Genomic DNA, 72,089 nt, shown 5'->3' on the forward strand with positions numbered 1-72,089 from the left:
ATCCCAAACAAATGGAATGGGGGCTATCCTAAACCTGTTGACTTACCTGTGGGATTTGTTCCTCCAGCTGGTCTGCCTCATCTGGCCTCAGTGGGAGAAGATGTGCCTAGCAGCACAGAGACTTGATGTATCAGGATGGAGAATACCCAGGTTGTCCCCACCAGCTCAGAGGAGTATGGGAAGGGGAAGGATTGTGGGAAGGGGTGACTGGGAGGAGGGGCAGTGAGCATGATATAAAGTTAGTGAAGAGAAAGGCAGAGAGAGAGAGAGAGAGAGAGAGAGAGAGAGAGAGAGAGAGAGAGAGAGAGAGAGAGAGAGAGAGAAAGAGAGAGAGAGACTGCAGAGTTCTCAGCCTTAAAGTAGTCATTTATATCACACACTCTTCTCCGCAAGACTCAGTGTTCATCATGAAAGTGGTGGAAATGTAAATAGCTAGAAATTATGGATAACATCAAGGAAATTTTTACATATAACAGGACAGATGTACATATGAACTCACAGCAATAGTGACAGCATGTACAAGTTCAAGCCAAACAAAATCCCAGCATCTCACTAAATAACATTTCAGAGTTTCCAGGAGAGGGAGAGTCAGTTCTCTTTACTGGTGTGACCACACTCCATGTAAGGTCCCACTCCCAAAGTTAGGAAACATAAATTAGGCTCATTGGGGAGAAAGAGGAGTAACTGGGACAGGAAGGGGGAGGAGTTAGTTAGGAAGGTGGGCATGGAGGATTTAGGAGGCGTTAGAGGAGAAAAATTGTATAGATCTCTCCAAGAATTAATAAAAAATAGTATTAGAAAAGAGAATATGCTTTGAGCCACCCCATTAGGTATATAGTTAGTTTCTTGTGAACACACATAGTCTTTTAGAATGTGAAGCCAAAGACTCAGCTACTACTACGTACATAAGAGGAAGATTGACTGTTAGTTGCATTTCTTAGGTTAGTGTGAAATGATGCTTTATCTGTTAACAGTTCAACTGAAACCTATGATAAGCTGTAGAAAGTTATTATTGTTTAACTGGTCACAGCAAAAAAAAAATACAGAACACATTGTTGATAAATGCTTTTGGGTAGATTTATTCTCCTAAAGTTAGAAAGTGGTACAACATCAAATATATAATTTATTACTAAAAACAATTTCAAAGCAGAACAACATGTAAAGTAAGATAAAAACTTGTAAGACTTTCCAGATTTCAAAGATGCAGATAAAGAGTTGAAACTATAGCTTACTACTACTACTACTACTACTACTACTACTCACACACACACACACACACACACACACACACACACACACACACACACAGAATGATGATGTTGGGTATATCCTGTTCTAGTATATTATTTACAAATAATTTACTGTTCCTGAACCCAAAGAAAACCTCAACAAGCTATAGTTTTGTAAATAGATGCAGATACTGATTGTTCTTAAGTTTTCTCCTGCTATGTTAGGTATAGAGATATAATACTTGTAAATTACTTCAACTTTATGTTTCAGAGAAGGAAAAATGCCTTTAATGTACAGTCATTTGCCCCTTTATATTAGAAATAGGAAGTGAGGCATGAGAATCAACGTGTGATAGCCTATATCTACCTCCTTGTTCTCAGTCCTTTCAGAGTTCTTCAAACATAGAAACTATTGTTTCCCAATCTGTTTGTGTTTTTGACTTTTGTTAACATATATCTTTAAGCAGTCTCCATTAATCCATCTTTACTTTGCCTTACCCAAACCACCTAACCATCAGCTTCTTTGTTTTCCTTTTATATTCTGCAACAGATTATCTCATTGTATTTAGATTCTCCCTTTAATTTAATTTCATTTCACTGGATCTCGAACAAGGAGCATACATTCTTCAATAGGCAGGGTCATACTTTGTAACGGGCCAAGCTCGTGAAGACATCAGTTGTTTTTGGTTTTGTTTTGTTTTTGCTTTTACAGGGACTTGAAAAAGCAGAGACAATTCCACTTTGAATATTGCAGGCATGGGGTTAGCGTATTTTGCTTTTCTGTTATCTGTCTTCTGAACTCTATTTGGCTTAAGCTAAAACTCCAAGGAGTTGTATATCACATCAACTCACTGAGCCATTAGTCAAATTAGAAGTATCCAACAGGATCATAATATATAAAGACTTTACATTGTTCTTTGAATAGTTCTTTTATTCTCCCATCAAACCTTGTCCCCTTTCAATGCTGTAAAATAAACACATTGATTGATCTTAGCTACTAAAAATTATTCTAATTTGAAATCTACAAAATAGAAGTGAACCTTTTTGTTTGTTGGTATCCTGCATCACCGAATCTGGAAAACTAAAATCTAAAACATATTTACAGAGATATGTGGATATGTTTTATTCATTTATTATGTTTTTGCAACAAATATACAAGGCAGGCAGGCAGATAATAATTGCAAGGAGTGGTAGAACGTAATGTAAAATCGAAGCCATGTGGAAAGTCAGAAATGATCCTGACATAGGTATCTGATTCTTTTGGAGGAACCAGGCAAAGTATATCATTGAGTCCCCAGCATTATTAAGTACTGCATGATAGCTGGTAACCATACTTAAGCTTCTTTTGGAGTGCTTTTATGACATGTCTGGATTTTGTTTTTTGGCTGAGTAGTGCTTGACTCTGTGGCATCTAGGGTCTGGTTACAGATATTTGGTGATTAGTAAAATAAATCAATCCTCTGCTTAAATTAAATGTGGTAGGTTTTAGAGTATCTCTGAAGACCTACTTAGCAGCTTAAATCTATTACCTATGGTACAGTGGCTAAAGCTGTTTCAAAAACCATCAGCTGGATGACTGATAGTTTAGAGAACTCACACCATTTAAAAATCCTTTCCTGTATTTAGTCTACAGTATCCTGGTTTTAAGTACATTTGATCAGCTCATTTCCATAAGCACAGAATAGGAAAGATACCCAAATGTACATATTTGGACTAATAAAGTGGTTAAGAAAGAGACTTTCTTGCAGCAATGAGAGTAACACTGAATTAAAAGGAACAGGCTGAGTTCTATACAGTCTTGACTTTTCTATTTTCTGGCTATTAGAACATCTCTGGGCCTTTGCTTGCTTTTAACTGAAAAATGTGGCCATTGATTGCTAATGTCTGCTGGTTCGTGAACTTTGAGAAAGTTTATGAGAGGTAGGAAACATTTTACCAGTAAAAAAAAAAAAAACCATTTAGAATCCCACACATATTCACAATGCACACACATTTGTACAATTCAAGAGTTTACCAGAAAGAACCATTGTTCAAAAATAAATCAAATATCATGGCTACTGCCTTAGTCATCAATGCTTTCATTTTTATCACCTTGACTCCCCTGCATCAATCTAGACTTGAAAATACTAGCAACAAACTGAACAAGCACGTTATCACTGAAACACCAAGGAGTATAAGGAAGAAGAGAAATCATCTTTCAAAACAATTTCTTCTGAACTCACTCTCATTAAAACTGCTAATAAGGGTTGTACTGCCTGGGAGTCACTTTCATCACCTGTAAAATGAGGAAGTCATGCAGATGTGCCATTTGTAATCATTTAGGGTATTGCTATCTGAAAACCTCCACTGCTGGGCGCTTCCTGTCAAATCTCACTTCCTGTTAGCAGACAGCCCAAGGTGGCAGTTCTCATTAATTCAGTAATTGTTATACATTTCCTTTTTTTTTTGTTCTGAATCTTTTTGGGAAGTTGATTTTGTATTTATAAAACCTTTCATAATAAAAAAAAGTCTATGTATAATTGTGAGGAAAAATTTCTCAATGGTGTCTTGGATTCAGGGGCTTTCTAAAGTCCATTCCCATTCAGAGCAAGGAAGATACCTACAAATTCATTCATCTCCAGTACTCTATGAGTTTCTAACATGGTTATCACATTCATCTGGCCCAGAATAAAATTTTGTAGCAAATACTTCTGTACAATTCTTCCCATTCTTCAACATTCCTTTCTTGCTGATTGTCTTGAAATTTTCAGTTTAGATTTACCTGATAATAACATAACACTGAGGCAGGATTATGAAGTTATGCATTGTTTCCATTCAGAATTTCTCATACAAAAAGGGCACAGACAGAGAAAACTCAAAGGGAAAAACATTGATTTTCTTTTCATACTGCTAGGAGGTATGTGAGTTGACTCAGCCTGGGTTGTGGGGAGGGGTGGTGTCTGACATTTGCACTGAGAATTATATTATGTGAAGTAATTGACATTCTGTCTATAGATAATGATGCCTCTTTACATGGTGTTTTCCACATGTACAGGCATAAATATGAGCTGTATAAAATGACTTTTGTGAGCTTAGCTGAATTGTCTATCAACAAATCTCAAATTCAGTAATCGTCCAACTAACCTGTATTGGATACAATTTTGGCTTGAGAAGATCCAAACATTCCCTATAATATTCCCTTGAAAATAACTGTTGATTGGGAAATTTAATGCTCATTTGCTTGAAAATAGTGATTATTTTGCTATAATCACATCTAGACTTTTTTATAATTAATTAGGCTCTTAGGTGCCAAGCATTCCATAACACAGGATGGTATCATTATTTCTTGCTTTAGACATTGTTTATCTTTCTCTTTATTTTATGGATTAACAATAAAAATTCAGTTAACAAATTAAGCATGATTTTACGGGTTTTGTCAATGGGAAAAATCTAGATAATGTAGCATTTTTGTGCAGTGAGTTTGCAGCTCTTTGAGTAAATTTATATTGTTTGACTCAGACAAAGCTATGTCAAGGGCCCTAATGCCTTAGACACATGGAAAATGGCAATGTCTTCTCCAGGTTAGTCTTAAGGAAATAGCAAAGCCCTATTCAATTGAAAACATTGATAATGTGTGCAGAAATGTGCACTGCATCTTTCTGCTCTTGGATGTTTATTGCCTGAAGACTGCTGCCCTACAGACACACTTTCTATCCAGCTTAGCTATGCTCTCCTTGTTCAGAGGTATAGCATAAGTCTTGTCTCTTTATTTAACTGTCTAAAATAACCCCACCTTCCTGCTTAACTCTATATAATAACCACACTGAGCTTCCAGGGTGCTGTGGCTTTTCCAGTTGAGAAACCGGACCACCCTGTCCCAGGTTTTCTGTGCATCTTTTCTTCATTCCTCCACTGACCCAGCCAGGTCTGTTTCTGGAGTCCTGCTGGACGTGGCAATTTTGTATTTGGCCGCTGGCCCATTTGTCTGGGAAAGAAACAACTCTCTCTATATTCCACTCCACTTTCTGGATTTATAAAAATGCTGTGAGTTGAGATTTGTTTTCCTACCATCTTTAATAATCATTTCAGAGGTATATTGCCAAGAAAAACTAAAACTCACATAAATATATCAAAACTGAAATATATTTCAAGGAAGGAGTTAAAGAGGTGGTTTGCTCTGTAATTGCTTGAAACTGTGATATAAGCATTACTCTGTGGTGCCTTTAAGACAAAGTAGGAGTTCATAAATGTGGAAACCTACTCATAACCCACCAACACCATCTTAGGCTTATAAAACCCAGGCTCAGGAGATTTCACTCTGAGGTCTGTAAATCTCCTGAATCAGAATTTCTAAGTTTTCATTATCTGCTTTTTCAAACTCCAAATTAGTACTCATTGTTCTTCAAGTAGTAGTTTGGGGAAAATAACTTAACATTTATGAGCACTTTTGAAAGCTGTCACATAGGAACAAAACACTACCTAAAACATATGCTATTTTGATGTATAAAAGTATCATTATAAGACTTTTTGGTGCATGGAACTTAGGCCATTAAATAAAAATCTTCTTGTCCAGACCCCCGCCCCCAACAATGATTTTTATATAAGCAAGAACAAGAAATGAGTATAACTATTTTGTTAATTGGTAGTAACTTCTTCTCACAAAAAATAATTTGGATGTCATTAATGTGTGCAGTGAGTTAATAACAACATTCTGATACTCTGATGTTTAATTGATGATGAGGATACCCTCATCATTAGTTGTTTGAGCTAATATAAGAAAGCTTAAAGTCATTTGCAGATTTCAAAGTGCTAAACAAATGGTAGTCATAATTAAATTACAACTTTAACAAATTAAAATACTGAAAGTTTGTGGTGTGGGAGGATTCTTGATATTTAAATTATAGCCATGGTTGTATGCATATGTTTGGAAAAGTACGTTAATCACACTCTTTACTATGTCAAATGATATCTTATGAACAGCATGACAAAGAAGGTAAATTGAAACTTGGTAATTTTAGAAACATGAGGCAACCATTAGGAGATGAGACATTCATTTAAAAGAATATTGTGTCCTTCAACTGATAGTAAATGCTCACATTTTTTTTATTCAATATATTTTTTTATTTACATTTCAAATGATTTCCCTTTTTCTGGACCCACACTCCCCGAAAGTCACATAAGTCCCCTTTCCTCCCCGTTCTCCCACCCACCCCTTCCCACTTCCCTGTTCTGGTTTTGCCCTATACTGCTACACTGAGTCTTTCCAGAACCCGGGGCCACTCCTCTGTTCTTCTTGTACTTCATTTGATGTGTAGATTATGTTTTGGGTATTCCAGTTTTCTAGGTTAATATCCACTTATTAGTGAGTGAATACCATGATTCATCTTTTGAGACTGGGTTACCTCACATTTTCTTTTAGTCCTACCTTAATATAATTTCTATTTCAAATTATACTTTAGACAATGTATGAAAAAGTGAGCTGTATGTATTTTCTCCATTCATATTGGCTGGATTTTCCTTAAATCAGAGCTATGTGAGTCAGTGTGCCTTTTATATATAACAATAGAGACATATAGATCATAATTTGAATACATCTGATATTTGGCTTTCCTCTTTTACTAAGTAAGATAAAAGACTGGCCACAGACAATGCAACCACAGCTAAGTCACCAATTGGGTAGATGACATGAGGTATCAGCCAGATAGCCTTTACTTTGGTGAGAACATTGTAATATTAAAGAAACGAGTTCTGGTCTCACTTTTATCAATCCTGTATCTAGAGACTTAAACTGTATTCCTTCTACTTTCTTCATCTTTAAAATGAAACGTTAGACAAAATCATCACTTGGCTTTTATATGCTATTATTTGATCAATTTGGAATGAAATTCAATAGATTCCCATAGGAGAGTTCTTTTGCTTCTGATCAGACTAAAATTCATTAATGTAAATAGAATGATAAATATAATCTAATACAGGAAACTTCACCAGTTGGTAATTTATTTCAAAATACATATAGATTAGCTTGTATGTGTTTTATCTGAGGCAACAGATTGAATTCTCAGAAGCTATGCTCTGCAATAGATAATAGATATGCCTCCATTCACAACATATTTGAGGAAAATATACCAAGAAGCTCCACTTCAAAGCAGCAAGAATTAGGAATTATGACAAAACTTTGCCTTTGCCCTAAACTTGTAATCCTCCTGCCCTAGCCTGCCAAGAGCTGAGATTGTAGGCGTGTACCACCATACCTTGGCATTCTGAGAAACCTCACCTCAATCCTTCTACTGGAAGACTTGAACAGCTTTCTTACTGAAATCCTATCCCTTACAGTAGTTCTTCTGGATGCTTGTATTCCTCTGATATCTTACAGAACAAGATATGACATTCTTAGATACTTATCATATTTATGTTGTCTTATATTTGAGAAAATTGCAGAACATCTTACCTGTTTGATGAGACTACAGAAAGCTGCTGGAGCTAGCAGCCTTTACTTTCCCCATCACCTTTCCTCCATCCTTTGTTCTATATTTTGTTTCCTCACCTCTTTTTGATCCACTGTGTTTACACATAGCAGAGATTCAGTAGATCTAGAATAGAATGAAGTAAGTAAGCCTATGGGAGGGCTAAGATCATTACCGTGGAATACCCACTTTTAATAAACAAGAAAAGCATTCCTTGTAGCATCCCAGATTCCAAAGTAAAAAGCCAAAGCAGGAATAATGTATTTCAGTCTTTTGCACCCATATCTTTGTTATTGCATATTTTGATTACTCCTAGTGTGTATATATATTAAAATCTTATCTACACACACACACACACACACACACACACACACACACACATATATATGCACATACACACACATATGGATACTTGAGATCATTGGCATTGTAACAAGTCTTGGGCAGATAAGTTTTCCCATTGGTCTGTCTCTAGGTTTATCTTATATCCCACTCCTGCTACAAACTTCTTTCTAGTTTGGATTAATATTTCCACCAACGTTTCTTAGTAAGACTATTTTTTGAGCATTAGAATTTTAAAATCAAGATTTCAGAAATGTTTATTTCTAGAAGACCAACTAATCTCTCAAGTTCAGAAAAAAAGTCTTTTGAAGCAGAAGGCCTTCCAATACTCCCTAAACTATACCACACAGGTTATGTCCAAGCCTCAGACTGAACTTGCACTAGCATCTACCTCTCCCATGGCTTAAGTGAAAATTTCCTTTGCTCTGATATGGAATGACTAGTCAAGGTTTGCAGATTTCCTCTTCTTCATCTTCCCATTTTGGTGTGGAAAATATTTGATGCTTCATATTGTGGCACTGGGCTTAGATACCTGGGTTAGGTGATTCCTTAGAACATCATCCTCAGAGCCTAAGGATATGGACATATTTTACAGAAAACTGGCCCCCTTTGATTGGAAGTACTCTAACCACTAGGAGTAAATGGAGGCTTATCTACACTCTCTGATCACAGGGGCACTGAGGAAAACAAGGAGTGGTGAAAAGGAAGTTTAAAGGTGATTATAGTTCAAAATCTCTCTTAAGAAGTGGAGTATTTATTTTAGTGTCTGTATGTCACAGGTGTATATATGTAGGAATGTTCTAGGCAGGGATCATTCTCTCCCTGACCTTTACTATTAGAATCTACTGTATATTTAGAGAAATGTCCATTCAGATACTGAAGCACAAGTGCAGAGCTGGGAAAAGGGATCATACTGAAGGCTGCAGTGGTCTGGTATCTATAAAAGGGACCAGAAGGCACCTAGCTTCTGCAAATGACACAGTAAACAGTCTCAGTGTTATCTCAGACTCAAAGCTCAGTGCAACCACAAAACTGGAAGACAATGCTGTGTGACCCTATAAATAGAAAGAAACATTTCTTCTGTTAAATATGAAGCTTTGCAGGCACTATGTTCAGCCTGTTGAATAGGCTTGCATCATTAACGAGAGAGAGGAGGGAGAGAGAGAGAGAGAGAGAGAGAGAGAGAGAGAGAGAGAGAGAGAGAGAGAGAGAGAGAGAGTTGCTCACCCACTGGAAAACGGAAATCTTCAATGTGTTCAGAACAGCTTGCATATTTCACTCTGACAACTCACTACCATATTTTCCAACATGGTAGTGGTTTGGTAATCCTGAAGTCTTTTAAACCTGCCTTTTTCCCTTAATCATTTTTCTGTTGTTGCTTCTCTCTCTCTCTCTCTCTCTCTCTCTCTCTCTCTCTCTCTCTCTCTCTGTCTTTCTCTTTGTCTCTTTCTCTCCTCCCTCCCTCCCTCTTTCTGTCTCCCTCTTTCCCCCCTCTTTACCTTCATTGCTTTTTTGGGGGGAGTGAATGAGGATTGGCTTGGTTGTTTTCAGAAAACGGAGCTGGATCGATGCACAGATCAGTATCATCCTCATTGGAGTGGCTGTCACATGAAAAGAGAAAGAAACGGAAACGGTAGGCTCCAAGTTGTTAATGAATAATTAGCTCTCACATGCCTTTCACCCTTGATATCTAGAATTGGACAGTTGGCAGCAGGTTCTAGCTAATCTGTCAGATTAAAATAGTTATGAATACAATGAACTTGGACAATCAAAAATAATTATATGAATTCTTCAGGTGGGAGGAAGATTATAACCTCGAACTTGGTTAAATGTAAGTTTGAAATGGAATATTTCTTTGTATAATAATGTATTTAGCACAACTGATACCACACCAAAGAGGACTATGAATATTTGTAATTCAGACTAGCTTGCATTAAGAAAGGTTACTTGCAGAAACATCCTGAGAGATTTTCATCTTCAAATGTTATAATATTTTGGCGATGATATTTCTTAAACTGTTGAATGATAAAAAATAGTTGTTTCATTGCCTCTTTCAAAATGCTTTTGGAAATGATAAGTATAGTCTCTCAAGACATTAACCAGAATGAATTCATTCTCCTCTCTGTGTGAGTTACATATTTTTATTGTAAAAGTGAATTGTATTTATAAGTAACTTTAGAGAGATTCTACTATCAAAAAATGCCGTTCAGAAGAAAAGACGTGTTTATAATGTGAGAGGAGGAAAATAAGAAAGACAAACAGGCTCAGCTTTCCTGATTCTCTTAGATAAGCTATGCTTATCAGAGCAACACTCGGCACAATAAAAACCACAATGAAGTTTAATTTATATTTCTGATCAGTTTAACTGACAATTTGTTTTCTACAAAATATAAGTGCATTGTTGTAATGCTTGTGTTCTTTTTTCTTGATTGGACATGTAAAGAAAGATGATGCCTTCTGACTTTAAACAAATATGACACTATCACAGCAGTTGTAACTGCTATGTTCAGAGATTAAAAAAAATAAAAAGGTGGGTTTTTATCTGAGGTGAGGGAAGGGATGAAGAGGAATGTGGAATATGACCAAGGATTAGACCTCAAATAGGTATCCACTTGCTTTGCTATAAAGATTGATGTTCCTGGATTTGCTTTTGTAGTAGATTTGCTTTTATTTTCCATGGAAAGAAAGTTATAATTTTATTGAACAAGCAGAAGTGGCTTTCAGAGAGCTTTGGTCATTCAGCTAAGAGTATTTCTTTCCTCCAGTTTCTGTAAGCTTCAGCTGTGCAGGAAATGCATCAGTCTTATAGAAAGAATTGAAATTATTTAGCCTAAACAGATATTATGCTAGTCACATTGTTGAATATTTATAAAAGTCATTCTTTGAGAAGTCTGTGTTCATTGCAGAAATTTCATTTTGATCTTGAGTAAACATGTTCTTCCTTTTTCTGTTTGCAGTAATCTTATTATGATAAATGCATCTAATACATTCATTCTGGTGGGGGACTGTGTAATATAGTGCTGGGTATTGTACTGGCAAAAAAACCCTCTAAGAAACCAAAATGAGACATTACCTGTTCCAAAATGTTACTTTTACTTATGAATTTAACTCTCTTTCTGCTGGGTAGCTGATATGCATGGGAGAAAATAATATGTATTTTCTCTTCTGCTGATATAGTGCTCTTTCTTCTCATTTTAATGAGATTACAAAAAGCAGAAATAGAATTTAACTGCTTTACATTTAACTGTGACTATTATGCAGTCCTGTGAAATGGAGTACAAACCATCCCATTTCTCTTGCCTATTAAAAGGTATTTGCCTTTAAGACTAGTCTCTCAAAAATCAGCCTCCTAGGAAAAGAATAAAAATTCACTGGGATATGTTACCCTGGTCATCTTTAGGAACAAGTAGTACTTCTTTGTGTTTTGAGAAGTAAAGTTGCTAATATTTTACAGCTAGAAAAACTGAGGCTCAAAGCATTGAAGTAACTCAGCCATGTGGTTCTTTAACAGAGAAAAGGCTAAATTCTAGGTTTCTCAGCAGCTCATCCAGTACTCACTTCACGCCTTCCTGCTGCCTAACAAGGCTTGTGGATTAAGATTCATGCATTATTCATTTGAAAATCTTAAAAGATGTCATTTAGAAATCACTCAAGGACCTCTCAATACCATGATGTACTTCAGGCTCCAAGGGCTCTGCTGGTATAACAGACTGATTTGTTGGGCTTTACCACTATTTCCTTGTAAAATAGGAAAGTATTAGTCTTACTCTGGCTATATAAAAACAGTTGCAAATCTAGTGTCTGAGAAATTATGTGGTCAATACAGAAGGGAATGCAAGTGTTCAGGAAATTATAGGCATGAGATATAGACATTCCAAAGTTGGGAAGGTAGTCAATATTTCTGTATATCCACCTGGCTAAAGCTAGAGTGTGAGAAGGCTGAATAATTACATTACTTGTTAAGAAGTAAATCCAAAAGAGAATACTTTAATTAGTTATTTGATTATTATTAATATTTATCATACTCCCAGGCACCATTTGAGATTTGAAAATTGAAGTCAGTTTTCTTGGTATAGTCTTTATAAGCCAAGTGAAAGAGGGTAGTGTGTTTCTCTGGCAGCGTCTTCATGTACAACCACAGTTACATTTGCATTAGCCAAGAAGCAAGATGCAAATAGGAGTGTAAGCTGTTAACAAAAATCAAGTCTGTACAAACTCTAGAAACTTGGAGTTAGATAAGGAACTTTACTAACTCACATTCTTTAGTAGGGAAGTTCAGATTGATTTGTTGCCTCGTCTGTTACGGGTTATATAGAAGCACTCTGTATTCTCAGAGCAAGAACGTGGCCTTCTAGTTCAAGGCCAGTTTGCATTTTGAGCAGCACAATTATTTTCTCACTGGAAACATAAAATATATGTCATTGTCGTCAATCAGGTAAAAGAAAAAAATGTCATTCATTTCTTTTTGTACTTTTTTAAGCTTAAAAATATTAATGTTTTCATACAATAAAAATGTGATTAAATCATACTCTTTGCCCTCCCCCACATCTTCCCAGTTCTTCTGCATCTCCCAACCTGCCCAACTGATTTCCTATTTTGACAACTTATTTGCTTCTTCAAAGGACTTTTGTTCAGTATAGAATACACATGGGAGACATCAGAATTCAGCAACAGATCAACATAATTTATAATAACAAACATTTACTTAACATTATTTTATATTTAACTTGACAGACCAGATACAAATACTTTTTAAAAGCTGATGGTGGTTTGTTGTGAAATGTTTCTTATAAGTAAGTTATTTATTTTTTATGTTATAAAATAAAATGATTCTTAGTGAAAGAAAATGGTAGTGAGAATGGTTCACTACTTAGAGCATTTGCTCTTTTGTTAGGTGATACTAGGTGACTTATAAGGTATTATTCCTAAATATCTAGTCTTTTTGGGCTAAAGAATGTGCTATAAATATGAAATAAATATGAATAGCATGGGATGGATAGACAAACTTTTTTTAGATGTGCTTTTATTATTAAATATTGTTGCCACCAAAATTGAGAAGAAAATGGACATAGGGTGAAGCTTTCAAACTTCTGCTTTATCTTATTATATATTGTCTTGGTGACTTTAATTCTTAAATTATAGGTATTATTTATTTATTCTTGGAATATATGTTTACTTGGCTTTTCTTCTCATATGTCTGTGATGCTGGCACCTTAATTCTAAATTCTCACGTATACTTTTGGTTGGAGTCGATCTTTTTAATCAGTTCAAATGGCATATTCTGATTGTAAAGGCACCATAGACATTTATTTATTCCATGGTAAATCAAGATAAATCTAAGACAGGGTTATTTTTCATCATGCCATGGGATTCTGTACAACAAAACCTTCAGTCAATTTGTCTAATATCAGTTTGTTTGAAGAAGAGCTACTAAGAGAAGAAAGGGCTAATTTTGTTCTCAAGAGTAGGTACAGCTCCTACTTAAGGCACCTAAAGCAGTAACACTTTCTTTTATTAAATACTATGACCTTCAAACATTAACAAAACCGAAGAGAAAAATCTACCTAGATGAAGCAGTATGAATATGACAATCTAGTTTTGAAGTGGTGAGTCTCGGTAAGTAATATATGATTGGAACTTATAGTATTCTGAGCAGGTTCCCATACCTTGGGTTGGGAGCTACCTAGCTTCTCTGACAATCTGGTAAAATGGTCTTTTTGGTTGTAGGAAGTAGTGTGAACATCCCTCAGTGTAAACTCTAAGAAGACACTTAGGAATCTGCAGAGGGAACTAAATTGTTTTTTTTTTGTTTGTTTGTTTTGTTTTTTGTTGTTTTTAATAATAGATAAAAAACGTTCAGAGTTGATGTAGAGTTCCTTCTTAATATCCTCACTAGTTCTAAATTTCATTTGTAAAAGTTACACATTAGAAAATATCATCTCTGTGTCTGTTTTAGTCTTACCTAGAGAACAATCATAGAGGAAATTTAAAACTTCCTGGCTTTGGGGAAATCATTAAATTTGAAAATTCTGTGACATTGTCCAATAAGCAAGAGATATTTAATTTGATTAGCCTAGGTTATAAATCATTTTCTGACTGGGATGTGGGCCAATCACATTTGGCTATAATAAAACCACAAGCCAAGTGAATATGCACAATGGCTATGCATGCTGGCTCCTCCCATGTTGTGGTACCACCATTATGCAAAATGGCTTGGATATGCTGAATGCAGAAGCAACCCTGCTTAACTTAGTGACATTTATTTATAGACATGAATATGAATATGGAATTATTTACACACACATACAAATTCAATGCCAAGGCACCCAAGTATGTAGTATTGTATGGAGGGAACTACCTTGCCAATTTAAAGTCTAATAAAATTATCTGCATACATTAGCTCATTTATCATGTTTGACCAAAGAAGATGAAATACCTTCTTGAAAGCAGTGCTGATCAGTTCACTATATTGTTCTGTAAAACTCCAGAGCATTAGCTAAGACAAATTTACTTTATTTTCATGTCTAAATGTTGGTTCCCAACATAAATTTTTATTACACCCAGGCACTTTATTTTTGTTTTGTTTTGTTTTATTTTGTTTTTGCTGTGGATTTAAAATTATATTTGGTAAGAAAATCATTATGATGCCATGAATTAGAGAGAAGACCGGATCATCCATGAAGAGAACTAGGGTAAAAGTAAAACAACAACCATGAAAGCAAATGAGGCTTAATTCAATCAGTCTCAATTCCACTGCACTGACTTCTTGGTGTTTAGAGAGAATCCTGAGTTTTTTTGCTCATTTTCTCTTCCCTCAGCTCTAGGTGTTTAGTATGCTCTCTCTGACAAAGGGAAAACATTCTGAACTTTGCCAAGCAAGATTGCTTAGGATTTGGGAAGCATCTATGAATCTCCAGCTCCTAATGACTCTGTATACAGGCAAAAATTTTATCAGGTTCAGATCATTCCCAAGCTTTGATTGTTTTCCTAAAAAAATATAACCCCATGCTAACATATGTTTCCAATAATTATTTCGGGTTAAATTTGGAATGTTTAAGCAGTTATTCAGAAGCTAGGATTTAGCATACCACTGGAGCCTATCTACTACTTGTCCTGAATTTTATCTTGGATTCTTCATCATCAAAATCTAATATATACCTTCATTATTGTACAGTACAATGGACTAAAAAGAATTGGGAAATCTCTATTTCCTTTTTATACTCTATTATTTTTTGTCCATTTTACAAAGGTATGCAAAAGGTTGCCTGAATTTAACCAATTGTCTTGGTCTTGTTACCTTTTCTGAAAAATCACTTTACTGAAGTATGATTGGCATTTGAAAATTGTGTACATTTGGATTTCAAACCAAGTTCTTTGGGGGTTAAAGCTCTTTCCATTACTCTGTTGTCTCCATATATGCAAACAGCCCAGATTTACTATCTTGTTTGGGTCTTTTCACTTGGGGACTCAAGAACATTCATACTGGAGAGAATCAAAATGTACAAACAATTTCAAAACGCAGTCAATTTAGGCTATGTGAACTGGGAAGTGTAGATATCACATATATAAAAGAAACCAATGAATAAAATGTGAATTATCTCAATTCTTTTTGATCAAACTTTATGGTGTGTTTATTTTCTTGGGTAAAATGAGTAATGAAAGGAAACATATAACAAACTCTTATCTCATTGGAGCATAGTTGAATGGGGAGGTTAAACTACACATATGACTATACAAATGGGATTTATGACACCTTTTGCCATAAACAGAGTCAATACAGTTCTTTTAAAGTGCAAATGTTTATAAAAATTACTGACTTCAATGAAGCTGGAATTATGCAAAAAATAATTTATATACAAGATATTAGAAACCTTCATAAACAATGGTTTGCTTGTCTCTAGTCTATGACAAGGTAGGGTTTAAGAGCAAAGGTTCTAAATTATACCTAAAATACACTGTGAAATATTAGAACAAAATATGTGGTTCTATAAATAAGCTAATACTAACATAAGGGAAAAGTCTAGAATTAACTCTCTACTTCAAGCTCCTCTAAATAGAGCCTAGGGCTCAGTTGAATTTTTGTATGTACTGTTTTAATGGTCTGCTGCTGATCTCTGTGCATGCTGATGCTTAAGAATTGGAGGGAAAATACAATCTTCCAGGAAGAGAACCAGAGTTAAACAATGACCATGAAAGGAAACAGTAGAGTTAATTTTGTGCCCGTGAGTAATTTGTTGCATTAGCAGTAAAGAATTGAGTTGCCTGTTTTAGGCTCATAGCACAGTCTATAAGTATATTAGAGAAACAAGTAACTAGACTCTAGTAGACATAGTTTATTTTAGGAGATAGCTCATTGTGGGAGCCATCTTGTCAATTCTGAGCTCAGAGGTTAACACAATACTGCACAATACAAGAATAAGGTTTTAGGTAGTCTCCTCCCAGTATAAATTAGTCTCAATCATTTCCCCCTGCTCTCATTGTACTGAATTTCAAAATTCTTTTTTAACCTAAGAAGAAATGGAGGAAGAGCCTTTGCAATATCAATTTCTGAATAGTTTTGTAAATGTTAATAACCATTGCTGGTGTTTTAAGTCATGACTTGTGGCTGACTAGGGGTGTGAATGTGAATGTAAACCCTAGCTTCCTCATTTCTCACTTGCTCTGCAAAAACAGAGTGTGAGTGAGGGCACTTCTCTTTTGAAAATGGGTAACTGTTGTGCTGAGATGAATAAACACTTTGCAAAACTGATCAAAGCTTCTCTGTAAAGTTCCACAAATACCATGTTATTGCCCTGCAATTACAATAGGAAAATTGAGATTCAGACTAACCTGATTTTGAGTTGACAGACTTTTCTTCAGCACATAGAAACACTATGCTCGATGAAGCTTGCAGTTTGAAATGTTTATGCACAGCAAAATAGTTAGAAAATCTGCAGGTGAAAAAATTGGAAAAGAGTAACATGAGGATTCTGGATCAGTTAAATCACTGCCTTTGGACATGCTTTGTGAATGCTTAACTACTTTAAAATTTATTTTGGGTGCGTACCCTAAATCTGTGGCAATTTTCTATAGGTTTCACCTATTCAATTTAGAAATAGATTTTGCATCTTTTCTGTGACTTTTTGGTCATTTCTGTGAGGCAATATGTTTTACAGGGTAGGGTATACATTTTGCATGACATCTAGCATGCTGAGTTGGTTTGTAAACATGGTTATTATTCAGTTTACCACTGCACTCCTTCTTTCTTGGTCAGTTTTTCAGGAGTTTGCAGCATCAGAAAAACAGTTGAGTCTCACTTCTGGTTTTGAGTGCCAATGAAAATGGTTGAACTAATGTAAAGAATGTGCTCACATCTGTGCTCCTTTCTGGGAGAATGGAGGGTCAGGGAGATATGAGAGGAATACATTGTTGTTTGTTCTGCACATCATAAGGAATATCGGCTTCCAGGATATTGAAGAAAGTAGGGGGACACTGAGTTTTGGTGGATTGAATGTGGTTGTCTGATTTACAGAACTAAAATCTCTTAATGATGTAAACATTACCTTCAAGTGATTTGACTACTGGAGAGAAAGAGGAATATCTATACACAGATAATGTATACTGGGAAAAAGATATGAGATGAAGAAAAGAATGTGGACTTTTGTATTAAGACAGGTTTCTGCCCTGGATTTGCCATTAACTCATGAGATAGTTAAGGATGAGTCCTTTAAGATAACTGCTTCAGTTATCTTGTTTTTAAAGCTAAAGCATTAATATATTTTAACACACTAGCAGCAAGGTTTTAATAATGAAGTCTAATGCTAAAATTCTTAATCTGTTTTGATAATAAATGAGAAATCACAATAATATTTGCTGATTTGTTATCTATATCACCAACAGGCATAGCACAGTAAAGATGCTATCCTGAGTGTTGCCTGTATATGAACTGGACCAGTTGGTAGAGCTTTCCTGGATAGCTTTTGTTTATGACATGAGGCATTGAAGCTGTCTATCATCTGTCTTTCCATGGAAATGTACCTAAATCCATAGTGATCTCCATAAGTTAAAGTAAGTTAATTAACTGTTGAGAAATAAGTGCATGCTCTCTGTGAAGGTCACGGAGACTACCTTCAGTTCTAACATTAATGCATAGTTTGAATTCACTCATGAAATTACAGTAGATTTGAATTTAAAAGTAAAAACAAGCAGATGAAAAGGAAGTTAGAAACCAACAAAAGCTCTGATGCCTGTTTCCAGTTTTTTTTTATGTGAAAAGGGCAAACCAACCCTGCTTAGCTTAGTTGAGTAAAAATGTGAATTTTTCTCCTCCATTGCCTATGAGAGATAGCTTTGAATTCAGAGGCCTCTGGTGATGCATTTTTTAAATGTATCCTTTTCTGGGGTCCTCTTATTTCACTTTGTCACCCTCTTTCTTTCTTTTTGTATTCGATATATTCTTTATTTACATTTCAAGTGATTTTCCCTTTCCTGGATCCCCCTCTCCGAAAGTCCCATAAGCCCTCTTCCCTCCCCCTGTTCCCCAATCCACCCCTTCCCTCTTCCCTGTCCTGGTATTCCCCTATACTGCTTCACTGAGCCTTTCCAGGACCAAGGGACACTCCTTCCTTCTTCTTGGACATCATTTGATATGTGAATTGTGTCTTAGGTAGTCCAAGCTTCTAGGCTAATATCCATTTATTAGTGAGTGCATACCATGAGTGTTCTTTTGAGACTAGGTTACCTCACTTAGGGTGATGTTCACCAGTTCCATCCGTTTGTTTAAGAATTTCATGAATTCATTGTTTCTCATGGCTGAATAGTACTCCGCTGTGTATATATACCACATTTTCTGTATCTATTCCCCTGTTGAGGGACATCTGGGTTCTTTCTAGCTTCTGGCTATTAGAAATAGGGCTGCTATGAACATAGTGGAGTATGTATCCTTATTACATGCTGGGGAATCCTCTGGGTATATGCCCAGGAGTGGTAAAGTGGGGTCCTCTGGAAGTATCATTCCCAGTTTTCTGAAGAACCGCCAGACTGATTTCCAGAGTGGTTGTACCAGCTTGCAACACCACCAGCAGTGGAGGAGTGTTCCTCTTTCTCCACATCCTGGCCAGCACTTGTTTTCTCCTAAGTTTTTGATATTATCCATTCTGACTGGTGTGAGGTGAAATCTCACAGTTGTTTTGATTTGCATTTCCCTGATGACTAAGGATGTTGACCATTTCTTTAGGTGCTTCTCAGCCATTCAAAATTCTTCAGGTGAAATTTTTTTATTTAGCTCAGTACCCCATTTTTTAAGGGGGATATTTGGCTCTCTGGAGTCTACCTTCTTGATTTCTGTGTATATTTTGGATATAAACCCTCTGTCAGATGTAGGGTTGGTAAAGATCTTTTCCCAATTTGTTGGTTGCCATTTTGTCCTTTTGGCAATGTTCTTTGACTTACAGAAACTTTGTAGTTTTATGAGGTCCCATCTGTCAATTCTTGATATTAGAGCATAAGCTATTGTGTCACACTCTTTCAAAGATAATGTATTTTTGGCTGCTTACTGCTCAGCCCAGGCTTGCCTCAAGCTTATGATTCTTCTACTTCTATCTCCCAAGTTTATATTCCTTGTCAGTGTCATTACGTGCAGCCCAACAAAACAATCAAACCCAGAACAACAACAACAAAATAAAAAAAAAATGAAAAACAAGACCTACAACCATTTTTATTTTCACTACTCTTCTTTCTTAGTTTTTCCAAAGCATTTATTGAGACTCTTCTGTGTTTCTAGGATCCTGTTTTATAAATGGCAGAGGCAAAAAAAAAGGATTGACAGTATTTATTAAGTACCCATTGATGGTAAGCCTTGTGTCACTGCATTTTACTTGAGAGATCTTATGCAATCTTAAGGACCCATTCTACAAGTAGAAACTAGTGCATAATCTGCTCTCCAGCTATCGTTCATACCCTTCTCAACATGTGTGATGTTATATGATGGTTGTCAGGTTATCCTGCTTCTAAACCCAGACAACATTCTCTCCCTTTGTGTTCTTTTCTTTTTGTCTTTTACCAAGTTTATTTCTCAAATTATATATACCTCTTTATATCTTATCTTCTTGACTATCTAAATAAAATTTGGGGTATGGCATTTATTCTACTTAAAAGTATAATGTATAACAAAGCCCTGTAATGTTTTCACTTTATTAGGAGATTACTGAAAACAGTGCTTATAAGAACTGGATGTATAAAATGATATTTCAGACGAGTTGGCAAACCTGAGCAGGGGATCACTAGATAAAGTACAATGCAGGAATATGGGGTATAGTCATGGGTATCCATATGTGCCCCACATAGAAGCAACTTATAAACATGACAAGGGCTCATATGAGGCAGCTTTGTGAAGAAATTCAACTTCTAAAAACGGCTAAACTCACAACCAGTGGCCAGTTGAGTCTCCTTCCTCATGTGTTTTCTAAGTGAGACAACTGCAGTCAGGAGAAATTCTCAGACTGCTGACAGAGGAAAAGAAAGCTGCTTTGCTCCAATAATGCTGGGAGTTTGACTAGAGACTGTGGGATTTTTCTAGGATAACTCATCAAAGTTGAGAGCACCTTGTGACCAGGGAGTGACTTGTGAGGCCTGCCAGTGGCATTCCTATCTTTTCTCAGTCTTTTCCAAGGCTTCCAGGTTTAGTGAGATGTCAGATGGTAAAAGGACAGCTATACAATCTACCTTACAACCACTAAGGGATAAATGTAACTATTAGCTCATTTCTTTTTGCCTCTGGTAACCCATGTCTCATTTTGTACAGCTGCTAAAATTTCCTAGTCCTCCATGCTACACATGATCATTATTTTATATTTTTTTCAGGTGTGAATGAATTAATCAGCCCTGTTATCACAGTATCTACAGGGGACCTGATTAAGAGCTTCTATCAGCGCTGGATAAAACAGTAGGTATTTAAACATTATCTTGACTTTTGTTCCAACATCCTTCCCCCATATAATACTCATTCACCCAAAGATAACTGGGCCTCTATTAGCTACCTGCTGCTTGTTTGCTGTTCTATATAGTAACCTACCATGTAGTGACAAGGTTATAACAGTGAAATGGAAATGATGTAACCTTGCATCACATAGAGGATTTGGTAAATTGTGTTATTTTAATTTTTCTCATTGTGGTAATATTAGAGCCTAGGAAAAAGTACAATTCATAATTAACCTACTTTTAATTGCTATATAGACATTTTGTCCATTGTCAATATTTCTGATATTATAAAACATAATGCATTATAATATTGCTTACATTTATTGCTGGTTTTTCAAGTCTCTTAAATCAAAGGGGAATACTTAAGTCATTTCATTCTAGTTTTGTCCCTATTTTTTGTGAGCTGTTCATTTCAAAGTTTTCAAAAAGAAACTAAAATATCAGGATACTGAGAATTTACAGAAATTAGATGTATGTAATGGGTATATAAACATTTCCAACATTAGTTACCATATATATAATTATGTAGGGGTGTATGTGTCTGTGTTTATGTATCTATGTGTCTATGTGTCCATGTGTCATGTCTGTGTGTCTGTGTCTGTATGTGGCTGTGTATATCTCACCCACCACACATTGGACTCTCTGCATAGACACAGTAAATAGAATAATAGTAGTATATTGAGAAAGAATATGATATTTTCTGAGATGGAAAATTAAGATGCATCAATATTATAGAGGTATTTGCCCACTTGTCAACAAGTCTTTAGTTGGAGACATTAGAATGGTGCAGTTTTCAGAATGAAAAACAAAGGCACTTTTTTCTTTTCGTATTCAAGAGGACTCTTCTCAAAATTCTATTAATTATATTACTCAAGCACCAACATAGATATAATCACTTCGGAGTTAATGTCTATTGCTTGTGGTTTTAAACTTAAAAAAAATGAAAAGTAGTAGGTGGGTTTTTGATTATTTGTGGTTTGTTTTTTTGCCTATTGTTTTTGGAAATAGAAAGACTTGATTACTCCACAAAGAGTAATAGGCATTGAGACTGTTTGGTATACACATGTATTCATGAAATGGCTACTGAGTAAAAAGTGAATAAATAAATCATGAGCAAAATAGAGTAATTAAACATGGGTATATTCTGCCGCTGACATGCTGTGCTGAAACAAATTATATCCTTAACCAGGAGGTTAGGTGTTTAATAGCCAATATCGCTACTATAGTATGCATGTCTTCTGCATGTGAATGTCATTATTTAATGCAATTTATTTCAATATGTATTCAATTTTGGGCATCTGGAAGCCACATTCAGGTTGCCGGACCCGTTCTTTCGAGGTGCATATTCTCCTAAAACAAGAAATACCTTTTTCTTGAGATATTTTCTTTTCTTTTCTTTTTTCTTTTTTCTCTTTTTCTTTTTCTTTTTCTTTTTCTTTTTCTTTTTCTTTTCTTTCTTTCTTTGTTTGTTGTTTATTATTTTTTACTTATTTACTTTACATCCTGCTCACTATACCCTCCTAGTCACCCCTCCCACAATCCTTCCCACATCCTCACTCCCATTCTCCTCTGAGTGGGTGGGGCCTTCTGAGTACTCACCTGCCCTCCTGGCACTTCAAGTCTTTGCTAGGCTAGGCCCACCCTTTGAGAGGTTTTCTAATGTAGTAAGAATGAGTATAGCAAAAGACAGGAGAAATAAAGTTAGGCACCGATCAACAGTGATAACACTTCTAAATTACCAAAATATGACACATGATAGAATAGCCTATGCAGCAAATGGCATGCATCTATCATCAAAAGTAACCATCTTTTAGCTCAAAAGAAGCATTATATGTGTATTGAAAGTATTAATGGATGGAAGTGCTGGATAATCTTTGTATTTTCGAGGAAATATGAAACTCTCTTAGTCAGAAAATTCAAAAAATTCTTTGATAATATAATACAGTGTTTTTTATCATATACACACAGTTTCAAAAAAAAAACACCTTTCAAGATAAAGTTGCGGTGTCCAAATATGCTTGATTCTGTGGTGTTTCACTAGAGAGTGGTCAACTTATAAGTGCCTCCACTCTCAGAAAAACTTCTCTTCCATAAGCTAACAATTGCCTGTAATTCTAGGGCTTCTAGTGGGACTGTGTTTCATACAACCCTCTCAATGCCGGGATTTGACCTAAAGCTACCATAGGTTTTATGGTAAAATTACTATAAAGTGTGTGTACACAGCTGCCCTGCTGTGCCTAGAAGATAAGGTTTATTGTAATCAAGCACTCCAGGCACTTATCCTCTTTCCTCTGACTCTTCCACAATGATTGCTGAGCCTCTGAATGGAGATTTATGATATATATTTTTCCTATGGGACTAAAAATTCTGCCATCTCTTATTCTAGGGCTGATGGCCAGTTTGAGTTCTCTGTGTTAGTCATCATCTTCAAATAAAAGCTTCTCTGATGATGGTTGGGAAATGCATTAATTTATGGGTCATTAGGAATTAGTTTAACATTTTACCAGCATTTTAAAAGTGGTAGGTTCGCCCCTAGGGCCTTTGATTTATATAGCTATAGGATCTTTGCCTGATAATAGTGCCAGGTATATGCGCTTTATCTTACAGGGCAGGCCTCAAGTCCAATCAGAAAGTTGGTGGTTGCTCCATTGATATTTGTACCTTTATTACATTGGTGGGCATGTTCTCCACAACCAATTATTATTGTAGTTCGCATGGTTCACAATTTGGTAAGAATGATTATTACTCCTCTGTCTGATAACTTCTGTAGTACTATAAAAGCTAGCCAGTAGAGATGAAGTTTCCAGGTTATTACAAGCTTGTTTTTTCCATATCCTATGTGATATCTTCAACAATACTGTCTTACCTTTACATTCTGAAGGGTAACCAAGAACAACAGCAAAAGGATTGTAATTTTTGGTGCTTTGTGGTTCAGTTTTTAGGAGCCCTGAAAGGTTCAAGTTAGTTGAATCTATTCGTCTTCTTGTGGAGTCCCTATCCTCTTTGAGTCCTCCAATCCTTCCCCCAACTTTTTCACATACTCCAAAGCTTCGTCTAATGTTTGGCTGTGGGTCTCTATATGTGTTCCTACTGGCTTTTGGGTGGAACCTCTTAAAGGAGAGTTATGTTAGTATCCTGTCTGTAAGCTTAACAGTGTTGTTAACAGTGCCAAGGATTGGTTATTGCTCATAAGATGGCTATCAACTTGGGCCAGTCTTTTGGTGAGCATTCCCTTTGTCTCTATCCCATATTTGTCCATGCATACCTTGTAGGTACGACACACTTTTGGTTGAAAGTATTGTGGGGGTTGGTGTCTTTGTCCACTTTGAGTCCTGACTGGCTATAGGAGATGACCTTTTCAGTTTTCATATCCCTGACTGCTAGGCATCTCATCTAGGAGTCGCCTCCATTGACTCCTGGGGCCTCCCCACATCCCAGTTCTCTAGTTTGACCTAGGGATGCTCTGTACCCTCACCCACAGCAGATTTCCATTCTCTCTCCTCTGCTTTTGCTATACTTGATCCCCCTGACCCATTCCCCTTTTCATCCTTTCTCCTACCCAGTTCCCTCTCTACCTCCACCTTTGATATCTCTGCTATTTCCCCTTCTGAGAAATATTCAAGCATCCTCCTTTGGACCATCCTTGTTATTTGTCTTTTTTGGGTCTGTGGATTGTAGTGTGTTTACTTGTACTTTATGGCTAATATCCACTTATAAGTGAGTACATAGCATGCATGCCCTTTTGGGTCTGTGTTACCTCACTCAGGATGACATTTTGTATTTCCATTTATTTGTCTGCAAAATTCATGAGGTCCTTGTTTTTAATAGCTGAAAGTATTCAGATGTGCAAATGGACCACATTTTCTGTATCCATTCTTCAGTTAAGGAGCATCTTGGTTGCTTTCTGTTTCTAGCTATTATGAATAAAAGCTGCTATGAACATAGTGGCACAAGTATCTTTGTAGGATGGTGCAGCATCTTTTGGGTATATGCCTAGGAGTGGTATAACTGGGCCTTGAGGTAGAGCTATTCCCAATTTTCTGAGAAACTGCCAACTTAATTTCCAGAGTGGTTGTTCAAATTTGCACTCCTACCAATAATGAAGGAATGTTCCATCATTATTTTTTTTTAATTTTAGCTTTAATCATCCTGACTGGGGTGAAATGAAAACTCAAAGTACTTTTATCTTGCAATTTCCTAATAACTATGGGTGTTAACATTTTAAAAATGTTCCTAAGCCTTTTGTGGTTCATCTTTTCTGAACTCTTTATTTAGTTCTATAATGCATTTTTTAATATGGGTTATTTGTTTTCTTGTTTTTTCCTTTTTTGGCTTCTTTATATATTCTAGATACTACCGCTCTGTTAATTGTATAACTGGTAAGATTTTTATCCCATTCAATAATCTACCTCATCACTTGAGTGATGGTGCTCTTTCCTGTACAGCCAATTCTTTTGTTTCATGAAGTCCCATTTATTGTTTTTCTTAATTCTTGTATTCTCAAGATCTTGTCTTCTTCTGACCCTACCTGGAAAACCTCATTAACTAGAAAGCCCAACTCACACTGATAATTCCATCTGTCCTTACCAATTGTTCCCATCCATAGCTGGTAGAATCTAGATTTCCACATCCTGAAATTCATGTCTTTGCAGCCATCTTTACCCATGCCAGTTGCATACACCTGATTCCTTCTCAAAGCAGACACGATTACTACAGACAACTGCATCCATTTTCACTATAGGAAGACCTCCCTCTTCAGAGAGAGTCATTAGACTTACACTTACCCTGGTGAGCTTCATTTTTCTTAGCTGATAGCCATGAAATCACTAATCAATGTATAGCTTCTTACTTAAGAGACAAGGAATACTTAAGAAATATTATTAAAAATTGAATAGAAACCAAATAAAATAATCTAATAAACAATAAAACCCATTTTTATTTTCCATCATATTTACAGTCCAGTAATTAGCCCCCTCCAGTTCTGTCTTCTGACATTTCCTTATCTCATTCTTCTTCCCCTATCTTCTAGAGCATGTCTCCACACTACCTCACCCCACTGCCATCCCATCAGACCTCCCTACTCCCTGGGGCCTCAAGTCTCTCTGGTGTTAGGTGCATCTTCTCTCACTGAGGCCAAACCAGACAGTCCTCTGCTGTATATGTGCTGGGGGCCTCAAACCAGCTGGTGTATGCTGCCTGGTTGGTGGTTCAGTGTCTGAGAGATCTCTAGGGTTCAGGTTAGTTGAGACTGCAGGTCTTCCTATGGGATGACCCTCCTCTACCACTTCTTCCAGATTTTCCCAAATTTAACCACAGAGGCCCCTGGCTTCTGTCCATTAGTTGGGTGTATCTGCATCTGAATTATTCAGCTGCTTATTGGGCCTTTCATAGGGCATCCATGCTATGTTCCTGTCTGTAAGTATACCATAGTAATAGTGTCAGGCCTTGGAGCCTCCCCTTGAGATGGGTCCCAGTTCGGGCAGGTAATTGAACCACCTTTCCCTCAGTCTCCTCTCCATTTTTGTTTATGCAGTTCTTTTAGATAGGAACAATGCTGGATCAGAGTTTTTGACTATGGGATGGCAACCCTATATCTTCACTTGATGCCTTGTCTTTCTGCTGGAGGTAGATTCTACAAGTTCCCCTACTGTTGGAAATTTTATGTAAGGTCCCTCCTTCCCTTTGAGTCCTTAGTGTCTCTCACCTCCCAGGCCTCTGGTACATTCTAGCCCCTCCCCTACTTCCCAAAGTTTCCACTCATTCTGCTGGCCCTAGATCTGGGTGGGAGATGGAAGAAAGAGGGAAAGAGGAAAGGGACCATAATCAGGTAGTGGAGTCAGGGTGTAACAAGAGTCGGGCCCTGACCCCACTACTTGATCATGGTCCCTTTCCTCTTTCTCCCATCTCCCACTCATATCCCTCCCTCCCTCTGCCTCCATGATTGCTTTCTTTTCCCTCCCAAGTGAAACTGAAACAATAAACCATCTTGTTCTTATGGGTCACTGAGGCTTTATTTTACATGTAGAACCACTGGAGAGTCTTGTTTGTGGCCACCCTAGAGATTATCCAATACACTAGCTTGGGAATAAAGTGACAGAAACAGTGATGGAACCAATCACATGATTACAAGGCTGGGATTTCCAACAGGGTTCCAAGTGATCAGACCTGGTTTCAGAAGTCTAAGGAAGCAGTAACATGGGTAGGACAAACATTGAGCTGACCTTGAGATACCTCTATGACACCAGGGCCAGGAAGATTCTAAGCAGCTGGTGGGTCTAAGCATCTCCAACCCATGCTTTACATGGTCAGGGGTTTCCTGAAGGACTTGTTGGAAACCTTGGCCTTGTTGCCCAGCTCTTCCTCAATTCTAAGGATTTGATTGTATCTGACTAGGTCATCAGATCAGCAAGGGGCACCATTATTGATCTGCCTAGTGCAGAACCCCTCCAAGAGGTCAATGATCAAATTAGCCTGACTCTCCCAAAAGTGATGACCATGGCACTCCTACCATTGAATTTGGACAGCTTGCATGTCTCAGTCGTGCAGAGAGGCTCAGTCAAAGTGCCGATCTGGTTCACTTTGAACAGGAGGCAATTGTAGGACTTCTTGCCCACAGTTTTGGCAGTCTGCTTAGGGTTGGTTACTATGATATCACCTCCAAACACTTGGACACAGGTACTAGCTCTGAACTTCTCCCAAGCTCCCCAGTTGTCCATGTCAAGTGTTCTTCTATAGACATCATGGCATACTCCTAGATGAAGGATTTATACAGGTCAGCTAGCTAGTCAGGTATGATGTGCTAGAGTCATAAGAAGACTTAAGTTCAGGGCATTCTTGCCAGATCTGTAGAACTCAAAGACAGCTAGATCCATTCCAATGACAACCTAGCCATCTTCAGCACCTCTAGCCATCTTTGTTCAGGATCTGAAGTACTAATGCACCCACATCACCCATATTGGTTTTACCCAATATCTCTACTTCGTGATATTCTTCAGGTTGTAGTAAATCTCTTCTCCAATGAGCATTGCTTCCAAGAAATAGGATACCCCACAGAGAGGATCATGAACATGATCATGAACATTGCCAGCTTGTTAGAAGCATGAGAATCACCATTAATCACATTAAAAGCTAGGACCAGTATGATGACTTCTGGGTTGCCAGCCAAGTCAGCGATGTGATGGTAAAGGGGCACTTCATTCTCCATGGCAGCAGCATTTCCAACAGTCAAGTACACTCCCATATCATTTGCACCAAATTTAGATTTATTTTCAGTGCACTCTATCTCGACTTTCAGTTTGCTTTTCTCTTGTTCCACAAAATTTAATTGTTTTTTGCTAAGCAGAACAGGTGTGATAGTTTTAATGATGGGCTCAGTAGCCTTTCAGATACTCTTCCCTGTGTAGTGCCCCAGTGGAGGCACAACTAGGCACAGCAGCTCAGAAGAGAACCATAGAGGTATACAGATCAACCTTAACAGTGGGATTGCCAACAGTCAAAGATTTCTCGGCATGGATCTTGAGAATAGACATGGTGAATGTTTGGCCACTGGATCTTCAAACAGGAAAAAAACAGGTTTCTGCACACATTGAAAAGAGTGTTAAGGAGTGACATGTATGCTGAAGTTCCTGAGCTTCTCTCAAAAACTATGTTGAATGGAGAGTTAGATGAAATTCATGACAAAAAGAAAATAAACATTGAAGTCATACAAAATCTGATACTCATGGTACCAGTGTTGTTCATCTTTTTAGGGCTTTCAAGAGAGGAGAGTTAGAATGCATTGTTACTAAGAGTTAAAAGGATACAGAAAACAGAACAGGATGGATATAGCTAGGATGGGAGAATGGAGCAAAGAGTATAAGGAGGGCTAAATAACAATATGGAAGAGAAATGCTACCATTTTAGATAAAATGTAGGGTTGATAAATATTTTAAATAATCTTAGGTTTGCTGCCTGCTTTAATTTTATGTAATCAATCAGTGAATGCTTATATGAAAGATGACTAGAAAGATGTAGAAATAAACTAATCCATTAGGGACCAATTATAGAAGAAATAATAGATGCACTTGACTATTGTTCTTTGTAAAATCTAAAGATAGCCAATTTCTTAGATCTGGAATTACATGGTCACTTACATAATTGTTGGAATGATTAATTAAACCCCCAAACTCTCCATATCTAATATTTTCCTACCCTAATATATACCTAAGTCAATAAGAGCATTGATGCTATATGAATTTAATTTTTTCCTGTGGGTTGGAGGTGTCCTTAAAATGTTTCAAAGTAAAAAGGTAGAAATTTTAATGAACTTGACCTAAATGAGCCTCAAAAATGTGACTAGCCACTTATTTAGTTTTCATTCTAGTGACATGAATATCTAATATTGACCTCATATTTCTAATAATAGACTTCACTGAAAATACTTCTTATTTTTGTTACATATTTTAGCTTAATAATCTCTTCTTTTCTTAGCTTTCAATAACTTGTATTTAAGGATCAAAACAACACATTTATAAATAGGAGGTAAATGCTAAAATTATATACAAACCCAACCTAACCCAGATTAAAATTCACAGGCTTACTGTGGTGTCTGGAGATTCTGAGGGACAATGGTGTAGAGTTAAATATTTAGCCTATATAATAACTGAAATAAGTAAGTAAACATTTGAACAAATAAAAAAATACATGTCCTAGTACACATTGTGCTAGGATAATCTTTGATAGTGGAAGCCTAGAACACCAATAAGAGATCAGACTGAAAAAAAAGAATAGTGCGTTTAGTGTTAAATTTTCAGATCTTTCTAGTGTAATTACAGGAGATATTTTAAATTGAATCTGATTTTAAAAAACAACTACAGACATATGTCAGTCTAAAATAAGAAAGTAGTATTAACGAAACAAAAGGGAAGTAGGACTAACACACATGTCAAAATGTTGTCAACAGGGATAAAATATGAATGTTGGTTCACTTCTGAAATTCTGTTGGGTATTACCAAATATGCTATGCTTCAAAAATACAAAAAAGGCCCATTTGCCAATGAGGGTTCTTTATTGTATTGCTGTTTATCTTAGGTAGGAGAGGCCCTTAGTTATTTTAGCCAATTTGAACTTGGAATAGAAGTTCTTTCTATAAATACATCTGCAAAATATTTGGAAAAGGATAGTTTCTCGATTTCTTAGATACTTTCAATTCAGCAAGACTTCATGAAAATAAGTTGCAATGCATTTCATTTTAAAGCTGAAAAATAGTAGCAAACTATACTACCCCAATGACCCTCTCATTAATTACAGTGCCAAATTGTTTTAGATCATGCAATATTGTCATACCTAAACTGCAAATATCATAATCAATGGCACTTATTAAAAAGGTATTTAGTAAGAGAATCAAGTATGTAGTGAGAGAATCAATGCATAAGTATGTCAAAATATTGGTTCTGCATCAAATTCTAAGACCTGGCCTGAACTCAAGCAGGAATTGTGATGACATCTGTTATCCTTAAGAAATTTTATCCTTGCCCTAAATGAGAGAAAAATTCGCATGCCTTTGGATCTAGTAACCCAAAGATCAATTGTGGGAAGAAAAGATTCATTTGTAAAGGACTCATGTGACAAAACTTATCACTAATGGGCAATTTGTGGATGCCTTTATATAAAAATTCATTTATAATTTCTGTGAAGATCTACAGTTTTGTTTGGTGGCTGATATTTTATCTTTTGTACTAATTAAAGACCAGGGGTGAGATACCTAATTGAGTATGTTATTACCTGGGTACTTGAACAATCTTGACTTTTCTTCATCTTACTTCTGTATCTTTCTTTGGAGATGAATTCAGAGCAGTGGGTCATAATTTTTGCTTGGTTTGTTTTACCAGAATATAAATAAAGAGGGATTGTCAGGGAGTACAGCAGAGTGATTTACTACTCAGTGCTTCTAACTAAGCCAGGAGGTGGGTACTCCACACAGAATTATTACTGGTGGAGGACCAAACAAGGAATCTACACATCTTCACTGCTTTGAGACAGTGTACCTGAGCTAGTTCTTACACTCACAATCCTTGATTGTCTACTCCTGGGTGCTAGAACCACAGACAAGTAAACTGTATCAGGCTTCCAACATTTGCCTGTAATTTGGCAGGAGACTGATTCTGAGTACCAAGAACTGATAAACAGAGAAACAAACAACAAACTTTATCTTCTTCTTCTTCTTCTTCTTCTTCTTCTTCTTCTTCTTCTTCTTCTTCTTCTTCTTCTTTGATATATTTTTTTATTTACATTTCAAATGATTTCCCATTTTCTGTCCCCCCACACCCCGAAAGTCCTATAAGCCCTTTTCCCTCCCCCTGCTCTCCCGTCCACCTTTCGAGTCAGGGTTTCTCTGTGTGTCCCTGGCTGTCCTGGAACTCACTCTGTAGACCAGGCTGGCCTCGAACTCAGAAATCCTCCTGCCTCTGCCTCCGTGGCCCTGGCTGTCCTGGAACTCACTCTGTAGACCAGGCTGGCCTTGAACTCAGAAATCCTCCTGCCTCGGCCTCCCAAGTGCTGGGATTAAGGCGTATGCCACCGCTGCCTGGCTCAAAATTCATTTTCTTTTACTAGTACTCAGGGGGCAAATGCTACGAGAGGTGTGTAGATCACAATACTGTTTTCTGATATTTTTGTCACTTCCTAAGGAAACCAAGGGATTGATGTTATTTTTCTATTGTGATAAAGAACCATGACCAAGGCAACTTATAAAAGAGTTAGAGCATGAGATGGTAGAGTAACGGAATGGCAGTAGAAACAGCTGAGAGCTCTCATTTTAAACCAGGAAACAGGAGGCTGGAGACCAAGTACTCAAGCATATGGGCCTATGGGTGCCGCTCACTGCAGGGTTATTTTCTGAAGTAGCTTCAACTAGAATCTGAAATCATGGAAAACTTGATAGAAGATTAAGAAGTAACTAACTAGAATCCTTTTTCTCTTGGTATATTAGAGAGAGCTTACCAACAAGATCCAGAAAATTACTTCTAGTCCAGCAAAAGGAAAAACTGTGTCATTCGGGGAAACTGAAGCTCATTTAAAATGACAGCATTCAGTGTTATATAAAATTATTATCTGCTATTGAAAATACAAAATGATGGGATCTTCATATTTCAGATTAATTGTCATGATCTTGGGATATCATTTTCACGTGGAAATTTTAAGTGTTACTACTGAACAGTAAATATTTTGTTGTCAGTGACATTTAATATTTTAAATCTTAAACCATAAGTCATTTTCCATGAACATTCTGAAATGGCTGAAGACCTCAGTGTATGTTTAGAGCAGTGGTTATCAATCTTCTTAATGCTGTAACCCCTTAATACTGTTGTTTATGTTGTGGTGACACCTAACCATAAAATCATAAATATAATTTTGCTACGGTTATGAATAAAAATGTGAGTATCTGATATGCAGCCCCTGTGAAAGTGTCATTTGACCCCCAAATGTACTGCAACACACAGGGTAAGAACCACTGGCTTAGAGGCTTCTCTACTATTTTTTGCTGTTCAAAACAAAATGCTATAGGATTTAGATAATATGAAAGAAAGGAACCCAGATATAAATGAACCACAATTAGCAATAGAAGAGAAAACAGTAAGCACAATGACTAGGCTGTGCTGATATAGTAAATGAGCTGAGAAGAAAAGACTGCAAAAGCTTTGGGACCTATTACATAGACTCCAGAAATTTTGAGTATGTGGAGGTATGGACATTACTTTGAGACAGTTGTCAGGTTTGAATTCTTCCCTTCAGTTCCTAAAGGTCTGACATTTCTAGCCTGAATGTTTTCCAGGGAGCAGACATCTTATCCTTACAAAGAAGGAAGATTGAGCCTTAGTCAACAAATGGGAAATATTTTTATTTTTCTTTTACTAAAGGAAAGCTTTTAGTCCCTTAAAAATCACACCATGTAGGTAGCCACCTACACACAAATCCTGGCCATTCCTCCGGTGAGGCCCTGGGGACAGGCTTTATTTTCCACTCCACCCTTGCTCTTTCTACCAGACCCCATAAGGTTGGTTTACTCCTTTACTTTCACAGGCTATTAATCCTGTGGATCAGTGGATAGGGCACACACTCAAAGAGAAAATTTTGAGGAGGATGGCAAAAAAGTGGAAAGGGCCAGAAGGATGTGATTATCTTGGACGTTAGTTTATTTTATGTAAGCTTGGAAGCTCATAACTTTCCTGTAAAAAAAAATCCCCTCTTCTTGTCCAAATGCTCATGTCTGGTCTGAGACACAAGGTGAACATTCAGAAAAGCTGAGGAAAATCCCCACAGCCCTGTCAGCACCGAGAACAGGAAATGCATACAGTTTCCCCACTGCAATGTAACTTGTGATCACCTCATTGCTGCTACCAAGTAAAAATAGGCAAACTTTAATGTGTAAAATGGAACTTTGTAGAATAGTGGCTTGTCCTCTAAAAGAAAAGAGCTGCAATACACAAACACAGAATAGCAAATCCATAAGGCACTGTATTTGGGCTAACTAGTTTAAAATTGTTTCTTTGGTATTTCAGAATTCCATTTGAAAGTCAGTTAATACTTTTAACTAGTGTTTTAATCTTATGTCCATATGAAAGTACTTGAGTTCCATTATGTATGAATTCTAAGTTAAACAACAGTCAACTAATGGAAGTTTATCTAATTGTGTAAAAAAGGTTATAGTAAATGAGTGGCATAAATGGTTCTTATCATTACATTATCATTTGCTTTAGAGGCTCAATAATCTTACTTGAATCTGAGATTCAGATACATATAGTTTGGCCTTGAAGGATAGACCAAATATCAATACATATAGATGGATTAGAGATAGAGCAATCTAATCCAAATGATGGGAGAAATGGAAGGGACATGTTTCTAAACAACTTGACTCTGGGCATGATATTATTGCTGTTTACACTCAAAGTACATTCTCAAATGTGTGTATTCCGTGAACTTTAAAATGTGCATTCCTTCTTTTAACATCTGGGCAATTATTGTTCAATTCATCAGTAATATATACTTCAAACACACACTGTAGTTAACCTAGGGATCAGAGTTTTAGGGACTTGACTGGAAAAATGGTAAATAATAAAGATAGATTAGCAAAACAATAGGAAACTCTTAAAGACCAACTGGCCTTATCATTTTTATGGATAGAGGAGACATTCTGCCATTGCCTTATGTATTGTTAGTTCTCACTACAGGCTTGAAAAGTCTTCAAGATTGTCTGCCCTCAGTACTATTGATATGTACTACTCTCCAAAATATAAAGTAATTTCAAACTATTATGTCTAAGGCAGTGGTAATGTGACTTGGCTTTATTCACTGGTGATGTGAGGCTGCGTGACCTGTTTCATGCTGAATCCAAATAATTTAGAGTACTTCTATAGCCAAGGAACAGGATACATTTTCTGTTGGAGAGAAAACAGCCCTCAAATCTCAGCAGAGACATTTGGAGTCATCTATACTCGTCTAAGTGAAGGATGGTAATATTCACAATAACTCTGTCTGCTTGTGTGCATCCTTCTGTTTTCATTAAGTTCAACTGTAGGAGTCTCACAGAAGTTGTAGAAGCTTCTAGAAATGACACTCTGGTAGAACACATTTCTTAATAATAATAAAAGGCCTGGTGGAACATCTAGTAGGCCGGACAAAATTTAGTGAATTCCCCAAGAGAAATAACCACAAAATACTTTCCTCAAAGTATTTGCTTACCACCATGTAGCACTTACCAGACAGCTCTTCCAGGGAATTTGTAAGATATTTGACTTCAAAAAAATTCAGAAATTAAAACCTGGAGATTTTGGCACTTACTGATCTAAATCCATAACACATTGTTCTGCTCTCTTTACCCTAGGGTTTGTTATCACAATATCATAATATTAATAGTGTTTCCTATACAGATGCACACAGCTGTTCAGCCTCACATAGTTTGCAGGTACTTGTGTGTGTGTGGGAGGGGTTCTATTTTATCATAGCCTATTAATGTGCATCTAACCGGAACTCTAAAATAAAATTGGCTTGTGAGCAAGCAATTGCTTATAACTTCAGATTAGGTGTTTTGTTTGTTTGTTTATTGTTGTTTGGTTAGTTTGGTTTTTTTTTAGTTGTTGTTTTGCAAAACTCCACAACCCCAAATAGCATCTCTATTGATAGTACATCTCAAAGATTACAACTAAATAATTGGATTACCTTCTATTTTATAATTTGAATTATTAAATATAGACATGCATTTTCATGGGGAAAAGAGGCTTACAGTATAACCTAATATATTCTTAGATAATAATATCTTAAGTATCACCAAAATGATACACAAAGCTTTCCCTGATATTCATTTGAAGCAAGAATCACCTAGAAAAGTAAATAAAGACACAATATAACAGAAACAAGCATTCTCATGAACGTAAGGAAAATTCAGCAAATCCTCATGTTATATAAACATAAATATATACTAATTCCTCTCAATGACTTTAGGAAATATTTTCTGACCTACATACACTGGAAACTTAATACAGTGATTTGGGACCTTTGCATCCTTCCCTTTCTCCTCCCCTCCCCCAGTTTATGAAATGTCTGACATAGTACTTCAAATAAATCTTTCATAGCATAATTGTCCTCTGAGAGACTCTACCCAGGAACTGACTGAAACAGATGTGGATAACCACAGGCAAACATTGGACAGAGGTCAGGACTCCAATGGAAGAGTTGGGGGAAGAACTGAAATCTCTGATGGGGACAGGAACCCCACAGGAAGACCAACACTGTCAACTAACCTGGACATCTAGGAACTCTAAGAGACTGACACCCCCTTCCCCCTGAACTGAAGAACACACATGGGCTGGAATGAGGCCCCTGGCACACATTTAGCAGACATGAAGCTCAGTCTCCCCAACAACTGAAGCAGACAATCTCTCTAAAGCTGTAGCCTGACTGTATCTGTTCCTTAAAAGGGCTGCCTTGTCTAGCCTCAGTGGGAACAGACGCACCTACTCTGGCAGAGATGGATTTGCCAGACTGGGGGAATCCCAGAGCAGGGTACCCTCTCAGTGGGTAAGGAGAGTGGAGATAGGGGAGAGATTCTGTGAGGGAGGACCGGGAATGAGCAGCATTAGAGATATAAATAAATAAAGATATAAAAATTATACAAAAATAAAATCAGGTTATTTTCAGGTACCTGTTATGGTGTAGATTCAGTATGTTTTCAGGACTGACCTCTTCCCTGGGGAAGATCACCTGTTTCACCCCCAAATTTTCTCAGTTTTCATAGTTTTCTCTGTAGGGTTGAAGCTTCACAGGTTTTCTCAATTAAGGTTGTTTTGTACACTGATGTTGTCCTTGTTCAGCTAATGCTTGCCTGTTCATGTTGATGAGAATTGATGGGTATAGCTTCTGGCATTACTAGCTACCACAATATTACAGCAACTTCCCCGATCTTCTGGCTCTTACAATATTTCATCACCCTCTTCTACAGTGTTCTCTGAGTCTTATGTGTGAAAGTGTTTTGAAGATGGATCATAGTGACTGGGCTTGACACTGGATTTTGATAGATCTCTGTAGAGATCGCTGTCTGTTGCAAAGATGTTTCCTTAATAAGGGGTGAAGACTACACTTATTTGTGAGTTTGGTGGCAAATGTTTATAGATTTTTTGTGAAGGATAATGTTGGTTTAGTGAGTTAGTAATTATACATTCTCCTCTAATGTATGGTTCCCTCTTACATGCTTTAATTATCTATGATAATATCTTGCACACTCTATAGCAACTTTTATTCATTTCCACCAGATTTTAATATTCAAAGAGAGAAAGGCTACATACATTTTTCCATTGTCTATGTTCCTAGTACCAAGTATGATACCTGGGAAAACTATAGATGCTGAACAAATATTGACCCAGTAAATATGTGATGAATATACCAAGTGAGGTTCTGAGAATCTATAGGACTGAAAGGAACACAAGACCTAGCCCATGACTTCAAAGAGTTTCTGAGTTAGTTGAGGTTGTGTATAATGTACAGGAGGACAGGAGCATAAACAGTGCACATATAAATAGCAAAAGTAAGGGGAAGTTGGGTCATTGAATATTTCAGGAAGAACAGGAAAATTGAGAAGGTTAGAAAGGTAGAAAGCAAGAAAACAAAAAAAGCAAGGGATTAAGGAAGAAAGGAAAGGAGAAAGGAAGAAAGGAAGAAAGGAAGGAAGGGAGGAAGGAAGGAAGGAAGGAAGGAAGGAAGGAAGGAAGGAAGGAAGGAAGGAAGGAAGATTAATGGGCAAAGATATGCTGCAGGCTAAGGCAGCGTCACTTTTACTTCCATCTGTGAAAACTAGGAAGGTAGTCTGAGGATTTTGCTAAAATACAGTAGTTGACCAGCTAGAAAATTAACAGATTACCCTTATGAAGGTACATGGTACTTTTATTAAGGTAACTATTGATTAACATTCTATAAAGCTCCTTTTTTTTAAGGATAGTATTTTTTCATTCAATATATTTTTATTTACATTTCAAATGATTTCCCTTTTTCTAGCCCCCCACTCCCCGAAAGTCCCATAAGCCCTCTTCCTTCCCTCTGTGCTCCCACCCACCCCTTCCCACTTCCCTGTTCTGGTTTTGCCGAATACTGCTTCACTGAGTCTTTCGAGAACCAGGGGCCACGCCTCCATTCTTCTTGTACCTCATTTGATGTGTGGATTATGTTTTGGGTATTCCAGTTTTCTAGGTTAATATCCACTTATTAGTGAGTGCATACCACGATTGGTCTTTTGAGTCTGGGTTACCTCACTTAGTATGATGTTCTCTAGCTCCATCCATTTGCCTAAGAATTTCATGAATTCATTGTTTCTAATGGCTGAATAGTACTCCATTGTGTAGATATACCACATTTTTTGCATCCACTCTTCTGTTGAGGGATACCTGGGTTCTTTCCAGCATCTGGCAATTATAAATAGGGCTGCTATGAACATAGTAGAGCATGTATCCTTATTACATGGTGGGGAATCCTCTGGGTATATGCCCAGGAGTGGTATAGCAGGATCTTCTGGAAGTGAGGTGCCCAGTTTTCTGAGGAACTACCGGACTGATTTCCAGAGTGGTTGTACCAATTTGCAACCCCACCAGCAGTAGAGGAGTGTTCCTCTTTCTCCACATCCTCGCCAGCACCTGCTGTCTCCTGAATTTTTAAACTTAGCCATTCTGACTGGTGTAAGGTGAAATCTCAGGGTTGTTTTGATTTGCATTTCCCTAATGACTAATGAAGTTGAGCATTTTTTAAGATGCTTCTCTGCCATCCGAAGTTCTTCAGGTGAGAATTCTTTGTTTAACTCTGTACCACATTTTTTAATAGGGTTATTTGGTTTTCTGGAGTCTAGCTTCTTGACTTCTTTATATATATTGGATATTAACCCTCTATCTGATGTAGGGTTGGTGAAGATCTTTTCCCAATTTGTTGGTTGCCGATTTGTCCTTTTGATGGTGTCCTTTGCCTTACAGAAACTTTGTAATTTTATGAGGTCCCATTTGTCAATTCTTCTTTTTTTTTTTTCAGAGTGAGTTTTTATTAAAGTTGTAAGGTTTCTTGAATGTAGGTCTACCTGCCTTCAAAAACATACCTAGGTTTCTGGAACGGATATCTGTAAATAGATATTTTCAAAATCAGCTATTGTCATTTATAAATGCATTGTTTTTCCCTGAAATATTAATGATTGTCCAACATTACTTTAAGGCTTTATAGATTTCAATTTTGGAAATTTTTTCAATGTTATATATAGTATCACATTTTATTAAAATCAAACAAAATATTAGGTTTAGTTTCTTCATAATTTACAGTAGTGAGTCATCTGAAAACTTTCATCTTTCTTAAGGAGGATGTGACATTATCTGTAATTTTCCATCTGAGAGGATATTTTACACACTTTAGTTCGGGTATGGTATCTTCTTGTACATATATATGTCTGCGTATCTTGACCAGAAAAGTCATCCTGGTAGCATAAGGACTGTGTTTCTCCCTTCCTCCATTCCTTCTTCCAAAGGCCCTCAGTGCAACGTCCTTCCTCTAAGCAGATGAAATGTGTGATCTTCTCTGAATTTGATTTTAATACCATTTTATCTCTTTGTAGGATGAGATTAGAATTTTAAATGTTCAAAATCCAACAACATTTAAGGAAAAATGATAGGAATTATCACATACCTGGAGTTTAGAAAGGACAGAATTGTATTTGCACATTATTACAGACTTGAATAATTTAGGTTATTTTTAGAATTGAATTGCTTAGAGGAATTATAGATGAGCTCAATTTAAACATCTCCAAAATGGCAGTACCTCATCCTGACTTCTGCAAATGCACATCATTTCATGATTTCTTTTTTTTTGTTTTGTTTTTTTAATTTTTTTATTCGATATAATTTATTTACATTTCAAATGATTTCCCCTTTTCTAGCCCCCCCCCCACTCCCCGAAAGTCCCGTAAGCCCCCTTCTCTTCCCCTGTCCTCCCTCCCACCCCTTCCCAGTTCCCCGTTCTGGTTTTGCCGAATACTGTTTCACTGAGTCTTTCCAGAACCAGGGACCGCTCCTCCTTTCTTCTTGTATCTCATTTTATGTGTGGATTATGTTTTGGGTATTCCAGTTTTCTAGGTTAATAACCACTTATTAGTGAGTGCATACCATGATTCACTTTTTGAGTCTGGGTTACCTCACTTAGTATGATGTTCTCTAGCTCCATCCATTTGCCTAAGAAATTCATGAATTCGTTGTTTCTAATGGCTGAATAGTACTCCATTGTGTAGATATACCACATTTTTTGCATCCACTCTTCTGTTGAGGGATACCTGGGTTCTTTCCAGCACCTGGCAATTATAAATAGGGCTGCTATGAACATAGTAGAGCATGTATCCTTATTACATGGTGGGGAATCCTCTGGGTATATGCCCAGGGGTGGTATAGCAGGATCTTCTGGAAGTGAGGTGCCCAGTTTTCGGAGGAACCGCCAGACTGATTTCCAGAGTGGTTTTACCAATTTGCAACCCCACCAGCAGTGGAGGAGTGTTCCTCTTTCTCCACACCCTCTCCAACACCTGCTGTCTCCTGAATTTTTAATCTTAGCCATTCTGACTGGTGTAAGATGAAATCTTAGTGTTGCTTTGATTTGTATTTCCCTAATGACTAATGAAGTTGAGCATTTTTTAAGATGCTTCTCCGCCATCCGAAGTTCTTCAGGTGAGAATTCTTTGTTTAACTCTGTACCCCATTTTTTAATAGGGTTGTTTGGTTTTCTGGAGTCTAACTTCTTGAGTTCTTTATATATATTGGATATTAGCCCTCTATCTGATGTAGGGTTGGTGAAGATCTTTTCCCAATTTGTTGGTTGCCGATTTGTCCTTTTGATGGTGTCCTTTGCCTTACAGAAACTTTGTAATTTTATGAGGTCCCATTTGTCAATTTTTGATCTTAGAGCATACACTATTGTTGTTCTGTTCAGAAACATTCTCCCTGTACCGATGTCCTCAAGGGTCTTCCCCAGTTTCTTTTCTATTAGCTTCAGAGTGTCTGGCTTTATGTGGAGGTCCTTGATCCATTTGGATTTGAGCTTAGTACAAGGAGACAAGGATGGATCAATTCGCATGCTGACCTCTAGTGGAACCAGCACCATTTGTTGAAAAGACTATCTTTTTTCCATTGGATGTTTTCAGCCCCTTTGTCGAGGATCAAGTGGCCATAGGTGTGTGGGTTCATATCTGGATCTTCAATCCTGTTCCATTGATCTGCCTGCCTGTCACTGTACCAATACCATGCAGTTTTTAACACTATTGCTCTGTAGTATCGCTTGAGGTCAGGGATACTGATTCCCCCAGAATTTAACAAATTGGGAAAAGATCTTCACCAATCCTACATCAGATAGAGGGCTAATATCCAATCTATATAAAGAACTCAAGAAGTTAGACTACAGAAAACAAAACAACCCTATTAAAAATGGGGTACAGAGTTAAACAAAGAATTCTCACCTGAAGAACTTCGGATGGCGGAGAAGCATCTTAAAAAATGTTCAACTTCATTAGTCATTAGGGAAATGCAAATCAAAACAACCCTGAGATTTCACTTAACACCAGTCAGAATGGCTAAGATTAAAATTAAGGAGACAGCAGGTGTTGGAGAGGATGTGGAGAAAGAGGAACACTCCTTCACTGCTGGTGGGGTTGCAAATTGGTACAACCACTCTGGAAATCAGTCTGGCGGTTCCTCTGAAAACTGGGCACCTCACTTCCAGAAGATCCTGCTATACCACTCCTGGGCATATATATACCCAGAGGATTCCCCACCATGTAATAAGGATACATGCTCTACTATGTTCATAGCAGCCCTATTTATAATTGCCAAATGCTGGAAAGAACCCAGGTATCCCTCAACAGAAGAGTGGATGCAAAAAATGTGGTATATCTACACAATGGAGTACTATTCAGCCATTAGAAACAATGAATTCATGAAATTCTTAGGCAAATGGATGGAGCTAGAGAACATCATACTAAGTGAGATAACCCAGACTCAAAAGATCAATCATGGTATGCACTCACTAATAAGTGGATATTAGCCTAGAAAACTGGAATACTCCAAACATAATCCATACATCAAATGAGGTACAAGAAGAAAGGAGGAGTGGCCCCTTGTTCTGGAAAGACTCAGTGAAGCAGTATTCGGCAAAACCAGAACGGGGAAGTGGGAAGGGGTGGGTGGGAGGACAGGGGGAGAGAAGGAGGCTTATGGGACTTTTGGGGAGTGGGGGGGCTATAAAAGAGGAAATCATTTGAAATGTAAATAAAAAATATATCGAATAAAAAATAAATAAATAAATAAATAAATAAATAAATAAATAAAAAGAAAATGCAATTCCCTTTTTGTAGAGTGACATCCATTTATATTCTCTCCAATAAGGCAAAAAGCCCCCCTTTTCTCTACATCTTCATTACCACTTGTTTTCTTTTGAATTGTTGTAAAAGCTCTTTGTAATGGTTTGAGTGATATTTCATAGTAGTTTATAGTTTTCATTTCTCTCGTGATTTGTGGTGTTTGTACCTCTTCTGCCATCTAAATTTCTCTACAGTAATCACATGTGACTATATTTCAAAGATAATATTTATTTTCAGATTTGGACAGTTTTGTTAATACCTCTTCCAATATCCATGATATTTTTAACATTGATGTATAAAGGTTATAGTACCAAGTTTCTAAAATTTATTTATTTGAGAAATATCAAATATTTAACATCTTCAAGCTGAATGCCTTTTAAATAAAGTGAGACTCACATTTTTAGAGAAAACACAATATTTCACTTACCAGGAGATTTACTTACCAGGCAAAATAACAACAATAATTCCTTCAAGGGCTGAATCATACACACTTCAAACCACATGGAGTTGATAATCCAAAGCAGGATGTTTCATAATTCTCTTTTCATTTTTATTCTTCCCACGTATCTTAAAAGTCGATTAAATCCTTCTAGATTTCAGCAGCCTTGAGGCAATGATCCAAGTCCCTAAGCTAAAATTTGTTTACCTCAAAAGAAGGGTCATGGGCCCAGCTGAATCAGCCTTCGGGGGATTTGATTCTCTGTTCTGATGCTCTGCTCTCTTGTCTTGGATAATTAAGAGGTGACTAAATGGCCCATGTACATGGAAATATTTAAAGAGAGGCTGGTTGCCCACTTATTTTCACAACATCTGGGAAGGATTTGAATCAAATCACTGGCCCCTAAATGATGCTTCAAGGACAAAAGCAATGCTGACTGTATCCCAGTCATATGGGAAGCTTTGTGAAAACAGAATTTTCTGGCCTTACCTAAAACATGCTGAATCAAAATCTCTAGAGAAAACACCTGGAAAGCTGTATTAATTTTTTGCTGTTGTTTTAAAGAAAAAAATCTTCCTCACATGGATCTGAAGATCCCTTATGTTTGGGAAATAGTGGTAGAAATCAGAGTTTCCAAAGACTTAACTGAATTTAATTGTTAAAATGCAGGTCCTGAGGGAGGGACTGAGATTCTTCTGAATTTCTAACAGGCTCCCATACTTGTTGGCTTAGACTCTTTTTTGTAACAAAGTGCTGGATTATTTTTCAAGTTCCTTCTAGTTTTACTTTTCTGCACTTTCTAGAACAATGGTTTTCAGTCTTCCTAATGAATATAATTCCTCATGCTGTGGTCAGCCCATACCCAAAATTATTTTTTGTGCTACTTCATAACTTTAATTTTACTACTGTTATGGATCATAATATAAATATCTGCATTTGCTGGTGGTCTCATACATACCCTATGAAAGAATCTTTTGACCTACAAAGAGGATGTGGATTGAGAGCTGCTATTATAGAACCTGTAACATATTAATCCCCACTCACATCTAAAGTCTAATAAAACTAATATATTTTTATACATGTGCTTTATTTTTTATTTTACCTATATACAATAGATTTTGATCATATGCACACACAACCCCATCCTACCTTCTCCAGGCCTCCCCTCACAACTTTGTCATCTCCTGTTTTGTTTTGCTTTTTTAAATAATACACTGAGTCCATTGCAATCTGCCATATGTGCATGTGCTTGGAGCTTCCACTGGAGAGAGCGCAACCTACCAGTGGCCGTACCAACAACGAAAAAAATTTGCTCTCCCCTTAGCGGTTACCAACTGCCAATAACTCCTCATCTAGGGACAAGTCCTTGTTCATACTGGGATTTTGATTGGATTAATCTTGAGCATATAAACCTAGCTCCATATAAATTCATGACTGCTAAAAGAATCTCAGTCCACATATAGGATACCCTCCATATGTGTTATTGGTAAGGAAATCTCCAGAGAAACACCTACTCAAAGAAATACACAAGTCAGGCTACTGCCATTGTTCATTTTTGCCCAGTGTAATTAGATGATCATATCCTATTATTGCTGAAGATACCACATATTTTGGTTGTAATGCATATAAGAATTAATTTTAAGCTGACTTGAAAACTTCCTCCTGGCTAGCCAGCTTTTACTACGAGGGTGATACTATTAGGGCTGTGGTAGAAAAATACATTAATAGCCTTCCCCGTGTTGTAATACTAGCCTGGGTGGCAGGGGGAGGAAATGCATGCACTATGGTGCAATGGTGGCACACTATTGGAGAGATAACCAACTACATTCTGATTAGGTTTAAGGTTTGTTCCACAGAAGAAAATTCATGAGTGACACTGTAAAAGCCTCGGCTAGAAATGCCATCAGCCCTAGAGGGAAAGCTACAGTGTTGTTTTCTTAAAACATGATCATGTTAAAATGCCTCCTAAATATTTGTTTGTACCCACAAATCTGTGATGCTCTAAACCTTGGTTAGAAAAGCTTCTTTTTGCAGTAGGAAGCAATTAATGCAGAGACTCACACTGACCAAAAATACTAAGACTAAGCGACTGTAACTTCTTAGCCCTAAGCAAGATATCTATATCACCCAAATGGTGATGCTCAGGGAATATAATATCATAGAAAAGAAGAATAAAGAATGTAAGAGCTAGATAATGGGGAGGATCTATGTGAAACATTGCCTTTTGGATATGACATAACCATTAAATACTAGTTTTAATTATTTATAAATGCTAGACCTAATGAGCTTTTTTCCCTTTTACTTGAAGGTTTGCCTTTTATTCTGTCTCTCTTCTTCAATGCAGATCTCAAAAAGTCTTGGAAAACTAGAACCATCAAAGTAAGTCACCTTCGAATAGTGGCAGAGGCAGCCTGCACTGAAGCAAACCTTCCTTCTGTGTGTGCCAGACTTCTCCCCCAAAAGAACATGAAAGATCCTTCAAAACACCTGTAAAGTGATGACCATCATATGGGAATTTGAGAAGCTGACACATGACATAGTTATGAATCAAGTGAGAAATATCCAATTTCCATGATGTCTTGGAAGGCCTTACCACAAAATAAACAAGAGGAGAAAAATTTAACAACTTTTCATGTGTGTTTGCACAATGGATTTCTGTGGGTGTATACAAATCTGAAGCGTAAATTAAGCCAGCTTTTTTTTTAAAGTTCCCAAATCATATGTAGAGGCTAACAATTGTGACAAAAGGTTTTTTTTATATGCTGTCTCTCTGAACCACTGACTTGTGGACAGTACAGAAGTTACTTGTAGATTTAGATTTTGAATAACCACTAGGCATAGACAATTTCCTTGGAAGTAATCATGACTGATAATTTTACATGTAACAAGACAGATGGAGACAATACAGATTTCCGGTACTTCATTTATGCAGTGACATACACTGTTATTCTTGTGCCAGGTCTCATAGGGAACATATTAGCCTTATGGGTATTTTATGGCTATATGAAAGAAACCAAAAGGGCTGTGGTATTTATGATAAACCTAGCCATTGCTGACTTATTACAGATTCTCTCTCTGCCACTGAGGATCTTTTACTACTTGAACCATGACTGGCCATTTGGTCCTGGTCTCTGCATGTTTTGTTTCTACCTGAAATATGTTAACATGTATGCCAGCATCTACTTCTTGGTCTGTATCAGTGTGCGAAGATTTTGGTTTCTCATGTACCCCTTTCGTTTCAATGACTGCAAGCAGAAATATGACTTGTACATCAGCATTGTTGGCTGGCTGATCATCTGCCTTGCCTGCCTACTCTTTCCTCTCCTTAGAACCAATGATGATACTCCAGAGAACAGAACTAAATGCTTTGTGGATCTTCCTATCAGGAACGTCAATCTGGCCCAATCCGTTGCCATGATAACTATTGGAGAGGTGGTTGGGTTTGTTACTCCTCTTATGATTGTTTTATACTGCACCTGGAAGACAGCTTTGTCATTACAAAATAAATATCCCATTTCTCAACATCTTGGAGAAAAAAAGAAAGCCCTGAAGATGATTCTCACCTGCGCAGGGGTGTTTCTAATTTGCTTTGCACCTTATCACTTCAGCTTTCCTTTAGATTTCCTGGTTAAGTCCAATGAAATTAAGAGTTGCTTAGCCAGAAGAGTGATTCTAATATTTCATTCTGTGGCCCTGTGTCTGGCAAGTCTGAACTCCTGCCTCGACCCAGTTATATATTATTTCACCACTAATGAGTTCAGAAGACGTCTTTCAAGACAAGAGTTGCCTGATAACATCCAACTCCATACAAAATCATACAAAATTGTGAGTAACCATGTCACTTCCACCACGACAGCTGAACTATGCTAAATAAAACCCAGAACTAAACATGGCCTGGAAGGCAAATACCAGAACACATTTGCAGTACCCCACTAAGACAGTATTCACAGAAATTATTTATAACCTTTCAGTGTGTTCTATATTACTTACATGTGGAATGCACATATTTATGACAATACCTGTTTAGAATATTTTATTTCAATGTCATTGCTGGTGACATGTCCATGCAGTGATATTAGACCAAGTCTGAAGACTTAAGTGGTGAAACTTTGATAGCACTCTGTGCACATATGCTCTTAGCTAGAGTCACCAGCTTTATCTGTGAACCTAAGTCACAAAGAGATTACTATCTCAAGCACATTTTAAGCACCGAGTTTTCTTACCTCAGATGCTGAATCTATGTTCAAAAGGTGTGCAACTGTACATTTGTAGTAGCGATCACATTTGCATTCCAACATATTTGGTTGTGTTTAAAGTGGGGTGGGCAAAACTTTATGTGTACATAATGTTACAAAAATAGGGTAATTGTTATCTCCCAGGTTTGATTCCATTCAAATAATTGAAACTCCAATGCTTGATTTCTTCAATGTTGATGTTTCGATATGAAACATCATCTGTCACATTACTTGTTGAATGAAGTTCTGAAATCAAGCTCAGGTACACTTAAACTAAGAACAAGAAACATTCATAACACACAGTAATCCTCTAAACTGTATAAAGTGCTACATTGAATATTCCCAGTGCAGGTAGTTTTCAACAGTTAACCCAACAGGACTCAGATGGCCTTTATGATTTAGAGAAAGAAAAGATGTGACAACCACAATTCTGGCTCTCTGAAACTAGGTCCAAAGAATACCTTCAGATATGTAAGAACCTGCCTAGTAGAGGAATAGTTTTTCATCATAATTTAGAATTACAATGAAGAAATTTGACAGGTTATTACTGTATTTACTGAGCCTATGGAAGAAACAGTACATCAATTAGTCACTAAGCTTGGGTAGAGTGAAAATATGATCTAAAGTTAAGTATAAGTCTTAAAAATCACTATTGTCCTTCAAACATTCCCCAAGATAAGTGGTGCCTATTAAGGCATCTACACAAGCCAGAGTAAGACATAAAAACACTGGTCATGTGGACTTTTAAATCTGCATTTTTTTCCAGTTAAGTTATATGATTAGCCTATAAAGATTACCTCTCAGAAACTTTTGGAAGCAATTCTTTCACCTTTTGAGAAAAGCGTGGATCATTCCAGCAGCCTTATATACTCCTTGCAAAAGTTATGTCTACTGTTTGGTACTATTGAGCAGGAAAAACTTGGGTATATGGCTGTAAGTACTGGAATATTCTGAAGCCTGACATACATTGTAAATAAGATTACTTTTTAGAAATCTTTGAATAAGAGAATGGGGAGAAAACACTCTTCTTAACATTGAGAAAATACATAAATCAATCAAGGAATGTACACACACAATACATGCATACACAGGTACATACATACATAGAGTGTAGTTTTAGGCATATAGCTAATGATACTATATGTTTGGGGAAAACTCATTAAATAAACCTGAATTTTAGCTTCTAATACAAGTGCGAAATTTCTAAAGTTTTGTCTGAGTAAGTAACAAAAATGTATTGCTTATGCTTGTACAGTTTATGAAAAATAATAATGTATTAGAAAAATGAGTTTGTGCTGCTAGCAACAGTATATTTATATATTTCCTAGTTATTTCTTGTAATGTACATATGATTGGATGTGTTAAATAAGTGTTAAATTTTGTTTTCAAAAGAGAAACTATAAATGTGTATGGTCTACTTGTTTTAAAGTGATTTCTGTTTGTGATTTTGTATTGTAATGAGATTACAAGTAATCATTTGTGAAACTATGAAACAACTGTGGGTTCTTGAAATAATACTCAGACTTAAAATATCTATGCTTACTATTTTTTGTAGCATGTGTTACCCTTTTTAAAGTCACTTTGGGAGATCATTGTTTGAACTTTTTCTAACATTGATTTCACTATCCTCATACCATTTTTTGAGGGAGAGGAAATATACCTAGGAAATTATTGACCATTGTAGAGTAGATGAGAGTACAACTCATTTGTTAGATATTCCTTCTTCATCATTTGGGGATAAGTCAAGTGTCTAATGATTTTATGCTATTTATCTACCCAGACCTGTCTATCTGGGTTTATAGTCAGCATCTGAATACTGAATCAGAATACTTTTCCTGAATCTTCATCTTCCTTGTCAATACATTTGAATTTTGCTCCATCCCCTTCCCCTTTTCGTCAACTTATTCACAGTAAGGTGCTAATTATAATGTTAACCTCATACTAATTTACCAAGAAATATCTGAAGTTCATTCCTTCCAAATAGGCATTAACACAAAGTGGAGAAATTCAAATGGAGCGATTGCAGGCACAAGGAGATGTGGTAGCAGGGAAGACACTATAAAGAAAGTGAGTCTTATAGCAATCCTTTCAAAGAATGCATTACAAATGACCTTCTAATTTGCTTGCCATTATGAGGATGCTAAATTCCAAGAAATACCTACTTAAACATGGGTATACATTTTCCAGGTAATTGTTTGAGATTTTTTTCTTTCACCATCTCTCTCTTCTAAAAATGAACTTAGTTTTCAGAGGAAAAAAAAAGACAAAAATCAAAAAAACTAATGTCAGAGAAAAGTAGTACGTTGGCAACTACCAAGCAGCTGTCTCTTTACTGAGGTTCCATTATGCTTGCAAAGTCTTTTCTTCAGATCTCTTATTAATCATTTTGAGTTCTGTAAGATTGACTAAAAAGAAAATCTGAATTATGGCAGTGTATAATTAAAAGTAAACCAGCTCATATTTCTATTATTAAGTTGTTAAATTTTAGTCTTAAAATTAAGCAAATTATTTTAATAAGAAAATTTGAATATAAAATTTCAATGCTAATAAATTGTCTCTATTGTTGCTTTTATTATTTTAATTAAATGGTTTATATGTTATATGTTTTCATTGTCATGTAATAAAATAGCAAATCCTATCAATTAGTAGTTTATGGAGAGGAGCCATTTGCCCCACTAATAATAGGTCAAGTTTCCATGCTCTATAAGAATTCATCAGTGGAACTCTGCACAACTTCATTTTTATGCTACCTTTTGGGTTAATTTCCAAGACACTGTGAAATGTTGTTACTGGAGTTTATTTACAGTTCTTATTTATATGAATTTTAATAATAAAGTTTATCTCTGTAATTAAATGGAAGTTTTCTGACTATGGATGTCAATGTGTGATTAGTTCTTTTACCAAACTGATAGATTTAAGGACTGTTCGTGGGTTCACATTGATTTATGTTTCCGAGCGTCTATTATTCTTTTTAATGTACTGGAGTGGTGGATTCCATTCTCAAAGACCAAGATGAGTTGTCCCCACTATGTTATCATACATCAGGTCTCCGCTAGGCCTAACTTTGTTTTGTCTACTCTACCAATTTTCTGTTCATCTTCTTTATATCCCTAGTCTCAGTAATAACCAAATAGTTATGAATTACACGTTTTAATAGTTGCAGAAGGACACTCTTTGGATGTGCTAAAAAAGTTTTTTTTTTTTTTAATGAAATATCTGATGCTTGGTTAATGGCTTGTTTTGTGTGTCAACTTGACACAGGCTGGAGTTATCACAGAGAAAGGAGCTTCACTTGGGGAAGTGCCTCCATGAGATCCAGCTGTGGGGCATTTTCTCAATTAGTGATCAAGGGGGAAGGGCCCCTAGTGGGTGGGGCCATCCCTGGGCTGGTATTCTTGGGTTCTATAAGAGAGCAGGCTGAGCAAGCCAGGGGAAGCAAGCCAGTAAGAAACATCCCTCCATGGCCTCTGCATCAGCTCCTGCTCCCTGACCTGCTTGAGTTCCAGTCCTGAGTTCCTTTAGTGATGGACAGCAGTGTGGATGTGTAAACTGAATAAACCCTTTCCTCCCCAACTTGCTTCTTGGTCATGATATTTTGTGCAGGAATAGAAACCCTAAGACAGGTTGGTAGATCTGAAAAAATAATGAAGTTAAAAATATATAACCTGCCTCTTGCTTCAAGTACATTCACACCACTTAGAAAACTTTCCTGTGATCCTGTGAAACCATACAAGAAGTAACTTCACTACCATCAAAACCATATCCTGCTATGGCAATGGTCAGTAGAAGAAGGTGAGAGATAAACTTGTAAAAAACTAGATTTTTAAAATTACATATTCCTCAGGTTTGAAGGATGTGTTCTGTGTGAAGGATGGAGGAGTCTATTTGAGCAATCTTTTCTTGAATTTTACAGACCATTTCTTCAATAGGGACTATTTATCTTTAACTACTATTTAATTTTGCAGAGACTACAATCTTGTTGATTATATTCATATCTTCTTACTCTTAACATCTGATTAATGTATAGGTTCAACTCACATGCAAGTCTTTTTTCTTACCTTCATGTGCATATTCACTGTTCCATAGGTAGGATTGTCTTTATACTTCGCCATCTAATCCCATTTTCTTTCTTTTTTTTATTCGATATATGTTTTTTTTTTTTTTTTTTTTTTTACATTTCAAATGATTTCTCCTTTTCTGGCTCCCCACTCCCTGAAAATCCCATAAGCCCTCTTCCCTTCCCCTGTTCCCCCATCCACCCCTTCCCACTTCCCTGTTCTGGTATTCCCCTATACTGCTGCACTGAGTCTTTCCAGAAACAGGGGCCACTCCTCCGTTCTTCTTGAACATCATTTAATATGTGGATTATGTCTTGGGTATTCAACGTTTCCAGGCTAATATCCACTTATCAGTGAGTGCATACCATGATTGATCTTTTGAGACTGGGTTACCTCTCTTAGTATGATGCTCTCCATTTCCATCCACTTGTCTAAGAATTTCATGAATTCACTGTTTCTGATGGCGGAATAGTACTCCATTGTGTAAATATACCACATTTTTTTGTATCCATTCTTCCGTTGAAGGACACCTGGGTTCTTTTCAACTTCTGACTACTACAAATAGGGCTGCTATGAACATAGTGGAGCATGTGTCCTTATTGCATGCTGGGGAATCTTCTGGGTATATGCCCAGGAGTGGTGTAGCAGGGTCCTCTGGAAGTGTCATGCCCAGATTTCTAAGGAACCGCCATACTGATTTCCAAAGTGATTGCACCATCTTACAATCCCACCAGCAGTGGAGGAGTGTTCCTCTTTCTTCACATCCTCACCAACACCTGCTGTCTCCTAAGTTTTTGACCTTAGCCATTCTGACTGGTGTAAGGTGACATCTCATCTCAGGGTTGTTTTGATTTGCATTTCCCTAATGATTAATGATGTTGAACATTTCTTAAGGTGCTTCTCAGCCATCCAAAGTTCTTCATGTGAAAATTCTTTGTTTAGCTCTGTACCCCACTTTTTAATAGGGTTATTTGGTTCTCTGGGGTCTACATTCTTGAATTCTTTGTATATATTAGATATTAGCCCTCTGTTGGATTTCGAGTTGGTAAAGATCAACCAATCTATTGGTTGACATTTTTTCCTTTTGACAGTGTCCTTTGCCTTACAGAAACTTTGTAATTTTATGAGGTCCCATTTGTCATTTTTGATCATAGAGCATAAGCTACTGGTGTTATGTTCAGGAACTTTTCCCCTGTACCCATGTCCTCAAGGGTCTTCCCCAGATTCTTTTCTATTAGTTTCAGTGTGTCAGGTTTTATGTAGAGGTCCTTGATCCACTTGGATTTGAGCTTAGTACATGCAGATAAGAATGGATCAATTCGCATTCTTCTGCATGCTGACCTCCAGTTGAACGAGCACCATTTGTTGAAAAAGCTATCTTTTTTCTATTGGATGTTTTCAGCCCCTTTGTAGAGGATCAAGTGGCCATAGGTGTGTGGGTTTATTTCTGGATCTTCAATCCTGTTCCATTGATCTGCCTGCCTGTCACTGTACCAATACCATGCAGTTTTTAACACTATTGCTCTGTAGTATTGCTTGAGGTCAGGGATACTGATTCCCCCAGAATTTCTTTTGTTGTTGAGAATAGTTTTAGCTATCCTGGGTTTTTTGTTATTCCAGATGAATTTGAGAATTTATGAAGAACTGAGTTGGGATTTTGATGGGTATTGTGTTGAATCTGTATATTGCTCTTGGCAAGATGGCCATTTTAACTATATTAATCCTGCCAATCCACGAACATGGAAGATTTTTCCATTTTCTGAGGTCTTCTTCGATTTCCTTCTTCAAAGACCTGAAGTTCTTGTCATATAGATCCTTTGCTTTATAGAAGCCTTTAAGTTTGAAGAAACTACATGAATTGATAATCTTAGTGTATGTGCTAGTGATTTTATACTCAGAAAGTTGTTCCCCATGACAATATGTTCAAGGCTATTCCTCACTTTCTTTGGTATCAGGTTCAGGGTGTCTAGTTTTATATTTATGTCTTTCATCAATTTGGAGTTGAGTTTTGTAGAGAGTGATAAGTATGCAGCAACTATTTGTATTCTACATGGAGCCATCCAGTTTGACCAGCACTATTTTTTAAAGATGCTGTCTTTTTTTCCAGTATGCACTTTTGGCTTCTTTATAAAAAGCCACATATCCATAGATGTGTGGACTTATATCTAAGTTTTCAATTTGATTCAATTTATCAGTGTATATGTTTTTGTGCCAATACTAGCACTTCTTTTAATATTCAGGATTGTCCTATAAACAGTGACCAAACCACAACACTATTATGGATGACAAGAAGTGCTTGCAGAAAGAAGGCTGTTATTGCTGTCTCCTGAGGGGCCCTGCCACAGCCTTACAGATATAGGGGTGGATGCTAGCAGCCAACCATTGGACTGGGCATGGTGTCTCCAATGGAGGAGTTGGAAGAAGGACTGGAGGAGCTGAATGGTTTTACTGCCTCATGGGAAGAATGATGATGTCAGCCAACCAGACCCACCAGGGCTCCCAGGGACTAAGCCATCAAACAAAGGGTACACATGGTTCCAGCCAAAAATGTGGTGGAAGAATGCCTTGTTGGGGTTCAGTGTTAGGAGAGGTCCTTCGTCCTATGAAGGCTTGATAGGTGCCCTAGCCTGGGGAAATCTAGGCAGAGTAGGTGGGAGTGGGTTGGGCAGAGGGGCATCTTCTTGGAGGCAGGGGTGGGAGGATGGGTTGGGGGTTTTCTGGGAGGGGGGAACCAGGAAATGGGTATAACATTTGAAATGAAGATTATATTCAATAAAAAATAAAAAAAATTCTTATACTAAAAAATCAGTATCATTTTAGTTACTGTGGAATTTTTGTGTTTCCTTATGAAGCTGGCAAGTTTTCCTATACTAATCCTACTGATGCATGAGCACAGGAGTCCTTTCCATCTTCTGCTATCTTTTTTTTCTAGAGGATCTGATTTCTTTTTTTTTTATCCATTATATTCTTTATTTACATTTTAAATGATTTCTCCTTTCCTGGATACCCCCTCCCTGAAAGTCCCATAAGCCCTTTTCCCTCTTCCTGTTCCCCCATCCACCCTTTCCCACTTCCCACTTAGTGTATGTGCTAGTGGGATGCCCTGTTCTGGTATTCCCCTACACTGCTGCACTGAGCCATTCCAGAACCACGAGCCACTCTTTCCTTCTTCTTGGACATCATTTGTCGTGTGGATTGTGTCTTGGGTATTCCACACTTCTAGGCTAATATCCGCTTATCAGTGAGTGCATACCATGACTGTTCTTTTGAGAATGTGTTACTTCACTTAGGATGATTTCTCTAGCTCCATCCATTTGTCATAGAATTTCATGAATTCATTTATTCTAATGGCTGAATAGTACTCTATTGTATATATATACCACATTTCTTATATCCATTCCTCTGTTGAGGGACATCTGGGTTCTTTCCAGCTTCTGGATATTAAAAATAGGGATGCTATGAACATAGTGGAGCATGTATCCTTATTACATGCTGGGGAATCCTCTGGGTATATGCCCAGGAGTGGTATAGCAGGGTCCTCCAGAAGTGACATGTCCAGTTTTCTGAGGAACTGCCAGACTGATTTCCAGAGTGGTTGTACCAGCTTGCAACCCCACCAGCAGTGGAGGAGTGTTCCTCTTTCTCAACATCCTCACCAACACCTGCTGTCTCCTGAATTTTTAATCTTAGCCACTCTGACTGGTGTGAGGTGAAATCTCAGTGTTGTTTTGATTTGCATTTCCCTAATGACTAATGATGTTGGACATTTCTTTAGGTGCGTCTCAGCATTCAAATTTCTTCAGGTGAAAATTCTTTGTTTAGCTCTAATATCTTATTCATTTTCTTTCTCCATTGTCTTACAGTTTATATTAAACAAGTATTCTATTTGTTTCATTAGAGTTACCCAAAGACATTTCATATTATTTGAGGCTATAGTGAAAGGTGTTGCTTCTATAAGTTTTTCCCCAAATTGTAATTTGTATATGTGAAAGCTACTGATTTTGTGAGTTAATTTTATATCTAGATAGTTTGCTAAAAGTGTTTCTTACCCATAGGAGTATACTATCCTGGTGGGATTTTAAGGTCACTTACATATACTATCATATCATCTGTAAATAAAGATACTTTGTTTCCTTCCTTTCCTATTAGTATCCCCTTGATCTCCTTCAGTTCTGTTATTGCTCTAGCTAAGACATCAAGTACTATGTTGGATCTATAAGAATAGAGTGTACAGCCTTTTCTTGTTTCTGGTTTTAGTGAAAACTCAGTTTTTCTCCATTTAATTTGATGTTGGCTATCATCTTGCTGTAAGCTGTCTATAGTATATCAAGGTATGCCCATTGTTTTCCTAATCTCTCCAGAACTTTTATCCTGAAGGAGTTTTGGATTCTGTCAAATGCCTTTTCTGTATTTAGTGAGATGATTATGTAGGTTTATTTCGTTGTTGTTTTTCAGTTTGTTTAGATGGTGAATAACATTAATGTATTTACATATGTTGAACCATCCCTACATCTCTGAGATGCAATTCTGGGATTCAGTTTATAAGTATTTCATTAACAATTTCTGTATCTATATTCATAAAGAAAATTGGTCTGTAATACTCTTTCTGGTTTGGGTATCAGGTAACTGTGGCATCATGAAATGACTTGGACAGTGTTCTTTCTGTTTCTATTTTTGAATAATTTGAGGAGAATTAGAATTAACCCTTCCTTGAATCTGGTAAATTCTGTTCTAAAACATTCTAGACCTGGGCTTTTTCTGTTTGGAGACTTTTAATGGCTGCTTCTATTTCACTATTGAATTTATTATTTTTAAATTATTTATCTGAACTTAATTTAACTTTAGTAAATAATACCTACTGACAAAATTATCCATTCTTTTACATTTTCCAGTCTGGTGGAATAAAGGTTTTTAAATTATGTTTTTATGATTCTCTGCATTTCCTTTGTGTCCTTTATTAGGTCCTCCTTTCATTTCTACTTTTAAAAATTTGAATATGCTTTCTCTTTTCTTTAGTTAATTTGGATAAGGGTTCCTTCATATTATTTATTTTTGCAAAGAACCACCTTAGTTTCATTGATTCTTTTATTCTTTTTGTTATTGGTGTTGCATCTATTTTATTGATTCCAGGCCTGATTTTGATTATTTCTTGCCCTCTACTTCTTTTGGGTGTGATTTCTTTAGGTGTGCCAGAAAGTTACTATTATGGCATCTCTCTATTTTTATCATTTTTTATGTAGGCACTTAATGCTGTAAACTTGTCTCTTATAAACACTTTCATTGTATCCTGTATGATTAAGTTTGAATATGATCATATTGCTGAAGTGTGTAGCACATAGGTTTTGTTGCCCCACTTTAAGCTCCAGACAGACCTTGTTGCCAGTCCACATCCAAAGAATATTATATTCATAGAAGAAAAATACAGACACACACATTGCTCAATTTCAACCTCTCTTCTTGGCTCAATTGCTGGGCACTTCTAATCTACCCAGGCTAGAGCGCCTTTCCCAATACTCAGCACTCTAAATCTGCCCTCAACTTAGTTCGTTTCCACCTGGAGAAGCAGCCTATGGTTGCTCTGCCCAAGATCTCACATGGCTGGTCATCTTTTCTCCCTCCAAACAAGGCAAAAATTTCCCTTCCTCTCCTGCATTCCTTAGCCTGTCTCCAGGGACATGGAAGTCCCACCTCTCTCCTTCTGCCCGGTAATTGGCCTTTGGCCTCTTTATTGATAGATCAAGAACCAATTGGAAAACAGGACCGTAGCATTAGAACCACCTTCTACAAAAGTGACATAGACATTAGTTCACAATAAAAAGAAATCAAGCTGTACCTGATCTGGAAGCTACTTTCATAATGGCTAACATTAAAAATTTTAGAAAGTACTTTTCAGAAAAGTGATCTTACTCAGATTAAAACATTATAGCCTACAATGTGAATTCATGAGGAAAGAGGTGCCCATTAGTCCAATAGTGCCACAACTGTTCTGGGGGTTACCAATTTCTTGATAATTGGATTGAAGGTTCAAATTGTACCTGGATCTGAAAACCCTGGCTAAGGCGATTATAGGACTCAGGGGACAACAAAATCCTATCACTTAGCTAAATAAATGTGCATCAAGTGCCTGCTAAACACATACATTTATAATCATAGTGCACTCATGATCATGAATTCACAGCAGATGTAGTTACATGTATAGACATGTACAAGACTGGGCTTGTCAATAGTTAGTCATGGATGAAAGAGAGGCTCATGTGACCCTACCCTTTCCCACTGAACTACTGGCTACTGATAAGTTATAGAGGTGGAGGTTAGCATCTTTAGATGTGTGCCCACTAGTGATCCCACCAGGCTCAGTTTTATAGTTCTATACCCATGATCACACACACACAAAAAACCTTGTTTAAACTCACTGTCTTACAAAGCCAAAAAAATAGTAATGAGAATGGAGAAGTGTCCTGTAGCTCAGAGGATGATAGCAGGTAAATAAGGGAGGATTGGGAATGAGAGTAATAAGAATGCATTATATACATGCATGAAGTTGTCAAAGAACAAACTTAATTCATACAAAGGAGCAACAACTTTGGAATAATCCCCAACTGAATGTGAACTTTGTTTGTGACACTAGAGATCTTCAGAAGGCTCATTAACCAAGAAGAAGTAATACTGTTTACTGTAGGACTGAATTTATTGCTCCCATTAACAAAGGTTGGGTAAACTTAACTGCATATAACCCTAAATCTCCCACTCCTTCTCATCCCTGTGCTACTTCCAGATGCAATTCAACCCACTACTCCCACATTGCCAAAATCTATCAAAACACATTTTTTGGGATCATTTCCTCTGTGGGTAATTTGTAAACCTAATGAGACCCTTTCACTGAAATGCATGAAACATAAATGATGGTTTCTTTCCACCAAAAGAGAGACACTCATTAATTAAAGGAATAATCATATTCTTAGCTCCTTTACACATAAAACATATTTTCATAGTGGTTGTACCAACTTGCATTCCCACCAGCAGTGTTCCTCTTTCTCCACATATTCGCCAACACCTACTGTCTCCTGAGTTTTTAATCTTAGACATTCTAAGTGGTATAAGGTGAAATCTCGGGGTTGTTTTGATTTGCATTTCCCTAATGATTAATGATGTTGAACATTTTTCAAGGTGCTTCTCAGCCATTTGAAGTTCTTCATGTGAAAATTCTTTGTTTAGCTCTGTACCCCATTTTTAATAGGGTTATTTGGCACTCTGGAGTCTACCTTCTTGAGTTCTTTGTATATATTGGATATTAGTCCTCTGTCAGATGTAGAGTTGGTGAAGATACTTTCCAAATTTGTTGATTGCCATTTTGTCTGCTTGAAAGTGTCTTTTGCCTTACAGAAACTTTGTAATTTTATGAGGTCCCATTTGTCAATTCTTGATCTTAGAACATAAGCTATTGGTGTTCTATTCAGGAACTTTTCCCTTGTGCCCATGTCTTCAAGGGTCTTCCTCCAGGTTCTTTTTTATTAGTTTCAGTGTGTCAGGTTTTATGTGGAAGTCCTTGATCTACTTGGAGTTGAGCTTAGTACAAGGAGATAAGAATGGATCAATTCACATTCTTCTACAAGCTGACCTCCAGTTGAAGCAGCACCATTTGTTGAAAAGGCTATCTTTTTTTCCACTGGATGGTTTCAGCTCCTTTGTCAAAGATCAAGTGGCCATAGGTGTGTCGGTTCATTTCTGGGTCTTCAATCCTATTGCATTGATCTATCCGCCTGTCACTGTACCAATACCATACAGTTTTTATCACTATTGCTCTGTAGTATTGCTTGAGATTGGGGATACTGATCCTGCCAGAAGTTCTTTTACTGTTGAGAATAGTTTAAACTATCCTGGGTTTTTTGTTATTCCAGATGAGTTTGAGAATTGCTCTTTCTAACTCTATGAAGAACTGAGTTGGGATTTTGATGGGGATTGCATTGAATCTGTAGATTGCTTTTGGTAAGATGGCCATTTTTACTATATTAATCCTGCCAATCCATGAGCATGAAAGATTTTTCCATTTTCTGAGGTCTTCTTCGATTTCCTTTTTCAGAGACCTGAAGTTCTTCTCAGAAAACTGGGCATAACACTTCCGGAGGAGCCTGCAATACCACTTCTGGGCATATACCCAGAGGATTCCCTGACATGCAATAAGGACACATGCTCAAGTATGTTCATAGCAGCCCTATTTATAATAGCCAGAAGCTGCAAAAAACCCAGATGTCCCTCAGTGGAGGAATGGATACTGAAAATGTGGTGTATTTACATGATGGAATACTATTAAGCAATTAAAAACAATGAATTCATGAAATTCTTAGGCAAATGGCTGGATCTGGAAAATAGGTGAGGTAACCCAATCACAAAAGAACACACATGGAATACAGTATAAGATTAGCTCAGAAACTCTGAATACCCAAGACACAATTCACATAACAAATGACTCCCAAGAAGAAGGAAGGAGAGGTCCCTGATCCTGAAAAGGCTTGTTCCAGCATTGTAGGGGAGCACCAGGGCAGAGAAGTAGAAGGGGGTTGATAGGAGAATGGGTGGAGGGAAGAGGGCTTAGGGAACTTATGGGCAGGGGGGAACCTGGAAAGGGATAATCATTTGGAATATAAACAAAGAATATAGAAAATAAAAGATTATAATAAAAAACATATTTTCTTCTTTCCTTTCTCTCTCCATTTCTCAATCTCTCCAATGTTGTAAAATAATTTTCATTGTCTTCACTCCATGCATGCAATAACCCAACCAATACTATTATCAAAAACTACTTTAAGATAAATAACTTCTATTGAAAAAAAGGGAAGATTGGCTCTGAGCATGTAGAAAGTATAATTAAAAGGTGTTGTAACTTAGTGTTACTTCTTGCTGTGATTGTCAGGGTTGTTCTCCATTTGGTGTAAGGACTGGCTTCTTTGATGAGGTGTGGAAGCTACACTTAAATTACAATAAAATTTAGAAGATAGTAAAGAATTATGCTGGTTTAGAAAAGTGGTGATAGTTAATACTTTTCTAATAGTCTTTGAGGCATGATTCCCAGGCATGATTTCCCTCTTGTTAAGTAGGTTCTGCATTTGATTAGACAACTGTTGGTTGTCTACCAACATATGCATATCATGTGCATAATTCATCTCGGTGTATATATTGCATTATTGGTAATTTTCCTGATTCATAAATATTCTATCTGGTTGAGACTGTTCAAATGTTCCTTAGGCAGCTTGCATTCTATTTTCAGGAAACATGAAAAGTTGATCCCCAAAACGTGGTTTTTATATTGCATCTAGATTGAATCATCTGAGTACTGTGTTCAAAGTGTGTGGTGACTTCAGAAATAGGAGTCTACCCCAACTTTAAGCAGCGACTGAGGGATACATCAATAGTCTATATCATTTAGAGACTTACCTGGACTACTCTGCCCAGCCATTCTCAAAGATATTTCTCATGTTTGGATACTCAGGTTTTATAGTCTATGGATTTTGTGGGGTGGGGAACTGTTATCCCAAGTGGCTTAACTTCCTTTAATATGTGAGTATGTGTATGTGCATGTGCGTGTGCATGTGCGTGTGTGTGTGTGTGTGTCCATTTGTTTTTAGGACTAATCACTCTGCATCGGAAAGCCAATAAAATGCCTCAACGCTTGGGGAGGCTATTTTCTTTCATTATTCATTAGTTGCATGTAGTTCTTTGTCTAGGGGTAGACTCTGAAATTCCCCCTCACATTATCATAGCTACTTATATTGCCATTGTTTCACTATCATTTATGCAACAATTTCTAGAGAAAACTGTTTGATAGTGGACTTTCCAATATTCTGGCTCTTAAGATCTTTCCACCTTCCCTTATAGATTGTTTCCTGAGCAATAGATCTCTCTCTCCCTCTCTCTCTTTCTCTCTCTGTCTATCTCTGTGTATGTGTGTGTTTGCACATATATTATTACATGCATATGACAATAGTAATCAATAAAAATGTGATCATCAATTTCAGATTTGGTCAAGTAAGGGAAGGGTTCAGGGAAGGTTGTGGAGGAAGGATCAGAAGAAGAGAAAGTGATAAAATTCTATTTCAATTAAAAGCATTTTGAAAATACTTAGCACCATTGATTCTGATTCTGGTAATAGTTAAAAGAGTAGTGAATGCTCAGGCAAGATTCAGTTGGCTTTGGGGTGCTAGAGAAATGTCTCCAGGGTTAAAACCATTTTCTCCCTTGCAAAGGACTTAGGTTTAGTTCTTAGCACCCAGAAACTGTCTCAGAATGCTTGTAATGATTCCCCCTTCTGGCCTCTGAAGCTCCTTGATACATGCATGCACATAAGTTGAGGCAGGTCAATACAAATAAACATTCAACAAAAGATAAATCTTCTTTTAATAAAACATTTATACTTTCTTGGCCTCACTAACGCATCAAAGCCATTTTTTGCTGTCTGAAATTTACAAGATATCTGAATTCACACTTTTTAGATCAAAATTTAAAATTTTAATGAACATCTGAAAAAATGCCCACCATAATTATTGATCAGGAAATACAAACCAAATCCATAACATGATATCATTTTACTCATGGTAGAATATATTTTTTAAAATGAAAAGCTAGTAGGGAAAATATGAAGAAAATGAACTGTTATAAATGGTTAGTGAGAATGTAATTTAGTATATCATTAAGAAGAATAGTATGGAAGTTCCTCAAAAGAATATATATAGTAGCTCTACCATATCTACACACACACACACACACACATATACACACAAACACACAAACACCACCAAAATCAAAATAACTGAAATTAGCAATCATTGGTCATCAACATATATATATATATATATATATATATATATATATATATATATATATATACATGTAAATGTATATGATATATATGTATATAATGTATATGTATATAATATATATATGCATATTAACCATTCCCAAAAGAAATATGCATGCCTATATGTAATGTAGCATGGTTTATAATTTCTACAGTATTGAATAAGCTTAGATGTACAACAGCAGTTGGATGGATAAAGAAAACGTAGTATATATGCACATATGGTACTTTTCTTTGAGAAGCCTGCATTTAAACTCTCAATGTGTTTTGCTTTCTTCTAAGAACCTATTAATTCCTGGCTTAACTTTTGTTCTTCAGTTTACATTAACATAACTTTGAACATTATTTCCAGCTCTGCTTCATTATACCTACTAGTCATGAAATTCCTTTCAGTGTCAAAACCATGAATCACCATTTGGCTCGAGTTTAAGTCCCTAAAAGTCTAAGAGAACATCTTAGGCTGCTGAGGGTGGCAGTGTGGAGCCATGTTTCTGTCCTCTCACTACTGACATACAATTTGATTGAGATCAGAAATCATGAAATTTCAGAGATTTTTCTTTGTGATTAACATTTCAATGAATAAATCTAGGTCCCCACATGAATGTTAGGATTGCATTTTTTGTAGGTTTGTTTGTTTAATTAAAAAAATTTCAGTGGAATTTTGGTTAATGTTAGATGGGTTTTCTAGATTATATTTGAAAATATAGCCATTTCACAGTATTAAGATTAGCATTATCTTGGAGATTGTTCAATCTTCTACTGTTTCTACAGTTTCTTCTTTCATTGTCTTAATTAGTTGTAGAGGCCGTTCGTCTCTCTGTTTAGATTATATCTTGGATTTTTTCTGTTTTGGTTCATTGTTTCATTTTCCTGTTGGGAATGTTAGAGAAAGAGCTAAAGGTGATTAAATGAGTCCAGTAGAGACCTTCACCACAGAGAAACATCTACAAACATCTAATCAACTGTGCCTCAACTGTTCGGAATTTCTTATACCAGACCAGTGTCACTGTTAACTCTCAGGAAGGTGTTCTCCCATCTTGGACACATACATGACAAGAATATCCAGCTGGTGGGAGAAAGACAGCTCTAGAGAATCAAACAGGGATGAGCACATCACAGGCATAGAAATGGCTACAGGGTGTAGGTTATACAGATAGAGGAAGAAAGGAATCACTGGAGCCAGAGCTCTTTAACAATGCTCTATAATGAATAGCCAAAGGAACTACACTCACCAATGATAGATAGATAGACAGGAAAGACCACAGAAGCACAAGGACTGTGTTGAATGGCCTGGTCTTCCTGAGGAGTGGTAGTACATTTAGCAGCTGGGGAGAGAATATCCAGGGACTGATGTAAACACAAGTGGACAAGCCTTCCACAATCCTTTCTGAACCTCAGTGAATGTCAGTTGTAGAAACCTCTGTAATGGAAAATATGAGCAGATACAAAGTTGTAACTAGAATTCTGATTTGTTTGCCTGGGTATTTTTACCATCTTCTTTTTTCCTTCAGCTTTCTCCCATAGGAATAGCATGCATTATTTTGTATCCTGGCTCTTCTTTTTACCAGATTGTACATAGCCAGCTTCTAATCCATTAATTTAATCAGTGTCTCTTTTGAATTATGTGGATTGTTTTATATTCTTTGAAGGGCCTTACAGAATTTTCACTGGTATAAATGAACTTAAAATCGGGCAAACAAATATTCCAAGCTCTATACACTTCAGTATAGCTATGGAGTTTTATGCTCTCACTATCAATTACAGTTTTGTGAGAACATGTGAATTGTTATTGTTGATCCCTTGAGCTCCTATTATAAGCATTAAAATAAAGACATGCTTTAGTTTGTTCTCTTTACCAAAGGGTCAAAGTTCAATGCAGGTAAATTTCCTCTGATGATATTTTACACATTTTCATTGAAAAGCAAAATTACCCAACCATAGTTAGCCCAAATCCACTGAACTCCACCTTATATGCAAGAATGGGAGCCATAACAAATTATTGTTATTTTAAGTCATATTGTGGGGATGGTTTATTTTACAGCAACAACTAACTGGTTAAAATATGCCTGAGAATATGTGTTCTTATCTCATATTCATATAGCACAGTCTACAACTAATTTTTAGATGTCAAACCCTTTAGATATTTCTACAAGGCCCATTTATATTCTTTTAACAATTTTCACTCATGTAAAAATGAGGAATGACATATGCTGCTTTATGTTTCTGTTACCCCCAAACTCATTGCAAGGCAGTTTGAAGAATAGAGCCAAACACACTAAATGTCCAATCACAATATCATTTAAGATTGTGGATTTGGTTAACTATACACATGTATTTTATTTTCCTCATTAGCATATAGAAGTTTGGGGAAAGTGGGCATAAATTATTGGAAATGATATAAATGAGAGTTAAAGTTAATTATAAGTCTTGTTCACATCCCATTACATAGTTTAATTAGCACCACTGGATACATTCGTGCATGAGAAGTTTCATTTGGAAAGTCTATTAGATCATTGTCAGTCACCTATACATTTCCTTACAGACATGGTCCATGATTACATTGCTGGCAGTTAGGAAGCATAAAAACAATGTGAGACAACAAGAAAAGAAACAAGCGATGGGTGAAACAGGAGATGGGTGATTTAGAACAGTTATTGCTGAAAAGAAATGTGTTTGTTTTTGCAAGGTCTTGTTGAGTCTTACTAAGTTAATTACCAGGGATTAAGAGGAATTCATAGAAAAGAACATGATCTCTTCATACTGTGGAGAAAAAGAAACATGAACGTGCTTTGTGTTAAAGCTAAGAAAAAAAGCAATCTGCTTTCTTTCTTTCCTTTTCTTTCTTTCTTTTCTTTTTTTTTCTTTTTCTTTCTTTCTTTTCTTTTCGAGACAGGGTTTCTCTGTGTAACCCTGGCTGTCCTGGAACTCACTCTGTAGACCAGGCCAGCCTCAAACTCAGAAATCTGCCTGCCTCTGCCTCCCAGAGTGCTGGGATTAAAGGCGTGCGCCACCATGCCTGGCTAGCCATCGGCTTTCTTAGTGGCATTTTTTGTTTTAAGAGGTTATCAGTGAGGGATCAATGTTTGACATGCATTCATAAGCTACTGGAGATGATATTTTACCAACAGCAAAAGCCATAAGATTACTATAAGTAGTTCTGGAAATTGTGAATACTTCTCAAATATCACTGCTAAATGCAATGTAGTTCCTCCTTAATGTCACTGAAACCACATTACAATAAAAAGTCTATGATGCTCCTGTGCCTCCTCTTGGAGTCCTGTGGCTTACCCTCTTCTGAAGAAAGAGACAGTACTTTTATGACAGAAAACCTGGTTGGTATTCCTGCAAATTGAGGTACCAACCAAAGTTAAGCATCTGAAAGAACAACTTAATACTTGAAACTTTATAGTGGGCATCTTCACGTAAGAAATCTAGCATTGTGCTCCAGTTCTACTGAATTGCATCTGTCTTCTTTAGTTAGGTAAAAAAATGTAAAAATAGTTTCTGCAGAACTATTTATTATTAGCTGTTTGTAATTTGTCTGGTTTCAAAAAGCCACTGAGGGAATTAAAAATTGAAAGGACACTGCAAAATATGGATCTATAAAACCGTTAGTCATGCAATGTTACAAACTATAGTATGTGTTCAAGATTTCAAGATTGGTTTGTAGAAATAATAATTACTGTAGAAGGTACATTAATGATTACTTTTTACCATAAAAACTAAGCTTCCTGGGGGACAAGGCAAAAGACAAAATCCTTATGAATTCTATAGCTCTTTTCTTCAGTATGTGTATTCATGTGTGTGTGTGTGAGAGAGAGAGAGGAGGAGAGAGAGAGAGAGAGAGAGAGAGAGAGAGAGAGAGAGAGAGAGAGAGAGATGTGTATATGTGTATGTGTATATGAGTGCAGGTGAGTTAGCCTGTATGGAGGACACAGCTATACTTCTGGCATCTCCCTCTATTGCCTGTCATTCTGTCATTTTATTTGTGTGTGTGTGTGTGTTCCTGTGTGTGTGTTTAATTTTTATTGGTTATTTTATTTACTTACATATCAAATGTTATCTCCCTTCCTGGTTTCCCTTCTACAAAGCCCCTATACCCCTCCCCTCCCCCTGTTATTATGAGGGTGCTCCTCACCCACCTACCCACTCCTGCCCAGTGCCCTAGCATTATTTTTCACAAAAGGGTCTGCCACTGAACCTGTAGCTCAGGTTGTAGATGAAGCTCAAAGGATTTTACTGTTTCTACCCAACCTGCAATAGCAGCTTTATGAGAGTCTGAAATCTGGAACTCATTCTTTTTTTATTAAATATATTCTTCATTTACATTTCAAATGTTGTCCCCTTTCCTGGTTCTCCTCCTAGAAAGTTCCATACCCCATCTCCCCTCTCCCTGTTCCCCAATCAACCGCTTCCCTGTCCTGGTATTCCTCTACACTGCAGCATCTAGCCTTTCCAGAACAAGGGGCCTCTCCTCCTTTTGATGTCCAACAAGGCCATCCTCTGCTGCCTATGTGTCTGGAGCCATGGGTAACACCATGTGTACTATCTGGTTGATGTTTTTGTCCCTGAGAGCTCTGGGGATACTTGGTAACTCATATTGTTGTTCCTCTTGTGGCACTGCAAACCCTTTCAGCTCCTTGGGCCCTTTCTCTAGCTCCTAGCAGGAAGGGATGGATAGGGGAACAGGGGAAGGGAAGAAGGCTTATGGGACTTTAGGGGAGGGGGATCCAGGAAAAGGGAAATCATTCAAAATGTAAATAAAGAATATATTGAATTTAAAAAAACATGAAAAAAAGAAAGTTGATTTTATCTGATATTTGAATGGCTACTCCAGCTTGTTTCCTGGGACCGTTTGCTTGGACAATTGTTTTCCAACCCTTTACTCTGAGGTAGGGTCTGTCTTTGTCTCTGAGGTAAGTTTCCTATATCCAGTAAAATTCAGATCCTGGTTATATATCCAGTCTGTTAGTCTATGTCTTTTTATTGGGAAATCAGTCCATTGATGTTAAGAGATATTAAGGAAAAGTAATTGTAACTTCCTATTAATTTTGTTATTAGAGGTGGAATTGTGCTTGTGTGGCTATCTTCTTTTGGGTTTATTGAACAATTATTTTCTTGCTTTTTCTAGGATGTAGTTTCCCTCCTTGTGTTGGCTTTTCCCCATGTATTATTCTTTTTTTTTAAACTTTTTTTTATTCGATATATTTTTATTTACATTTCAAATGATTTCCCATTTTCTAGCCCCCCACTCCCCGAAAGTTCCATAAGCCCCCTTCTCTCCCCCTGTCCTCCCTCCCACCCCTTCCCACTTCCCCGTTCTGGTTTTGCCTAATACTGCTTCACTGAGTCTTTGCAGAACAAGGGGCCACTCCTCCTTTCTTCTTGTACCTCATTTGATGTGTGGATTATGTTTTGGGTATTTCAGTTTTCTAGGTTAATATCCACTTATTAGTGAGTGCATACCATGATTCACCTTTTGAGTCTGGGTTACCTCACTTAGTATGATGTTCTCTAGCTCCATCCATTTGCCTAAGAATTTCATGAATTCATTGTTTCTAGTGGCTGAACAGTACTCCATTGTGTAGATATACCACATTTTTTGCATCAATTCTTCTGTTGAGGGATACCTGGATTCTTTCCAGCTTCTGGCAATTATAAATAGGGCTGCTATGAACATAGTAGAGCATGTATCCTTATTACATGCTGGGGAATTCTCTGGGTATATGCCCAGGAGTGGTATAGCAGGATCTTCTGGAAGTGAGGTGCCCAGTTTTCTGAGGAACTGCCAGACTGATTTCCAGAGTGGTTGTACCAATTTGCAACCCCACCAACAGTAGAGGAGTGTTCCTCTTTCTCCACATCCTCGCCAACACCTGCTGTCTCCTGAATTTTTAATCTTAACCATTCTGACTGGTGTAAGGTGAAATCTCAGGGTTGTTTTGATTTGCATTTCCCTAATGACTAAGGAAGTTGAGCATTTTTTAAGATGCTTCTCTGCCATCCGAAGTTCTTCAGGTGAGAATTCTTTGTTTAATTCTGTACCCCATTTTTTAATAGGGTTGTTTGGTTTTCTGGAGTCTAACTTCTTGAGTTCTTTATATATATTGGATATTAGCCCTCTATCTGATGTAGGGTTGGTGAAGATCTTTTCCCAATTTGTTGGTTGCCGATTTGTCCTTTTGATGGTGTCCTTTGCCTTACAGAAACTTTGTAATTTTATGAGGTCCCATTTGTCAATTCTTGGTCTTAGAGCATACAGTATTGGTGTTCTGTTCAGAAACTTTCTCCCTGTACTGATGTCCTCAAGGGTCTTCCCCAGTTTCTTTTCTATTAGCTTCAGAGTGTCTGGCTTTATGTGGAGGTCCTTGATCCATTTGGATTTGAGCTTAGTACAAGGAGACATGGATGGATCAATTCCCATTCTTCTGCATGCTGACCTCCAGTTGAACCAGCACCATTTGTTGAAAAGGCTATCTGTTTTCCATTGGATGTTTTCAGCCCCTTTGTCGAGGATCAAGTGGCCATAGGTGTGTGGGTTCATTTCTGGATCTTCAATCCTGTTCCATTTATCTGCCTGCCTGTCACTGTACCAATACCATGCAGTTTTTAACACTATTGCTCTGCAGTGTTGCTTGAGATCAGGGATATTGATTCCCCCAGAATTTCTTTTGTTGCTGAGAATTGTTTGAGCTATCCTGGTTTTTTTGTTATTCCAGATGAATTTGAGAATTGCTCTTTCTAGCTCTGTGAAGAATTGAGTTGGGATTTTGATGGGTATTGCATTGAATCTGTATATTGCTTTTGGCAAAATGTCCATTTTAACTATATTGATTCTGCCAATCCATGAGCATGGGAGGTTTTCCCATTTTTTGAGGTCTTCTTCCATTTCCTTCTTCAGAGTCTTGAAGTTCTTGTCATACAGATCTTTTACATGTTTAGTAAGAGTCACCCCAAGATACTTTATACTGTTTGTGGCTATTGTGAAGGGGGTCATTTCCCTAATTTCTTTCTCAGCCTGCTTATCCTTTGAGTATAGGAAGACCACTGATTTGCTTGAGTTGATTTTATAACCTGCCACTTTGTTGAAGTTGTTCATCAGCTTTAGGAGTTCTTTAGTGGAGTTTTTTTGGGTCACGTAGGTAGACTATCATGTCATCTGCAAATAATGATAGTTTCACTTCTTCCTTTCCAATTTTTATCCCTTTGACCTCCTTATGTTGTCGAATTGCCTGAGCTAGTACCTCAAGTACAATATTGAAAAGATAAGGAGAAAGGGGGCAGCCTTGTCTGGTCCCTGATTTCAGTGGAACTGCTTCAAATTTCTCTCCATTTAGTTTGATGCTGGCTACCGGTTTGCTGTATATTGCTTTTACTATGTTTAGGTATGGGCCTTGAATTCCTGTTCTTTCCAAGACTTTAAGCATGAAAGGATGCTGAATTTTGTCAAGTGCTTTTTCAGCATCCAATGAAATGACCAGGTGGTTTTTTTCTTTGAGTTTGTTTATGTAGTAGATTGCATTGACAGATTTCTGTATATTGAACCAACCCTGCATCCCTGGGATAAAGCCTACTTGATCAATGTGGATGATCGTTTTGATGTGTTCTTGGATTCGGTTGCCAAGAATTTTATTGAGTATTTTTGCATCGATGTTCATAAGGGAAATTGTCCTGAAGTTCTCTTTCTTTGTTGGATCTTTGTGTGGTTTTGGTATCAGCGTAATTGTGGCTTCGTAGAAAAAAATGGGTAGTGTTACTTCTGTTTCTACTTTGTGGAATAGTTTGAAGAGTATTGGTGTTAAGTCTTCTTTGAAGGTCTGATAAAATTCTTCACTGAAACCATCTGGTCCTGTGCTTTTTTTGGTTGGAAGACTTTCTTTGACTCCTTCTATTTCTTTAGGTGTTATGGAACTGTTTAGATAATCTATTTGGTCCTGATTTAATTTTGGTATTTGGTATCTGTCAAGGAAATTGTCCATTTCCTCCAGATTCTCCAGTTGTGTTGAGTATAGGCTCTTGTAGTAGGATCTTACGATTTTTTGGATTTCCTCAGTTTCTGTTGTTATATCCCCCTTTTCATTTCTATGTTTGTTAATTTGGATACTTTCTCTGTGCCCTTTGGTCAGTCTGGCTAAGGGTTTATTTATCTTGTTGATTTTCTCAAAGAACCAGCTCCTGGATTCGTTGATTCTTTGTATGGTTCTCTTTGTTTCCAATTGATTGATTTCAGCCCTGAGTTTGATGATTTCCTGTCTTCTACTCCTCCTGGGTGAATTGGCTTCTTTTTGTTCCAGGACTTTCAGATGTGTCGTTAAGCTGCTAGTGTATGCTCTCTCCATTTTCTTTTTGGAGGCACTCAGGGCTATGAGTTTTCCTCTTAGCACTGCTTTCATTGTGTCCCAAAGATTTGGGTATGTGTGCCTTCATTTTCATTAAATTCTAAAAAGTCTCTGATTTCTTTCTTTATTTCTTCTTTGGCCAAGGTGTCATGGAGTAGAGAATTATTCAGCCTCCATGTGTATGTGGGCTTTCTGTTGTTTTTGTTGCTATTGAAAACCACTCTTATACCATAGTGATCTGATAGGAGGCATGGGATTAGTTCGATCATTTTATATTTGTTGAGGTCTTCCTTGTGACCAATTATACGGTCGATTTTGGCTAAGGTATCATGGGGTGCTGAGAAAAAGGTATATTCTTTTGCTTTATGTTATATATATATATATATATATATATATATATATATATATATATATATATATATATATATATATATATATCTGTTAAATCTAATTGGTCCAAAGCTTCAATTAGTTTCATTGTTTCCCTGTTTAGTTTCTGTTTCCCTGATCGGTCCATTGAGGAGAGTGGAGTGTTGAAGTCACCCACAATTATTGTGTTAGGTGCAATGTGTATTTTGAGCTTTAGTAAAGTTTCTTTTATGTATGAGGGTGCCCTTGCATTTGGCACATACATGTTCAGAATTGAAAGTTCTTCTTGGTGGATTTTTCCTTTGACCAGCAAAAAAGTGTCCCTCAGTGTCTCTTTTGATGACTTTAGGTTGAAAGTCAATTTTATCTGATATTAGAATGACTACTCCTGCTCGTTTCCTGTGACCATTGGCTTGTAAGATTGTCTTCCAGCCTTTTACTCTAAGGTAGTTTTTATCTTTGACACTGAGGTGTGTCTCCTGTATGCAGCAAATTGTAGGGTCCTGTTTCCTTATCCAGTCTGTTAGTCTATGTCTTTTTATTGGGGAATTGAGACCATTGATGTTAAGAGATATTAAGGAATAGAGCTTATTACTTCCTGTCATTTTTGATGTTCTTTTTATATTTGAGTGGTTATCTTCTTTAGGGATTGATGAAGGAAGCTAACTATCTTGCTTTTTCCATGGTGTAGTTTCCATCCTTGTATTGGAGTTTTCCTCCTATTATTCTCTGCAGAGCTGGGTTTGTGGAAAGATATTGTGTAAATTTGGTTTTGTCATGGAATATCTTGGTTTCTCCATCTATGGTGAATGAGAGTTTTGCTGGGTATAGTAGTCTTGGCTGACATTTGTGTTCTCTTAGAGTCTGCATGAGATCTGCCCAGGATCTTCTAGCTTTCATGGTCTCTGGTGAGAAGTCTGGTGTGATTCTGATAGGTCTTCCTTTATGTTACTTGGCCTTTTTCTCTTACTGCCTTTAATATTCTTTCTTTGTTTAGTGGGGTTTTGATTATTATGTGACGGGAGGTATTTCTGTTCAGGTCCAGTCTGTTTGGAGTTCTGTAGGCTTCTTGTATATCCATGGGCATCTCTCTCTTTAAGTTAGGAAAGTTTTCTTCCATAATTTTGTTGAAGATATTGCTGGCCCTTTCTGTTGTATATCTTCACTCTCATCTATACCTATAATCCTTAGGTTTGGTCTTCTCATTGTGTCCTGGATTTCCTGGATGTTCTGGGATACAAGCTTTTTGCATTTTGCATTTTCTTTGACAGTTGAGTCAATGGTTTCTATGGTATCTTCAGCATCTGAGATTCTTTCTTCTATCTCTTGTATTCTGTCGTTGATATTTGCATCTATGGCCCCTGATTTCTTCTCAAAGTTTTCTATCTCCAAAGTTGTCTCCCTTTGTGATTTCTTAGTTGTTTCTACTTCTGTTTTTAGATCCAGGATGGTTTTGCTCAGTTCCATCATTTGTTTGTTTGTGTTTTCCTGTAATTCTTTAAGAGATTTTTGTGTTTCCTCTTTCATGACTTCTGCCTGTTGACTCAAGTTCTCCTGCATTTCTTTAAGGATTTTTTTTTTTTGCCTTTCTTCTTTATTGGCTTCTATCTCTTGGGCCTTATCCTCCTGCATTTCTTTAAGTGATTTTTGTGTTTCCATTATACGAGTTTCTAGCTTATTCATGTTCCCCTGTATTTCTTTAATAGATTCATTCATTTCCTTTTTGTGTTCTTCTAGCAGCATCATGAACAGTGATTTTAAATCCAAATCTTGTTTCTCTGGTGTGTTGGCATAACCAAGGCTAGCCTAGCCGCTGAGGCCCTGAGTCTAGGCAAAAGCCTGGCAGGCCAATGTCCGAGCAAAGTTCCCCTCAGCTGTGTTAATTGGGTCTGTCAGGTGGCCAGGATGGAGGCTGGCGCACGCTCCCTAA

At 37.0% G+C, this 72,089-nt stretch overlaps 1 protein-coding gene and 1 pseudogene across 9 annotated transcripts; one reads left to right on the top strand and one right to left on the bottom strand.

Annotated features, from left to right (window-relative positions):
* Positions 1-9,053: 9,053 nt before the first annotated feature.
* Gpr174 (G protein-coupled receptor 174) lies at positions 9,054-49,400 on the top strand. Of its 9 annotated transcripts, none has more exons than XM_052171395.1 (5): positions 9,344-9,647; positions 17,894-18,061; positions 19,776-19,843; positions 20,855-20,940; positions 44,651-49,400. In XM_052171395.1, exon 5 carries the CDS (start codon positions 45,169-45,171, stop codon positions 46,174-46,176), a length of 1,008 nt encoding a protein of 335 aa, XP_052027355.1. In that variant the 5' UTR covers positions 9,344-9,647; positions 17,894-18,061; positions 19,776-19,843; positions 20,855-20,940; positions 44,651-45,168; the 3' UTR covers positions 46,177-49,400. The 9 variants fall into 9 exon arrangements, with proteins under 9 accessions (XP_052027351.1, XP_052027354.1, XP_052027355.1 ...); XM_052171399.1 differs by lacking the exon at positions 9,344-9,647 and adding an exon at positions 9,692-9,845; XM_052171391.1 differs by lacking the exons at positions 17,894-18,061; positions 19,776-19,843 and adding an exon at positions 9,054-9,336 and having other exon boundaries at positions 9,566-9,647.
* Positions 27,269-28,500, bottom strand: LOC127674534 (alpha-enolase-like; annotated as a pseudogene).
* Positions 49,401-72,089: the final 22,689 nt, after the last annotated feature.

This window comes from Apodemus sylvaticus, chromosome X, assembly GCF_947179515.1.
Source record: "Apodemus sylvaticus chromosome X, mApoSyl1.1, whole genome shotgun sequence".
Taxonomy (NCBI): Eukaryota; Metazoa; Chordata; class Mammalia; order Rodentia; family Muridae; genus Apodemus; species Apodemus sylvaticus.

Excerpts from the sequence above, each read along its gene's own strand:
- Gpr174 (XM_052171391.1), top strand. The coding sequence starts at position 45,169 with ATGACTGATAATTTTACATGTAACAAGACAGATGGAGACAATACAGAT.